This window comes from Balaenoptera musculus, chromosome 1, assembly GCF_009873245.2.
Source record: "Balaenoptera musculus isolate JJ_BM4_2016_0621 chromosome 1, mBalMus1.pri.v3, whole genome shotgun sequence".
Taxonomy (NCBI): Eukaryota; Metazoa; Chordata; class Mammalia; order Artiodactyla; family Balaenopteridae; genus Balaenoptera; species Balaenoptera musculus.
Genome location: NC_045785.1, coordinates 54,721,735 through 54,793,823, shown reverse-complemented (window position 1 = coordinate 54,793,823; position 72,089 = coordinate 54,721,735).

The following is a 72,089-nucleotide window of genomic DNA, read 5'->3' as shown; positions in this document are numbered from 1 at the left end:
TCCAGCTTCTTCTTCCCTAAAACGTGGGTAACAAAACAGCCAACTTCATAGGGCTGTTGGGTGTTTAGCGCAAAATTCTTGGCTTCACCCTAAACTCATCATATGGACCCTTGGAATAACATGCCCAAGATGAACTGTTAACCAGATCCCAGAGCTTGCTAACTTTAGAGTCTTGTGAAAGTGAAGCAATCACATCTTGAGAGCTACAAAGTTGAGAAGGATACTCTTTTACTGTGAGGGACAAAATGAAACAGGCAAATGAGCCCGGCTGAGCTTTAGGTGTCTCATCTGAGAAACTGCAATAATACCTTCCTCCAAGGAGTGCTGTGAGGATTAAGTAAAATAACTCACATAAATTGCCCAGTAAATGTTACCTTCCCTCCACCACTCAGGGTAGGGAAGGACAAGCAGTGATAGTCCAGAGGTTTCTATCGGTCAAGTAGAGGCTGAGATGCCTGTTCTCAAATCAAAGCTAGCTTCCCAGAAGGTCTACATGTCTTGTGAATACAGAATAAGCTGAGAGTCACTAAATTAAAAAAAAAAAAAAGAGAGAGATAGATAAACCAAAGTAGGAGCCCATGAGACACCTCCTCTTTCTTGCCTACTGCTGAGGACCCTGTAATTTTTAGTTGTGAAAATGCATATTTGGAGCACTCCTTTGGCTTTTCCATGAGCTTTTGCACATCCTACCTCATCTACTAATGTCCACAGCCCTGGGGTGGGCGAGACAGATGTTATTAGTCTGTTTTACAGGTGAGGAAACCAAGACACAGAGAGGCTCTGTGGCTTAACTAGGGTCACACAGCGAGTCTGTAAATGAACTCTGAAGAGAACACAGGTTTCCTGGCTTCCAATCCACCACCTTCTCTGCCACACCTTACAAATCGTGTCCCTAAGAAGAAGAGCTCACACTGCTCCTTTAACTTTGATGTGTGTTAGGAGTTATAAACCGAGCCATTGGGCCTTGAGGGTCCAATCTCTTAGATTATTTGCAGGTGCACAAGAATCTAATGGGAATGACAATAACAATCAAGCTAAGTCCTCTGCTGGGATCTGTGGCCAAACCCAGGTGTGCTGCCTCTTCTTGTGTGAAAGTGACAATTTGTTCCTGCCTTTACTTCTCTTGTGTTTCCTTCTGCCATTTACTCAGGTCTCGAAAATCTTGCTACTTAAAGAGCAAGCAAGATGGGCAGCATCACTATCCCCTAGGAGCTTGTTTGAAATGCAAACCCTCAGGTTCCGCCACAGAGATCCCAAATCAGAATCTGTATTTGAACATGATTCCCAGGTGATTCGTATGCACATTAAAGTGTGAATAAGCAGTGCTCTCAAAAACTCAATATGTGTTCAAAAAACAGTCAATGCAGAATGCTGATAAAATACCCACACAGGCAGTTAGGATGCAATTACTAACTTACTTCAACCTTCAATTGTCTATCCATTCATTTCACCAGCACTGAATCATGGCGCCTGGAACATAACAGACACTATATCAATATTTGTAGAACTAACTGATGATTAATTATTTAATCAGAGCATGTGTAACATCTGCCCATCTTCCTTTTCTCTTACTGTTCTCCATTCTAGACAATTAAATGAATGAGAACACATGAAGGACTTAGAACAGTGCCTGGCACATAGTAAGTGCTCAATATAAGTGTCAGACATTATTATTAACAGGCCATGGAGGTAGCTGCATTCATAACTTGTCCACTTGGGCTTTGAGAAGAAATGCGTAGGAATACCCCTTGAAGGAATACAAACTTATCTTAGGAAACAGACTCTCAGAAACATACTTTGTAATACGTAGAAAAATTATTCCAGTGGATTCCAGGGAAATGATTAACTGTCCAGGAGACACGGGCTGACAGATTATCAGTGTTGCTATGTAAACTATGTTTGGCACAGGAGTGAAAAGCAAAGTACTTCCTCATATCTGTACCTGTCTTACTTTTGATATGAAAATAAGATACCCCGAGGTAGTGAATCCTGGTGGTGGAGAACGGCTTGATGGACAGGTCTACTCAATCCAGTCAGACAGACACTTCAGGTTCAAAGGTAGCCTTAAATGTTGTGAGCCTTCACTTGCTAACCAGTCCCTTCCCTCATTCCTTGTTCTTTCCCACCTTACTGCCTTTGCTCTTGCCATAAACCAATACCTCTAAGAGGCTTTCTTGCTTCTACTTCCCATCCTGTAAAAATCAGCTCAAATCCATCCCCGCTTCATTACCAATGCTTTGGCCTGGGGGTCTTTCCTTCCTTCCTTATTTGAGAGCTAGGTGATTTTTTATTTATTTATTTTTTAACTTCCCAAGTTACACTAAAAATTCCACCAAGGCAGGGATTGCACCTTACATTTCTCTGCCCTATCTTATATGCCTAACACTGTCCCTCGCCCTGAACAGCTACTCAGTGTTTCTGGATCACCCCAGCTGTTTTTATAGATACAACAAGGACAGGAGATTTTGGATGGATTTCCTATCACTTTGAATAACATAACTGCAATTCTATAACATTTAAGAAGCAAAATCAGCTTTCAGCATTTTAAGCTACATTGATTTTGCCTGTGCTAAACTTACACTGGGTAGTTTTTCTAGATAGTCGAACCATCATATTTTCTGTTCATTCCTATTGTTCTCAAATCATAAGAAGGCCTTCTCCGAGGCAAAGTTTTAAGTTATATACGGCGGTGCATCACTAATATTTTGCGGACATCATTAAGGGTCAAGGCTGTGCTGAATGTTTAGGTGCATTAATCATCGCAACAATGTTATGATGCTAGCACTATTATGATCCCCAAATGAAAGAAGAAACAGGCTCTGGGATAGTAATTTACTCAAGGTCACAGAGCTAGGAACTAGTGGGGCCAGTGGAACCTACAACTCCTCTCCCGTAAGAACCTATAATGGTTACCCATAATGCTCTGCTTAAGTTTCCTTTGTCTTTCAGAAACACTGAAAGGATTATCTAATAAATTGATATTGGTTTGTTATCTAATGCAAAAACGCCAATTCAAGAAGGCTGCTCACAGGAAAACTCTACCTGGAGGGCAATTCAGCTCAGGCTATAAAACACACTCTCTAGGCTGATTTTTGGCATAAAATGTCACGGACAAAATAAATTTTTTGCTGATTAAAAGCAAAAACTCTCTGTGGCAGCTATTAAATTTTGTAGCTGAAGAAAGGGGGCATTCATCAGAGTTGGCTCTCTTTTGGTCCTTAATCATAATGCCTAAGCTCCTATTAGTTTTAGAAAAACAAAAAGTAATTTTTTTCTCAATGTGTCGATAGAGTGCAATCCTTCCCAAAACAATGTTAAATAAAAATGAGGCATTTTTTAAAATGCCTGACGAGAACCGGTTCTATCCATTGACCCTGTGCATTAACCATCATTTCAAAGATGTTTCAAAGCATTTTTGTCCTGTTATTTACTCTCTAGCTATTTCTGTCTTTTGTAGGACGTGTCAGGTTTTTTTTTTTTTTCTAAATCAAGATACGTGTTGGCATTAGTTAATATTGATCTTTTGAGACTAACTGGTTTTATCTCCTTGGCAAACTTAACTGTTTTAACATCAACGGGGAAAGACATTTCCTCATGCTGGTCTTGGTCTCCTGGCCGGCTAGAGTCTGAGGCACCTACAGAACAAAGCCCACGGGGCCCCTGATGGCACTGTGTATCCACAGATCTGCAGACCGGGATGAGGCCTCAGGACACTCCACGGAGCCCCGGGATAACTGTGAAACTGTTCTGCACACGCAGCCTTGAGCCTCACTACTTGTGTGGGCAGCGCTTGGACTGCTCTCTATTTACACAAACTCCCTAACGGTCTCTGGCACCACTGACGTCTCAGAGGGAGGCACAGTACATAGAGTGTTTCACATGAAAATCTTTAAACAAAAGGAATTAAAGAAAATCCCTGTGTAATAGTAGAGTTTTCTACCAAGCTCCTAAATTCTCGAGAGCATGTGAAATATTAACTTTCCCCAAATGGAAGCACAGAGCTTGCCTTGTTTCAATTCATACGGTTGGGTCACAAATGCTCTAGAGAGTAACGTGCCTAGGGCTTCAGAACCTACTGAGATTCGTCAGAAGTAGGGGCTGGAAAAGCACAGGGTCTGGAGTCAAACCGACCTGCGTTCAAATTCTGTTTTGACTCCCTCCAAGTCTCAGGTACTTAGTCTACAAATGGGGGATAACCGCGGTAAGTACCTCATGAGATTGTGGTGAGATTTATGTAGTATGTCTACTCATGATAAGCATTCAGTGTGTGGTGGTTGAAATACAGTCAGCCTTCTACTACCCTGACTCTCGGAGGGACCCTTCCACAGCAAGTGCAAAATGGTGAATCTTGAATACAAATTGCTGAAACCTCGTCCCGTTCCAGTCACCCAAATCCAAGCTGCGTCTGGCTTGGTTTACCACAGGCACCAAGACACCCTAGTCAGGGTTAACAACAGGGACAGCCACTAGGGGCGCTAAACAAGAGTCAGAGAGAGGGGGTGATGGTGCTGATTCCTGGCTTTGGAACAACAGTCCCTTCCCTAGGACCAGGTTTCTCATCCTCTTTTTACCCAGCAGTAGGCTAGGAAAGCAGCACTAAGGTATTCTCCACTCACCCTCAGTCACCACCCCTTCAGCCCTAGAAGCTCCCAGATAACCCCAAGGCAGCCATTTTGCTTGCCCGCATCACTGAGCTGGCAGAGATCCCGCCATAACACACTGTGGCTTCCCCAAAGCGATGTGCCTTCCACCAGGAGCAGGTGGAGACTCCTAACAGCCCCACCACTTTCCCCTCCACCAACCACAGCCATTTCCAGTGGCCAGGGCTCTTCCCATGCAGTCTAGAGTTCCATCTGCCATATGTCTCCATTTTCCCAGACAGCCAGTCCCAATTTCACATTATACACTGCTTTTGGATAAGTAAAATGTTGATTGGTTGGGTAACATGATATAATTTTTAAATTATTTTTCCATCAGTTTCCAGGAAGCATAGATCATACCGTCAAACTGGGGTCTAACAATAAGGGATTAATTAAATAAAATGATGGTAAACTAATTTCATGGACATTTCATCCTGTCTACAATATTATTAAGTTGAAAAATCATCATATTATTTTATAGATGAGAAAAAAATCAGAAAAGGAATATGTCAAAAAGTTGAAAGTGCTTTTTCTTTCTTTGATTACCACTGCTTTTTATATTTTTTCTTCCATTTTGCTTATTTGCATTTTTTAATTTATTTATAATACTGTCAATAATTCCTTCATTAAACAAATACTGATTGAGTACATTCCACACATCAGGCTGGTGCTGGGTGCCAGAATTACTATGGAGAACATAGTAATTACCCTCACGGAACCCACAGTCCGGTGCAAGAGGGAGATATTAATCAAGTAATCGCACAAATATATAATTATAAACCGGGACAAGGGCCACAAAGGAAAAGCATAGGGCACCACGACCAAATGTAAGAGGGGATCTGATCTCTTCTCTTGTGAGGATGGGCTCAGGGAAAGCAGCCCTAAAGAAGGGCTATCTAATGCTGACTTACGGAAAGAAGAAAGGAAGGGGGAAAGGGAGGGCAGGGGGAGGGCACTGCAGGGGGAGGGCCAGCAAAGGCCCTGAGGCTGGACGCTGCACATAAAAGTCCAGGAACTAAAAGCAGGTCTTGATCACTGGGGGCCGAGAGACTAAGGAGAGTATGGTGAGATTGGAGGCAAAAAGCAGGCAGGGGCTTTGTAGGAAAGATAGAGTGTTTTGGTCTTTATCCTTAACGCAGTGGGGAACTTTGGAGTAAAATGATCTGCTCTGGCAATGAGCACGTATGACTCCTGGCCGACTCTCTCCCTTCTCTCTGCTCTGTCAGCAGCTCAGGAGTCTAAGACGGGCAGAAGCAGAGGTGACTGAGGGACAACAGCAGGAGGTGAGACCTTCGAGCTGGCCAGAGCAGTATTTTGTCTCTAGAGACTGTTTGGGAACAAAGTGTACTGTCAGTGCAGGGGCAAAATCAAATTACACTGGCACGGTGTTCAAAACTCTATTTTACCTTAAAACCTGTAACCAGCGCTTCAGAGAACAAATGGCAGGTGTATTTACATTAAACATGAAACTCATTCAATCCTGTATTTGTGAGGCACTGGGCTCTTTTATTCCCAGCTTCACTGGGGTTTTGTAGTCTGTTATCTCTTATTACCATGTTATTAGGGTTTTCCTCAATCCCTACCACTCCCCAACCCCTACTCCTTTCATACTTTCTCCACAAGTATGTGCCACTTGGCTTTCCACTTTGATGAGCCCTTGTTGAGAAGTGCCTGACCCCACGAATGCTCCTTTCATCCTCTTCCCCACCACAATGGTAGCCAGATCGGATGGATCATTTTGCAATAATTGTTCACGCTAAGAGGAAGGCTATGAAAACCTACTAAGGCAGCCTTTTCCTTAAATGGTCTCAGCTGCAGAGGATACCGCATGGGAAGAAAAACAGGGTAGGAATTTTTATTTTCAGTTACAAGCTGTGGAAGCAGCGTAAATAGCAGGTCCTGGAGGTTACGTATAGATTGGGGATAAAATTAGAGAATGCTAGTGTATGTGATAGGGGAGGGATGCCAGGAACAGAATCAGGCTTCCCATAGGGACACGGCAGTGGCCAGGGGTGGGGGTAGAGTCTACACACGTACTCTTAGAGAGAGATCGCCCACTGCTTCTCTGTGGGACATACTGGCCTTTGGGGTGGGAGGATTCTTCCTTGGGCAGGACTGATCCACCCACTGCAAGATATTTAGCATATCTGGTTCAGAGGGCACCGAGTAGCGATAGAAGCACATTGCTTCACACGTAACCAACACACCCCACTCTGCCAATCATTGTGACAATCAAAATAACGTTTCCAAGCGCAGGGCAGTGGTACCCCCTCGGGTGAGGACTGCTGGAAGAGCAGCTATTCCTACGTGCTGGCTAGCAACCATCATCTATCTTGACAAAGGGAGGTGAGGGGTGGGTGGGAAATGTTATGAGCCCTAAGTCCTCATAATAACACGTGACCAAGAGACACTCATTCTCATGCTCCCCATCCCCCACACACACTCCCCCAAGCCTTTATTCATGCAATTTCTTCCATTCCCTATTCTCTAACTCTACTGTAAAAACCCTACCCACTCGTCAAGGTGCATGCAGGGGAAGTGAGCCCTCTCCACACAGCCTCTTTTACTCCCTGAAGAATAACTCAGTCACAATTCACCTTCCTAGAACCCTTGTCCCACCCTACACTGTCTCCCAGCTGGCAGTCACTGTCTTACTTCTCCACCCAGACTTGGAAGCTCTGATGGTATACACACGTCTCCTTCCCATCTGAGTTCCCCACAGGCCCAGCAAGGTGGTGTCGTGGGTCAAGACTATGGAGTCAGAACGGGGTTTACATTCCAACTTTGCCGCTTTCATTTACGTGGCCTTGGGCAGGCCACTTAACCTCTCTGAGACTGAGTTTCCTCATCTTTAAAAGGAAGGTGATCCTAATACCTACCTTCCCATGATTATTGTGAGGATTTAATGAGAAAATGCCAAGCACGACCTACTCAGTAAAGGGCAGTCATGACCACACTGGCACATTAGTGCTTTACGATTAACAGATAACCTGCGACATATTATCTCATGAGATCCGGTGCCAGTTCCCCGAGAGGCTCTCCCAGAACCCATCTGCTCCCCCGTGCTGTGACTGTCAATTCGCACAGTGTTCATGAGCCAGGTCACATGGAAGCCACACAGAAGAGCAACTGATTCTGCCCTGGGGAATGATGGAGCAGTGAGAGAAGAAGGGGGCAGATGTAAACCCATTTTTTAAAATGGCTCAGTCTTCACTGATCACTTGAACTCACGCTTGAAGGAGGATTTGGAGTTTGCCAAGCAGAGAAGAGGGGTCTGAGGGTCAGGTTATGCACAAACATTTGCTACTAGGACAGGTTAGTAGAACACTCTGGAAAGGATCAGACTATTAAAAAGCCTTGAGAGTCATCAAAGCGATCTGGACTGTCTTCTAGCTCAACTTACAGATTCTCGGCTCTGCCTAACAGTTAGACCTCTCTCTCAATCTCTTTCTCTCTCTCTCTCCCTTCTCCTGAAAAGTCTTCTGACCCTGGTAGGAACTGGGATGCTGGGGATGGCCACAGCCTGAATGCTGTGTGCCCCTTCCTCTCTCCCCCTGCCTACCCTCTCCCGAAGGAAGCAAAATCACACAAGAAACCAAGCAGGGCAGGTTTCTCCTTCTGACCACACTTGAACATGCTTGAAGCCATCACAGCCTTGTGGGTCTCTACCTGAAATTTCACATATAATTTGTCACGACCAAAAAGCCTGTTTCTAATAAAACATTTCCCTCTGTGCTTGACCTTCCTGAATACTCTGGTTCATTTCAGGGTTCTGGTTATTCAGCTGGTGCTGGAAAAGAAAAATGGGCAGCTATTGACGTCTAATCATTTTTTTTTTTTTAATCTTAGAGCTTTTTTCGAAATCCTGTTTTTAGAACACCTAACACAGCTTCTAAAACTTAGTCATCATTTCTGCACACCTAACCTACAGCCCCAGACACAGGCAGGGAGACTTCTGATATTGATGTTTGCTCTCAGAAGAAAGAACCAGAGCCTTCCCTTGAACTTGAGGCTGCTAGGCTATGGAAGGCTCCCCAGCAGAGGCTGGCATTTACAGGGTGGCCGTGTGAGGACAGCGCTGTGAAGTGCTGACAAGAAAGAGCTCATCGTGTGTGAAAAAACCTTAAAACTGGTCAGTATGAACCACCTTGGCTGTGCCATCCTCCTGAGTTTATTATCGCCTTTTCTCTGCTCTTTTCGAAACAGCCTGGACAGCTTGCTTATGAAGGGCTCTGGAGTGGTCCCTTACAGCACAAAAGGCAATGACAGAATCACAGGGTATTGTGGCCACATGGAGCCCAGCTAAGAAAATCTCAGGGAGAGGCAGGGAGATAGGCCAGGGACTGGCCTTTGGTCTCAAAAATGCCTGCCCAGTAAGGTGTAGCTGGTTGCTGAGTAGCTGCTCAGTAAACACGCATCGACTGAATAAAGAAAGAACCTTCGAAATCTTCACCAATAGCCCAGTAAAAGGTATCAACAAGAGAGGAGCCAAACTCTTTCCAAAACACACAGCCTACCCCTAATTCTATCCTTCCTCCTTCCAAGAAATTTGTTTTTGTTTCTGAGGTTGAGTACAGGGGTTACACTGAGGACTCTTGTTAAAAATATTTAAGATTATTTGCTCTCTGAAAAAAAAAGATGTGGAAAATACAGAAGAAAATTCTGTAACCCAAAGGGCAATTTATATTGTATATGCATATATAGTTTCTTTTATAATCTGAGCTCAAGGTTGGAGATATAGTCTTGTAACCTACATTTACACACTATGCCCTTTATCAAGCATAGAAAAATCCAGAACCTAAATTTCCTTCACTTCTTACCAGAAGTAAAACCACACTGCATCCCTTAAGATGGAGCCTTTTATTTTTTTTATTTTTTTATTTTTACTAGAAATACAACAGTTTTTAAAGAGAGGGGAGAAAACTAAAAGTAAATGGCCCAGCCAAGTTAAAACAAGGAAGATTTGGTGCCGCTATCAGTGACCCCAGCAGAGTTTGCCCATTTCTTATCTGAAGGGCTTCTCCTCACACCAAGGTTAATTTGTTTTGTTAATCTCAACCAAGGTAGAGGATATCTGTGTCTCCCCAAGACTACCAGAAGATTTCTCCTCCTCTGCCCTTGAGTGGCAGCATTCCAACTCAAAAGACAGGGAGAAGAGAAGTATCAGATGAGAACTGCCCACATCATTTCCTTCCTTAAAAAGGTCCCTGGTCTCCCCCAAACTAAAAAGAAGCAATCCGTCTTCTTAGACAGCAATGTCAGGGATACATCTTCGGCCTCATGTCCCACTAACCCTCCTCTCCCATCCCTAACGTGTAATATGCCAGCACAACCAATGTCATGTCCTTGTTCTTTTGTGTCTCTTTGCCTTTGTACATGTGAGCTATCCTTTCTAGAATGTTCTCCTCTTCTGCTGAACTCCAGTTCATTCTTCAAGACCCAGCCTAAATGGGACCAGGTATGGCTTTCTCCATTTCCCTCAGATAGACCCCTGTGGTCCCTCAGCACTTTGTGGATACTGCATTTGAACAGTTTTCTCCGTGCAGAAATCTTTATCTTTCCTGCTAGACGGTGAACTCCTGAGGGTACAGATCAAGACCATGTCTTAATTTACCTCTGGATACCCCCAAGGAACACCCACATACATGATATATGGTAGGAGTTCAAGAAATGTTTGCTGAATGAATTTAAAAATCCAGTCTCATCCTCATGGCCAAAACCTGATATTGACAGCTTGAGCAGGAATTCCTTACCCAGTTCCCTCAGCATATCTCTTGTATAGGTCAAAATGTTCCTTCTATTATGTTGAGGTACATTCCCTCTATACCCAGTTTGTTGAGAGTTTTTATCATAAATCGATGTTGAATCTTGTCAAGTGTTTTTTCTGCATCTATTGAGATGATGATATGATTTTTATCCTTTGTTTTGTTAACATGATGTATCATGTTGATTGATTTGCATATGTTGAACCATCTCTGCATCCCTAGAATAAATCCCACTTGATCGAGGTGTATGACCCTTTTAATATATTGTTGAATTCAGTTTGCTAATATTTTGTTGAAGATTTTTGCATCTGTGTTCATCAGGGATATTGGCCTGGAATTTTCTTTTCTTGTGGTATCCTTGTCTGGTTTTGGTATCAGGGTAATGCTAGCCTCCTAAAATGAATTTAGAAGTGTGCCTTCCTCTTCTGTTTTTGGAGGAGTTTGAGAAGGATTGGTATTAATTCTTTGAATGTTTGGCAGAATTCACCAATGAAGCCAACTGGTCCTGGACTTTTTTGGGGAGGTTTTGGATTACTGATTCAACCTCCTTATCAGTAGATTTTCTATTTCTTCATGATTCAGTCTTCGAAGGTTGTATGCTTCCAGGAACTTTCCATTTCTTCTAGGTTGTCAAACTTGTTGGCATATAATTGTTCATAGTACTCTCTTGTGATCCTCTGTATTTCTGCGGTACCAGTTGTAATGTCTCTTCTTTCATTTCTGATTTAATTTGAGCACCCTCTCTTTCTTTTCTTAGCAAGTCTAGCTAAAGGTTTGTCAATTTTGTTTATCTTTTCAAAGAACCAGCTTTTAGTTACATTGATCTTTTTTATTGTCTTTTTCATCTCTATTTCATTTATTTCAACTCCAATCTTTGTTACTTCCTTCTTTCTACCAAGTTTGGGCTTCATTTGTTCTTTTTCTAGTCCCTTGAGGTGAAATGCTAGGTTGTTTAAGATTTTTCTTGTTTCAAAGTGTTCCTTTTAATTCTTTAGGGCTTAAACTTTTTATGCATTCAGTTTTGGGTTTCCTCCTTTCAACCTTAGTGATTTCACTAGTTCAAACAAAATAAAGATACAACACTACAACTAACAGTATCTACTAATAGACACAATATCATTCTAATGCCTAACCACTGTTAACATTTTGATGTAATAACTTTCCAGAGTTTTTTTCATATTTATATATTGATGTGTTTATGAATGTGTATTCAAAAAAATGTCCTTAATTTACACATACTGTTTAAGAACTGATCTTTAGTAACAAAAAATGATACAGGTTGCCCAGCGATAGTTGCATGGGACCCAGATTATGCATCTCCCCAGGATGGCTCATCCACCTGCCTCTTGGGCCCTAGCTTGCTTGCTCTGTGGAGAGCTGGTTGTCATTACTACCACCTCATTCCCTGGGGCAAGCCTGCAACTCAGCCTCTGTAGCTTCTGCTGCAATGGAACAATGACTCTAGATAGTACCTGTTGCATAGATGATAAAACTGAGGTTAGGCCACTCCACAGGAGCGTGCAACCAAGTCAAGGTTTAAACCCAAGTCTGTTTAACTCCAGAAGTTATGCCATGGGCTTCATCGGTTAAAAAATTGAGGCCACAGGTTTGAAACATCACAGTGAGGAAAAGGCTCGAAGTATCTCTCGTTCGATTTCTGTCCCCTCAGACATCTGAAGGTTAACAGTCCATGTAATGAGCAAATAATCCCCTTGGAGCCCCAAAGTTGTAGGTGCTGATAAATTTCACACACACACACACACACAATCATGAACAATGGCTTACACAACAGCTTTATTTCCCTCTTACACAACAGCTTTATTTCCCTCTTACACAAAAATCCAGAAGCTTGCAGTCCAGGGCTGGTATACTGGCTCTGCTCCACACAGGGATGCTGGCCTTGCCCAAATCACTGCTCTCCATCCCCGGGGGGACTCCTGCTCTCATGGTCCAAAATGGTAGCTCCTCATTCCAGGCAGACAGAGGGAGAAACATGGAGGAGAAGGAGCAAACAGCAACTACCAGCTGTCTTATAAGGAAGGCTCCCAGAAGCTACCTCATAACATTGCCACTTACAGCTTGCCAGAGCACAGGTGCACAGCCATACCCAGCTGCAAAAGGAGGCCAGTCAAAGAAAAGGAGAACAAATATTGGGAGATAACTAACAACCTCTGTCATAAATAGGAAATTAAGGAAGAGTGGAAGTGTGTTCTGGAACCACCTCTGCTCTTACTAGCAAAGAGGTAACCCTGGACAACAGGGGAGGAAGGAAGGGAAAGGGAATTAACATTTAATGAAGGCCTATGACGTGTCTGTTGCTCCACTGGGTACTGGGGGCCCCACTGGGAACAAGACAGACAGAGTCCCTGCCCTTCAGGAGTTTACAGCTAGTTAGGGGTAGAACCGAGATTCTAGACAAATCCACATAATATTATCTTCCTAGGGCTGCCGTAACAAATAATCATAAATGTGGTAGCTTAAAACAACAGAAGTTTATTCTGTCTCAGTTCTGGGTGCCAGAAGCCTGAAAGCAAGGTGTCCGCTGGGCCACACTTCCTCCCGAGGTTCCAGAGGAGATTCCTTCCCTGCCTCTCCCAGCATTGGGTGGCTCCAGTCTCTCCTTGGCTTGTGGCTGCAACACTCCAATATCCGCCTGTCTTCCCATGGCCTTCTCTTCTGTCTTCTCCTCTTCTGTCTCTCAGAAAGACACATCCTTGGATTTAGGGCCTACCCAGGTAATTCAGGATGATCTATCTCATCTTGAGAGCCTTAACTTAATTATACCTGCAAAGGCCCTTTTTCTAAATGAGATCACAATCACAGATTCCAGGGGTTAGGATGGGAGCCACCATTCAACTCACTACAACAATAAACTAACAGACCAAAATCATCGTCCATTGTGGTACCAAGGTATTCAGCATCATCACTCACAATTTCCATTGATACTAAGTGTAATTAATTATTTCACTGTGAGCCATTCAAAATAAGCAGCATTAAATCTATGATTATGCATTATAAGGATAAGTGCCATAGAGAAAAAATCCAAAGGCACAAACCCTCAACTCACGTTTGCAAGATCCTTTTTCTAAATAAGGTCACATTCATAGATTCCAGGATGTGGACATATCTTTTTAGGAGCCACTATTCAACCCACTACACGACTAAAGCCCTGCATGGGATGCAGGTCCTTTTCATTCTGAAACTTGGGGTCAGCAAGTCTGCTTCTACAAGCATTTGTGCAGTGGCCTGAGTGGAAGGCACTATGCTAAACACTCTGGGGGTCAAATGGATGAGTCAGAAAGAGTCCAGTCCTTATTTAGTAATCTAGTGGAAGGTATCACATAAGACCACAAATGGCCATCCAGAAATAGAGCCAAGAGAAAGGTCCCAACAGAGGACTATGGGGTCACAAGAGGTTAGGTATCCGATTCAAGGATCAGGAAAAGCTTCATGGAGGGGGCAGGCCCCAAAGGCTAGACCAGATTTCAAGAGGCAAGACTGGAACTCAGAATTCTGAGTCTGGAAGTCCATTGCCTCGTCCCCTTCCACCCCCACGAGATCCTGGCACGCAAGTCTTCCTTCACCATTCCTGACTTCACAGATCTTTCTCTCCATTTCTGCCTAAACCAGCCAAATGAGCCCTTTCTGTGAATATAGCCAATGAGCTCTGTTTGAAAATAGTGCATTGTGCAAACAAATACACTGTCTTGTTCACTAATTATTCACATTAAGTTATGTTTTTAACATTTGCTCTTTGAAACATGGGCATCTTGTGCAAATCACTATTATTTACTCATCTGATGGAAAAATTCGCTGTCCATCTCATGATTCAAGGAGTTTAGGCAGCGCCTATTAGGTGTCAGCATTGTTGGGGAACATGGAAACTTATAAGACAGAATCCCTGCCTTCAAGAAACAAAGGGGAACCCAGTGAATACTTCTTAATAGATTAAATGCACTGAATTATGTAATAGAGTAAGTGTCTTATTAAGAGAACTTGAGTCAGCACACGAGAGGCCCTGTCCCTTGAGACTAGTTTCCCCCTCACTCTCCCACACATTTCCAAACCAGGAAGCACAGTGTAGAAGTTCTTTCCTATTAGAGAACAGACCATATTTTTTTTGCAGCATGCCAAACACTCTTCAAGATTGCTGAAACTCTTTGAATGCTTAAAAATAAGCCCAGGAAGTAAAACTGAGGAGAATAAACAACTGCAGATCACTTTCTAGTGTTTCCAACATATTTATTCCATTTTCTTCATGGTTTCATATAGCAGTTACTCACACTGATTGACTTTAAAAAAAGAGAGAAAAGAAAACTGGAATAAAGTTGACCCAGATGTGTACAGCGCCTCGCTCTGGGAAAACGTGTGCAGGCCTCGAGACTTCACACACTTGAAAGGCAGCAGGGGAAGGTTGAGGTTTATGGCGGAGAGTCTTCCACTGCAGCAAGAAGGTCAAGCGAAAGGTAAAATAGCTGTGATGACCTCTGTCTCACCTAAAATTCCAACCATGGCTTTCAGACCTTCTTGGGGACAAGAGGGTCGGGAGAGGCGTGGAGTGGCTTCAAGGGGTCCTTTAATCCACCTATCACCATATGGCACCTGAAGACAACTTCAATATACTACTTTTCTTCAAGTCCATAAGATGCTATTGTCATTAATAAAATCCACATCCACTAAAAGTGCTTGATTTGGGGGTATTTTTTCATATGCACTTACTGAACAGAGAGATACTATAAATGTAATGACCATCATCTCAGTTCAGTTTTCTAGGTTAAAAAAAAAAAAGGACCTGAGGAAAAGTATACATGCTAAAGCTTTATGGGGAGAGGACAGTATAATCCCAGAGTGGAAGGCAAGAGGGAATAAGAGAGGTGAGGTAGGCAAGGAGATAAAGCAGATACAAGGCGACACATTAGGTAGTTACCAAGCTATCACAGCCTCACAAGAAACTGCTGGCTGCTGGCTCACCAGGACAAGGCTGTGTAGAACCCACCATGGCCCAGAACAGTCCCCCCATCTCCTGCCTCCCCTTGGCCAAGTTTCACCCGTGGGTCTTAAATCCCCTGCACTTCTTGGTCGTATCCAGTAGTCCTTCCCAGAGAAGCCAGTGCCCACAGAGCTTCAGGTGAGTCCTGGCATGGTGGGGGATGCCAGGGCTTCTGCGGTACAGGTTGAGCCAGGTCTGGGTGCCAATGCTGCCGGGCTCCATTGCAGCAGGAGTTACAGAGGCTGAGTTGCAGGCTTGCCCTAGGGAATGAGGTGGTAGTAATGACAACCAGCTCTCCACAGAGCAAGCAACCTAGGGCCCAAGAGGCAGGTGGATGAGCCATCCTGGGAAGATGCATAATCTGGGTCCCATGCAACTATCGCTGGGCAACCTGTATCATTTTTTGTTACTAAAGATCAGTTCTTAAACAGTATGTGTAAATTAAGGACATTTTTTGGAATACACATTCATAAACACATAAACACAAATATATAAATAGGAAAAAAAACTCTGGAAAGTTATTACATCAAAATGTTAACAGTGGTTATCACTGGAGTATGAATGCTTTTTATTATTCTCTCTTTTGCTCATCTGTATTTTACCTATATAATAAAACAATAAACTTCTATTTACAAAAGAAAAGTAGGTCCTCATGTAAAAAGATGTTGGGAGTCACAGGCCTAAACTCATGAGTCATGAAGGAATCAGCATTTCTATGTACTATTTCCAGTTGTAACCTCATCCTTTCCTTTGCCTCTTTTCTTCATCTGTAAACAAAAGGCTCCAGCACTTTAGAAGGGAGCCTGGCTCAGTGTGAGAAACATGTGTTTCTGCAGTAAAAAGACCTGAGTACGTACTACATATCTGCAAATTCTTGGCTATGTGATCTCGGCAAATCCAGACCTCAGTTTCCTCATCTGTAAATTGGAGGTGATAATAGATCTACCCCCATGGAATTGTTCTGAGGAGCCAGTGTCACAACATAAATCAAAACAGTCTGGAAGCAACAATGCACTACTTGTGCGTTATCTTAAAGTAATAAGGAAGATCAGGAGAGTCTGAGACGTAGGATAATATAGATTTTGGATATGAGAGGATTTTTAGATTCATAATAAGACTAAGGAGCAATTAGAACAGATTTCTTTCTCCTGCCTTGGTGCCAGGATGAAGAAAACTGCCTGATACTTAAGACAAGTTCTAGTTACCTGGCAAGAACGTAACTGTGAACTTTGGCAACTCTGTCCATGGCTAGGCACAGAAAATACCCTTAGAATTTACAAAGGTTCAAGAGGGGATTCAAAGACTCATCAAATTTTAGAACCAGAAGCACTGCAGCTTAAAATTTCACATTGTATAGATAAGAAAAGCAAAGCTCAGTCATCTACCCAGCATGACTCATCCAGGGTCACATATCTTTGTGGCAGAACTGCCTTTTGTAATCATAAAACAGTGGTCACGTGAATGTTTGTAACGTGCCTGGCATGCACTAAACACTTGACATAGTTGGTTTCATTTCATTTTTGAAAGAACTTGATGAGGGGAGCATCAATGGACCCTTTTCAGAGAGAGAGAAACTGAGACTCAGGAAGCTTAAGCAATTTGCCAGAGGTTGTACAACAGACCCAACAGTAGGCCACCGAAGTCTAAGTTCTTCACCTGTGAGACTCCACATCCAGGGGCCCCCTCAAGTCCCTGTCCGACATGCTGCTATTGCATCATGGTCCTGGGCAAGCCCACAACCACCCTCCACCTAGAACATCCCATGCCTGAGACAAGACCTAATTTGCAGCATAAATGAGACCCAGGGCATCTGGAGAGAGCTGTTCATATCTGAGCAGTTTAACCTTTATTTTTTAAAAATAACTCTTACCTTCTCTTCTCCCAAAATCCAGCCAAGGAAAAACAGCTAGATATCCATTTCTGGGGAAGTCATTTTGGTTTCCTCCTGGTCTTCCCTAAATTCAATTTTCACAACTTTTCTCTCCTGCCTTTGGCTCTGGATAAAGTGACATTGCAGTATTCACTTTTATTTTAACTTGGAAAAATGTATGGCTTTTCTTTTGACAAAAATAAAAATAAAAAATAAAGTTTCACGTGTAACCAAAAGAGGGTTTTCTTCTTTGTGCATATGCCTCGGTGGTGAGCAAAATGGAGAATGTCATTTCAGAACCTTAAAATCAAACTAAAGCACATATGCTCTATAAAAAGCATTGTTTGACAAGATCAAGTTACCTCACGAGAGGGAAGCGATTTCACTAACCCCGCCTCTCTTGAACATCTGAATCTCCCCGGTGACTCTGGCAGGAGGGTGGGGATACAAGGGGTTAAACCCCACCCAGGTGCATCTGGGTAACTATGCTCTGGACACTCACTAAAGAGCTGCCTACAACGTTTAATCTTGAGCAAGTACGGGACGGGTTAAGGGAACTGACACAGCTGGATTTGCATTTAAGAGAAATCCGTGGAACAGGCCTGAATATCCACAAGCTGTGCAATTCTTGGAAAGGTCACTCAAGGCATACATAAAATGTCTTTTACAAACACACACACATATACACACAAATCTTCATAGCACATGTGCTCCTGAGGTGAAACCATATGTTCCCAAAATGGTCCTGGCTTTCTACAAAAGAGGACATCGGAGGCGCGATCACTCCTGTAATCACTGCCAAAGAGGAGGTCTCAGGTTGTCAGGACCTGTACCTATGAGGACGGGTGCATGTTTCAACAGGCAGTTTACTCGGAAATGTGCATAGAGGTGGATGGATTTCCATCACAAGTTTGTTTTGCTTAGTGACCTAGAAAAAGGTCTCAAAGAAATCCCATTTGCTAAGATCTGTTCTTCCCCATATTATAAAAGTGTTGTATATTACCTGTGTTTGGCAAAGGTCTATAGGAAATGACAAGAATCCAGATTATTGAAGGGCATTTTAAATGGGAAATAGAGGCTAGTAATCATTAATTATTATAATACTCTCTTATCTACATAGTCCCAGTATTCTCAAGGGAATTATTTTATTTTGATCATTAGTGACTTAAATAAAAAGCAGCTTAATTACTTGGAGAATTAGGCTATAAATTATGGTGAAATTTTCTCATTTTTATTATGAGACTAGTTGGCTATGTCTATAGTTTCTGAATCCCATTCTATTTTCTAATTTTAAATTACACTCTCATCTTCACCATCTTCTTCCCAAGTACAATCGAGGCCAAGCCAAAATGTCAACAGAATGAGTTTTTCCATGATGGTGGGAGTCTATTATCACATATGCTTTGCCATGACCCAATTAACAAATCATGAATAGACATCTCGTGACAGCTTTTTCCATCTTCAACTTGACTAATATTTTCATATTTTATTATTTTTAGATCTACATTCCCTTCTATACTCTATAGGTCAATTAATATAAAATTGTATATGCCTTTTTCTTTACCATTTGTGTTAGAAAGATTAGTTTTTCCACACACAGAGGAATTTTTAAAATATTAAATATTCACAACGTCAAGAGTTGTATGCACCCCTGCCCTACAAATATTTTCATTATCCATTCATTTAGAAATATGCTATCTTCTTTTGGAACTCCTTGAAACTAAGAAGATTTTTTTTTATTCACCCATCATTTACTGTTGTTTGGCTCTAACACAGGATTAGAATTTTTTTCACCTTTATGACCCATACTTCCCCATAAAGTCACATACATTTATTAAAGAAAACTGAAAATATAGAAAGGCTTGAAGAAGAATATTAAAACAACTCATAATCCTACCACCTTATTTTAAAATCTTAATATCCTTGTGCATTAAAGTCTGTAGTAAGGCAGAGCATTTGAAAAAAAAAAGGTTTTAATTAAAAACATATAATTTAAAAAATACCTTTAAATCCCTAAGTATGTCTTTAAAACCAACAAATAGTTTTTCTTTCCATATTGCTTATAGAATCTAGCAGTTGGAAATGGCTAGATTCCCACATCCCTGGAGCCCAGAAGGTTAAGGATTTGCTGGCCATGAACAGTTCCGTCAGGCTCCTGACCTGCCCTTTGCTCTTCTCTGCATTACAACAGGCTCCCCTCCACTATTCCTTTGCCTTTGAAGCAAGGTAACCGAGTGGGTAATGTAAGATAGGGCCCAACGAGGGCTCTCAGCAACAAGAAGGAGCTACAACCACCAGGAGCGAAGATGCCACAGGCTGGGCATGAGACCCCACCAGCCGCCCCAAAGACCAGGTTAAGGCTGTGTCTTAGTTTGCTCAGGCTGCCCTAGCAAAGTACCACAGACTGGGGGTGGTTAAACAACAGAAATGTATTTTCTCAGACTTCTGGAGGCTTACAAGGCCTAGATCAGGCCTGATCAGGTGTCTGCAGGGTTGGTTTCTTCTGAGGCCTCTCTCCTTGGCTGGCAGATGGCTGTCTTCTCCCTGTTATCTTCACTTGGTCCTTTCTCTGTGCATGTCTGTGTCTGAATCTCCTCTTCTTATCAGGACACCAGTCATACTGGATTAGGACTTTCCCTAGTAACCTCATTTTAACTTAATTTCCTCTTTAAAAGCCCTATTCCCAAATACAGCCATATTCTGAGGTACTGGGGATTAGGACTTCAGTATATGAATTTTTAAAGGGGACACAACTCAGCCCATAACAGGTTGGTTTAAGTTTGCTGTTAGTCTGGTTGAATTCTGAGATTTGGGATTAAATGAACTGAAAGGTCCAAGCCAATCTGGCAAAGGAAACAATTACCAGCTCCGAGAGGCATAGGGCTGCCTTGTGTTCTTTATGAAATCTTAGATCCTGAGGAAGAGATTATGGGACTGTGAGTCAAGAGCGTGGCTATTTCCAACTCGGCCACCACCTGGCTGTGAGACTTTAGGTAAGTCCCCTTATTTCCCCAGGTCTCAGTTTCCTCCTTCATAACAGGTGGGCACCATGTCAGTTTAAAACGAATTGCTAGATGATCTCTAAAACCTCTATGAACCCTATAAACGAAAAAAGGCACACAACACTCGGGTTTTGCTTCCTGCATAATCACAAACCTATCACATTACCCCCCCAAAGATTCACACTCTTCAGCTGGACATTCATGCACTCCACTGCAGGGCTCCGCTGAACTGATGCCCCTTGCCCTGGTACCCTTCTCTGCCATCCAAATAGTCTACTGGCTATTTTTCTCCTCACCTTTATTGATGTCTAGAGAAATCCCTCCCTTCCCTGCTACATCACCCATTCTTAAGACCCTGCTTGAATGCAGCCTCCTTCATAAAACCTTTCCTCTCCCTGTATGGTTTGGTTTCACCTCCCTTACTGTACATTTGTCATTCTCCCTGCCCTCAACAGTATTTCATTTCTTATAACTATCTACACACTCTCAAGTGCAAAAGACAACTATAATATCTTACTTTTCATAATGGGGAAATGAGAAAACATACATGTGCCTGCACACTGGTGCAAAAGGGAATACAGGAAGGTTAAATCAGAAGCTAATGAGATTGACTGCCTAGGAGATATGAGTGGACATGATGGGAGGGTGGGAATGGGGTAGAAGGATGGTGAGAAGGGACATGCCTTTGAGTGTTATTTTCTGTATAGTTCTGACTTCTAAAACCATATTAATGTTTCACACATAAGCAAACATATAAATAAATAAATAAGCAAAATCAATAAGGATGGGTAAAAATAAACCTAAAATGGAATGCAACTACACAAATGAACCCACTTAAAATTCAAATGAATGATATCACCAAGAGGGAAACAGGAGGGGAAAATAACCTTGGCATCCCAACTCCAACTTCAACCAACTTTTACCTGGATCTGGAACTGGACCTGCGAAGATTTAATGAAGAAAAGGAGAGGAGCGTGCATTAAAAAAAAAAAAAAAAAAGTTAGCTAACCACTAATTTAGTTCATTTATTTCATAGTTGATATAACAGAGATTGTTAGGTTTCTTCCCACTATCCAGTCTCCCTTTTCCCCTCTTATAATAGAACCCTGTTTTTATTGGGGGCAGCAATGGGATCATCTGAGATCTTTTCCTAGCCTCCCTTGCAGATAGCTGGGGGTGGTCACGTGACATTGGTTTGGCCAGCGAGATGAACTTGGACGTAACTAGGGTGAGGTTGGTGGGGTCCTGAGGAAGCTTCTTAAAGGGGGCTGACTCAGCTGGTGCCAACACTTTTGCCCATCCCCTTCTTGCCATCAAGAACATGAATGTGAGGCAGAGGGTGGATCAGCTACCTTTTGACCACAAGATGATGAGTATACACTAAGGATGACTGAGAGAACGGATGATGAGAGAGAAAAGGTGTCTGGGTCCCAGAAGACACTGTGGAATGGAAATGTCAGTTCTCTAAAATCTCTAATGAAATCTTGCCTTCTCATTACATGACAAAATTAAACAATGTGTTTCTCCATAACATTTTAAACCAATATTTTTCAGGTCCCTGTACCACACAGCTGAATACAGATTCTGACACAGCTGAGACTAGTGACAGAGCCAGATTTAGAATTCACACCTCTTAACTCCCAGTTCAGGGTATTTTCAACCACATGTGCCACTTACAAGTAATCCCTAAGCTCCTGTTACATCTCCAGCACTGCACAGATTCAGCCCTCCTATTTATCCAAGAAAACAAAAGTCTATTATTGCATTCTCAAGTCCGATTAAGCTGGGATTGGAAAGTCTCCCTTGTTGCTATTGATTCCATTAATTCATATGAAACTCTTTGAATTACTTTTAAACCTGTGCATATGACAACTCTTTCTTCTTTTCCATTTAACGAGGTAATAGACAAAGGATTTTTTTTAGGCTAAGGATAAGCTCTTTTCTTACACTTACTGACTCAGACTGAATATATTTAGGAAAGCCTTGAAGTCTAACCCTTGAAAGTATCACTTGAATATATCATGGTTTGGAAGTTTTGGTAACATCACACTATAAAGTGGTCTTTTATTTTACCACCTTCACACTCATCTTGCCCCTCTGTACTTGCCCCAGTGTTTAGAACACTGTGTTGCGATTCTTCAGTATTTATCTGCCTTCCTCACTAGGTTGTTAGCTTCTTAAGGGCAGGGCATTAGGTCTAGTACATCCACTATCTAGCACAACCTCCCCTCGTGGGAGTTATCTTCATTAACAAATGGATGGAAAGATGAATGAATTATTCTGGACCTCAGAGAAGCAAAATACACATAAGCATACCTCATTTTATTGTGTTTTGCTTTGTTGTACTTTATAGATATTGCATTTTTTTACACATTGAATGTCTGCAGGAACCCTGTGTCAAGAAAGTCTATTGGCATCATTTATTCCAACAGCATTTGCTTACTTCATGTCTCTGTGTCACGTTTTGGTAATTCTCAACATATTTCAAACATTTTCATTATTATTATATTCATTATGGTGATCTGTGATCAGTGACCTTTGATGTTACTACCACAACTCACCGAAGGCTCAGATGATACCATTTTTTAGGAATAAAGTATTTAATTAGGTATATACACTGTTTTTTAGAATAATGCTATTGCACACTAAATAGACTACAGTATAATGTAAACATAACTTTTTTTTTAACATCTTTATTGAGGTATAATTGCTTTACATTGTTGTGTTAGTTGCTGCTGTATAACAAAGTGAATCAGCTATACGTATACATATATCCCCATATCCCCTCCCTCTTGCTTCTCCCTCCCACCCTCCCTATCCCACCCCTTTAGGTGGTCACAAAGCACGTAGCTGATCTCCCTGTGCTATGCAGCTGCTTCCCACTAGCTATCTATTTTACATTTGGTAGTGTATGTATGTCCATGCCACTCTCTCACTTTGTCACAGCTTACCCTTCCCTCTCCCTGTGTCCTCAAGTCCATTCTCTACACCTGCATCTTTATTCCTGTCCTGCCCTTAGGTTCTTCAGAACCATTTTTTTTTCTTTTTTAGATTCCGTATATATGTGTTAGCATATGGTATTTGTTTTTCTCTTTCTGACTTACTTCACTCTGTATGACAGATTCTAGGCCCATCCGCCTCACTACAAATAATTTCGTTTCTTTTTATGGCTGAGTAATATTCCATTGTATATATGTGCCACATCTTCTTTATCCATTCACCTGTTGATGGACACTTAGGTTGCTTCCATGTCCTGGCTATTGTAAATAGAGCTGCAATGAACATTGCGGTACATGACTCTTTTTGAATTATGGTTTTCTCAGGGTATATGCCCAGTAGTGGGGTTGCTGGGTCATATGGTAGTTCTATTTTTAGTTTTTTAAGGCACCTCCATATTGTTCTCCACAGTGGCTGTACCAATTTACACTCCCACCAACAGTGCAAGAGGGTTCCCTTTTCTCCACACCCTCTCCAGCATTTATTGTTTATAGATTTTTTGATGATGGCCATTCTGACCGGTGTGATATGATACCTCATTGTAGTTTTGATTTGCATTTCTCTAATGATTAGTGATGTTGAGCATCCTTTCATGTGTTTGTTGGCAATCTGCACTGGGAAACCAAAAAATCCATTTGACTCATTTTACTGCAATATTCGCTTTATTGTGGTGGTCTGAAATCAAACCCACAATACCTCCAAGGTATGCTTGTAATTAATAAGCTTAATTGTGTGCCCTTCAGAAAAAAAAATTAATAAAAAGAGTTTATTCTAAAATCAGGAAAGAGTATTTGGTGGCTTTTTTGGAATTAGAAAATTCATTTGGAATCAGATTCTGTTCACTTCTTAAGACAATATCTTCTCACTGAAATATTTAAAGGCATTATTAGAATCTGAAAAGTGGGATTAATTTTTGCTGAGTCCATTTGGCTAGCTAGAAACGCCGAAACACATCAAGGAGTGCCGCAGGCCCTTAAGCCTACTGGCATTACATCCTCTATTACAGCTACTGACTGACTTAGTAAAGAAGTGTAAATTGGGGGTCAAGAGGAGCCAGCCAACAACACCCAAGGCCAGATGTAAAGCTGCTGTGTTACAATTCTGCAAAGCTGTAGGTGATCAGCTGCTGGTTCAGAATCCTTGCTGGCACTGAGCTCGGCTGTCATAGAACCGTACATAAGTAATTCACATGTCAACTATCTATCATCACCATTCCCAAAACCAAGACTCCCTATTCTCATTCATCAAGTCAGTCTTCTAATCACCAACACTTATTCAGCACTCCGGGTTGCTAGCTTACTGCAGGCCAGGAGCCATACTGGGTCCCAGGGGACAGAGAAGTCACTCCATGGGTGTCTGTTCTGACTCTGCCCCTTCCTACCTGTATGACCCTGCAGGTTGTATAACCCCGCTGTGCCTCAGCATCCTCATCTGTAAAATGGGGGTAATAATACTACTACTACCTCATAGGGTTGTTGTAAGGATGAAATGAGTTTCTGTTTGTAAAGTATATTGAAGAGTGCCTGGCACACAGAGAGCCACGTTGAAGTGTTAGTTATTATCAACAGTGAATGAATGAAGAATGAAGAAATGATAACTTGAGGGAATATTCATGATATCTTCAAATTTTAAAATGACATTTCAAAACAGATGTATACAGTAAGATGTCAAATTAACATATAATGTGTATGGATAGAAAATACTCTGGTAGAAGATAAAAATTTTTTTTTCAAAATGGATGAATTTTAATATATTTAAATCATACCTGGCCCCTGATTCATAAAGCAATCCTGGAAATTAATATAAAGCCCAACTAACTGATAGAATATTTGAAGATAAAAATATTAATAGTGATTTCCTCTTAGATGTGGGATTACAGGTTGTTTTGCTTTTATCTATTTTCTCTATCGTTTTCTATATAAATTTTACCATAAGAAAAGCAACAATTTCATTCATTTTAATAACACAGGCCTCAGTTTCCTGATCTCTGGGATGGAGGCAGCACGACTCTCAGCATCCACAGCTTCGCCCTGATGGTTATCAGATGCTCAGCCAAAGAAAATGAAGTCACACACTGTTACTTTTCCTTTCCATAATGGTAAGAATGCCTCTTAGAATATCTTTCTTCAAACCAAATCCGAGTCAGTGGCAAGCATGGAAATTAGTATAAAGAGTAAACAGACTTGTTTTACAAAGTTAATTTCAGCAACGCCAGTCTCACTAAACCCTAAATCCCTTGATACTTCTCCTAGCCCTGGATTATGTGGTGACAGACAGTTACTGGAATCTAGAGGAAAGAAATAACACTCTCTCAAAAAAAACAAAAACCTACCACATGGTGTCCGTTCTGCTATTTAAGTGATTTTCCCTTCTCTAACATTGAGAAGTTCCTCCACCCCTTCACCTGGTTTGATATTTAAAACCAAGAGTAACCATTTATGGTTTTAGCAATTTTACAGCAGTATCAAAAGCTCTGTCCAGTCCTACATAGAAATTAGAATTTTGTAAAACTCAAGTAAGCAGAAGAGGGTACCTGTACAGAGCACAAAGAACACTGCCTTTCCTCCTCTTGGAGTTAAATTCACTCTTAGACTCCAGTCATCCAAACACAGCTAGGTTTCCTGGTGCCAACAGAACCCATATCCATGAGTGCCCTTCAGAACTCAGGACTACATCGGTGACAACGGGACCGTAGCATTGTTCGTTGTTAAAAAGAGGCTTGGGTGAAGACTCTGAACAATGTGGCCTGATGCCAGGCACCATGGACAAGATGCTCAACCTTTCTGGGCCTCACTTCCCTCATCTATAAAACAGGCATATTAATATCACCTTTGAAGAATGCTGCAAAAGCGGGTGTGAAAGCACTTGATAAAATGTATCACACTCCATAAATGTGCAAATTCAAGAGGCACAAAGAGGGATAAATGTTAAAAGCACAAAAGGAAACAAAAGGCAGACGCTTGCAGTGCGTGTACCCGCCAAGGCTGCAACTAACGACGCTGGGTCGGGGGCTCTGCTAGGCATCTGAGCGCGGTACACCCTCGCCTGCGTGTGCAGCTGCCATCAATCACATCCCGAAAAACTTCTCAATGTGGATCTTGTAGGGAAAACTCAATGAGCCAGAAGCGAGAGAGACTGATTGAAGAGGCAAAATAAACACTGTATTCCCGGGCTCTCGGAGACTAGCAGCCCCACACCCTAGATCTGCACCTTCCCACCTGTGACCAAGGGGGAAGGGGAGTGTGCTGGGGGGAGCCGGTCGCGTGTGAGGTCGCGTGTGACTGAGCGCTGCCCCTCCCCGTGCTTCTCTGTGGGTGGCGGCGGTACTTTATGTACCGTTTCCATAGAGAAGCACAAACTTGCCGGGAGATTTATGAACTTCATTTCCCCGTCAGAGGACAGGGAGATATTTCTGTCCTGGGTTAGGGTGGGCAGATCATAAAGTCCCATACGTTGCGTTCTCTTTCTTTCTCTCCTCCTTCTTCTGTCCCTCTCCCTCTTTCTCTCCCTCTCTTTCTCCCTCTCTCACTTTTTCTGTCTCCCTCCTTCTCCCACTCACTCCAGACCCCTTCCTCTCTCCTTCCCTCCCCTCTCACCCCTCCTTTCTTCTCTCTCCTTCCTACTCTCTCTCCTTCCTTCTCCTTCTCTTTTTCTCTTTTCCCTTTCTTTTTCCAATAATTCTTTACTGAATACCTACCATATTAGCACCAGGTACCAGACTTGGCGCACCTATATTGAAGCAAATGGCTTCTTAGTCCTTTATTCTTTCCTTTTATAAATTCTTTCAACCAAAACATTGAAGCATCTATTATGGTGCCAGGTACCCAATAGAAAAACTATTTATTTCAATTCAGAAAATATTTTTGAACTATCATAGTATGCTGGGAACTAGGGATAGAGAATTGAATAAGATGTAGCCTTTGCCACCAAGGAGCTCACAGGTTACAGGAGACCCACATGTGAACAGGAGACATATGTTATTTAGTCTATAAGGCAGAGATGGCCGGCTGTCCAAAGAATTGTGTGTGCCTTTCAAGATGCAGAGTTATTGCTGGGAAGTGGTCAGCAAGGATCTACACGTCTTGTCTCAGCCCCACCCCAGTTGTCTAAATGTGGTCAGGTAACAAAGTGAGCTGTGGCCAAAAATACCCCCTTATAACCCTTCACATTCTCCCTCTCCCGTCTGCTGGCTAGAGATTGATGGTACGTTAAGGTAACGGTAGAAGCTGCAAGTTGAGAGTGGCAGAACCTCCATCAGCCTGGGTCCCTGAATGACTGTGCGGAGCAGAGTCTCCCAATCCACTGCAAATTGGTCTTTAGATAGCAAGAAATATAACTTTATTGTATTAAGCCCCTGAGTTTTCAAGGATTCAGTGATGACAGCTAGTACTATCTTAACTAATAGCGTGACAGTTCATTTGACAAATATTTATTAATACTATAATATTAATATAATCATATATATTATTTTTATATGTTATATGCCAGATATTATTCTAGGGATATATCAGTGAACAAGAGAGACAAAGATCTCTGCCCTTCTGGAGCTGATATTCTATTGAGTACCCAGCATGATGGTAGGTGCTCAAAAAATATTTATTGAAGGTATAGCTCCAAGACTCACTGAGTTTGCATTTTAGAAAAGAGTGGGGGGACTGAGAAACAGGTAAACAGACCCCCCAGATAATTTAAAATAGCAAATGACTGAACAATCTAGAATAAGAATACTTTCAGAATGCAGCCTGAATTTCACCAGGTAGAAAAGCCTCTCTCCCTCTTCGTCTGTTCGTTCAATACTAACCCTGCCCTCTGCCCCCCAACCCCAGATAGGGAGTTACTTCCTGGCAGGGATGGTCTTATTTGTCTGGATATTTCCAGGACCTGGCACAATGTCAAGCATTTCATAAGCACTCAATAAATGTTGACTAAAACACGGTTTTATTCTCTAAAATTTATATATGTTAGGCATATGGCATATCCTTTTATTTTATCAAAGGATATTTTATATTCCTAAAAATATTACAAAATTAATTTAAAAATATTAGTACTATAGACTTGCCAGAGAGAGTAGTTCTACCCAGGGGATGGGTTAGCCAGCATCATGGATGGGTAGATAAAAGGGTCAAGGGGCAGTACCAATAGTGAGTGCAGACAAAGGCGAAAGCCTGAGAGCTGAAGTAAGTCAGGAAAATTTTACAGAAAATACCGTTAATAATCACAGCTTGCTTTTTTATGGCGTTGTAGAGCTTACGAAGCATTCCCACACCTATTACTTCATTTGACACATTTAATAGCTCTCTAGGGTAGCTATTATTAACCTCAAAGAGATTAAGGGATTTACCCAAGCTCAACGGCTAATAATTAATAGACAGCCAGAATTCGAACTCTTGTCCTTTTATTCTGCATCTTGGAATAAGGCTCCAAGGTGAGGTGGGAATGTGTGAAGCAAATTTTAGGGGCTTTGCAGACAGCAGCTTCCTTGGAGCACAGGGTTAAATGTGCTTACATACCACTCAACATTTCCAGTGACTGGCTCACCTCTGCTTCTAAGAAATTTCAAGCTGTCTCATAAAGGAACCAGGGACTCGTCAGTTTTTCCCCAGCATCCTGCCAGCCAGTTCTGGTGCTTCGCTAACATCACCACCTTACCCTGATTTCATCATTAGGCAACAAAATCCAGTTCCTTGATTAGATGAGGAAGGAACACTTAAGTTCAACAAGTCAATTTACAATGAAGGGGAAGGGACTTCCCTGGTGGCACAGTGGTTAAGAATCCACCTGCCAGTGCAGGGGACACGGGTTCGAGCCCTGGTCCAGAAAGATCCCATATGCCACGGAGCAACTAAGCCTGTGCGCCACAACTACTGAGCCTGTGCTCTAGAGCCAGTAAGCCACAACTACTGAAGCCCACGTGCCTAGAGCCCGTGCTCCGCAACAAGAGAAGCCACAGCAATGAGAAGCCTGTGCACCGCAATGAAGAGTAGCCCCCGCTCGCCGCAACTAGAGAAAGCCCGTGCGCAACAACAAAGACCCAACGCAGCCAAATAAATAAATAAATAAATTTGTAAAAAATAAAATAAAATGAAGGGGAAGGAGGAGGAAGCATTCTTTAGTGCCTACCAAGTGTTAAGGAAATCATTCAGAGTAAAAGAGGAACCAGTATATATTGGAGACGGTTTCAGATAGCATAGAGTTCAAGTTATTGAACATAAAACAACACTGGAGGGTTTCTGCGCATGTTCCCAGAAACACTACCATAATTTAAGCAAAGCTCTGGTGATCCAGGTGCCAAAGAAGTCCTTTTAAAATTCTACCTGCTATCAAAACAACTTTAGAAAGTCCACACATGTTATTTACTTGTATGTTTCTTTAACAGTATGGTAGAGGTTACTGAATGATTATGACATAATATGAAACCTGTTTAATAATGGGATTGGCTGCTTTGGTTAAAGAGGAAGCATACCGTGAATGGAGGATCAAGGATTCACCTATCTAGGACACTGTGGATGGAAGCATGCATCATGCAGGAGATTGGATGTCATGACCTCTAAAGTCCACCTAGAGACCCTGTGATCACCTGTGTTGAAGAGAGGTCATCCCAGACCCAGAGGAGTCACAGCTCTAATCTCATAAACGCCATCTCCATGACATCTCTGGGTATCACTTTCTGAGCAGAAAACCCACCCAGTCTCAAAGGAAATAAGGAAAGGTATGATAAAATAGAAGGAAAATCATAATATATCTAGGATCAAGATGAAAAGAAAAAGTCTAAAATTTTCCAACAATGTTCAAAAGAAAAAGTCTAATAGCTAAGTGTTCAGGGTCAATGATTCCATCTTCCTGAGTCTTGGATCCCTTATGGTAAAATGAGAGGGGAAAGAGACTGACAGAGCACCTCAAAATTCTCTATTAGCTGAGGCGGTGACTCAGTGACTTCAGAAAGAGGCTAATGGTACATTGGGTGCCTAATTGAAACGAGTAGATATCTATTCTCGGTTGCCATATTTTCTATATGGGAACCACAGGCCAGAATCTCAGTCTGACTCCATCTGCCTCAACTTTAAACTCCAACTTGGTAAACCTAGATAGTCCTCTTTCTAAGGTCTAACCATCTTTTCAATGAGACCAAGATACAGGGCTTATTTGTGGATGGTGGGTGTTAGCCTTTACTCAAAGTGTCAAGTCCAGAAATGCAGCCAACTTAAAGACAAGATTATATCTACTACCTAACCAGAGACAATGAAGAAGAATGTGGATAACTATTATTTATATTTCTAAATCTGAGTAATAGGCCTGTGTTCGAAGAACACAAATATATTATAAGAATGCAACACTCTGTTAATTCTGTCCAAGGATCTTTATCAGCCATCTAACATGCTGTTGGTTGTCATCTCTACCTTGAGGGATTATGAGATTTTATCTAAAATGCTTTATAACTTTTCCCAAACTCTGGTCAAATCACATGCTTACATATAAAATACAATCATGCCATAAGACTATCAATGTTATGTGTCCTTCAAATATGTTTTATTAAAGGTATTCAAAGCTGGCTTAAATAATGTGACCTAAAACCTCCCATAATTTATGTCTAAGAGTTTTTTGGACCAAGGGAAAACAAGTACTGTAGGATTTCCCACACTCCCTTCAAGGATTTGAAGGACTTTAGTCTACTTGGCAAAATAAAGAAAATACGTTTAAGATGTAATGCTCTTGCCAGAGAAAGGGTTTTGACCTTCTAGCCAAACGGATTCCAAGCTAATGGCCAACTCAAATGAAAACCAGCTTTTATTCTACAATTTGAAGAATATTTGTAACTACCATTTCCGTCTTCCCCACTTTGCCGACTCACTAATCCATTGCCCTGAAGGAGGGATTATACACAGGGCAGTGGCAGTGGTTTCCATGTGTGAACAATGAAGAATCAGATCCTCTTTGCTCCTCCTTCCTTTTTTTTTTTTTTTAACTCACCTAGCCCAGAAGTCTCCCCTGTGCTAAAGAAGCCCAAGCCTAAACATGATAGGAATAAACACCAGGCTCACAAAATTTATCACGTAAATGTAAGATGTGTGTAATGTGTTCAGGGGGTGGGGGGTTATACGTATATGAATGAATGAATGAATGAATGAGAACGGTTACTGCAGAGAGCAACACACAGGCATTTACCATCACCATCAAAGTGCTTTCTCTTATAAACTTTTAGAACACAGATGTTGACCCACATGGGATAGCACTACCAGAGATTACCAATACTTTTGATGTCATTAACTGAAAGAAAAGACCACTGTTTCCCTTATTTCCTAGAAACATTGAAGCCTATAAATCTAGTGAAGAAGATGGAGGTGGGGGGTGGAGGGCGGTAGAGGAAAGTCCCTACCCAGTCAGTAAAAGACAAAAGACGAAACCTACACACACACACACACACACACACACACACACACACACACACACACAGAAAGAAAAAACCCACAACTTTTATTTAGACATCATGGAGATATATTTGAAATAAAATTGTCAAAAATCAGCCTCTTTTCACCTGACATACAAGTCATCACAGACAAACAAGTGAATAATTATCTTTAAGGCCAAATTTAATGCATACTTTTTTTCCTTCTCTCAGCCCCACCTTTACGTGTACCCTCCTAGGAATTAGATTTTACGGTGCCTCCTCTTCCTCTCGCCATACCGTGGAAGCAGAACTTGAGAAATCAGGACCAGATCTGGAAACTCTGAACAGCAAGACTCTGACATCACTTTGGTAGCAGGAAGTACCACAGAAGTCTGAGGTTTCACGCCTCACTGCCCTCTCAATACAAAATCCTCCCAGTGACACTGTGCCCAGAAGATGTTTACTGCCTAAACGCACAGCCAATCGCCCCTCAAAGAAACACTCTTCCAGCTGTACATTGTGTCCACCACTGTTGAGGCAGGGAGACCGTACACGCTGCGGCTGACCCCATAGAAACCCATCCATCTTGAAATATGCCGTGCTGCTTTTTGCTTTCTTCTGCCAGTTGGTCCTTGGCAAAGGCAAGTGATGAACCAAACACAATGGTTTCATAGCACCTGGTAGAGAGGGGCAGGGGGGAGGGACTGTGCCTTTGGGAATCCAGGCTTGCCACAAAGCTAGTCTTTGTGACAGCAGCTGCTGGTCTCTCCTGTCATCCCCCCACCCACCCCTCGTACCCTTCCTGGTTCTATTTCTAGGAATCTCAGGCTGCGTAGCTGGGGGAGGTGGGGGGAGGTTCGCTATGAGTCCTACTCTCTCCATTCTGCAGATGAGAAAATAAAAGTTTAGAGAACTTTGGCAACTTGCCCAAGTTCATGGTGCTCATTAGTGGTGGCAGAGCTGGGCCAAACCCAGGACTGCTGGTTCAAGTCCAATATAGACTTGCAGAAGCGTGGGTTTTACAGTAAGAAGAAGAATGCTGGGTTTCAGTCCTAGAGTCGCTGCTCACTGGTTGGTGACATTGGGGAAATAACATTTCCCCACCCATGCCTTCTCAGGCTTTCTCATCTGTAAAATAAACAATGTATACAGCTACAGCTCACAAGGGAGATGTTCATCTCTGAGAATATATTTAAAGGTGCTTATAGGAATATAAAATGTTAGTGCTCTTGACAAATCATTCTTCATAAACCACAGCAAGTTTCTTTCTTGTGTTTAAGGATCCATCAGGCCTCTGGGTCGGATGGATTTTTCCTCATCTTTTCAGACTCAACTTGCTCTCATCTTCTGCAGAGCCCCCTCTGTCCTTCCAGATGTAGTGAGGGGCAAAGCTCGCCCTGCACACATCTATTTTTGCCCTGTATTATAATGATTCTTTGTGCTTTTTTCCCCATTAGGTTGTGAGAGTCTCAAGAAAATGGACCATGTCTTAATCATCTTTGCATCTTTAGCACCTAGCACAATTCTGGGCCCATAAAAAATGAAACTGTTTATTATTTTAAAAATAATAAAAAGGAAACATCACTAATGGGCAAAGTGACTTGAAACAAACTAAAGGTGACCATACTTTCTTGGACTTGCAAATTCTGAAATGAAAGTCCTAGGCAACCACTCATACTTGCAAGTCTTCCCCTGAGGTGTTTTTACAGGTAACACACCTCCGTCAGCTCTGAATGCCTCAGACAAAGGACTCCACACCACCACCCTCCAGTCACTTGATTTGTTATAATTATACCAAAGCATTTTTTACATGTATCACTCTTTGACAGTCTCTGGGGTATTTCTAACTTACCACAAAAAAGAGAAACTTTTTTATGTTGCTATTTTTAACAGGGCCCTCAAGATGCAAAGAGATGGAAATAATGTTATAAATCAAACACAGAATTTCTTCCCAAACTGGAACCTGTGACTGCTGCAACTCTGAGGAACATTGAGAGGATCAGCATTTGGTGGGTCTGATTAACAGGAAGCGGTGGGCTATGAGATGCTCCCGTATTTGACTCATGGTGAGCCCAGATGTCGGTTCCCAAGGGCCAGGATGAACACCAAGCACAAAATGCAGTTTTAAAATATCATCAGTCATGGTGATAGGAATAATAAGAAAAGATGTCATCTTTTTGAGTTCTTTACTATATACTGTATCCCTTGGGGTAAATGACACAATTGTATTTGGAACAGTTCTAGAGAAATACAACATTCTGATATCTCTATGGAAGATAGAGTCATCAGTTAGGGTCCAGACAACTTGTTATTCCCAAGTGGGCCATTCTGTCTCTCACTTTTGTGTCTTTATGAATGATTCCCTCTACCTGGAATTCCTCCACCACCATCCTAATCTTCCATTTTCCCGCCATTGTTTCTTTTTAGCAAACTCCTCATCACCTCTGGGAAATCTTCCAGCATCTCCTATCCAGAATAAAGTACTCTTTCACCTATGATTTATAATAAATGAAAAATCCCCTTGCGTTGTAACCATCTTTCTCTTTGTTTGAATCTCCCTTTGGACTGTGAGCACCCTGAAGGCAGGAAATTTACCTTTTTCACCTTTTTATTCCCAGTATCTATTATGGAATCTTATACCTATTACTTCTAGCACAGGGTAGGTATAAAATAAATATTAAATGAATGAATGAGTAGAATGAATAAAGAGTTCCCTTAAAATAGTAGGACAAAACAAATGGGACCTAATGAAACTTAAAAGCTTTTGCACAGCAAAGGAAACCATAAACAAGACGAAAAGACACCCCTCAGAATGGGAGAAAATATTTGCAAATGAAGCAACTGACAAAGGATTAATCTCCAAGATTTACAAGCAGCTCATGCAGCTCAATAACAAAAAAACGAACAACCCAATCCAAAAAGGGGCAGAAGACCTAAATAGACATTTCTCCAAAGAAGATATACAGATGGCCTACAGACACATGAAAGAATGCTCAACATCATTAATCATTACAGAAATGCAAATCAAAACTACAATGAGATATCATCTCACACCGGTCAGAATGGCCATCATCAAAAAATCTAGAAACAATAAATGCTGGAGAGGGTGTGGAGGAAAGGGAACTCTCTTGCACTGTTGGTGGGAATGTAAATTGATACAGCCACTATGGAGAACAGTATGGAGGTTCCTTTAAAAACTACAAATAGAACTACCATACGATCCAGCAATCCCACTACTGGGCATATACCCTGAGAAAACCATAGTTCAAAAAGAGTCATGTACCAAAATGTTCATTGCAGCTCTATCTACAATAGCCAGGACATGGAAGCAACCTAAATGTCCATCGACAGATGAATGGATAAAGAAGATGTGGCACATATATACAATGGAATATTACTCAGCCATAAAAAGAAATGAAATGGAGGTATTTGTAATGAGGTGGATGGAGTTAGAGTCTGTCATACAGACTGAAGTAAGTCAGAAAGAGAAAAACAAATACAGTATGCTAACACATATATACGGAATCTAAGGAAAAAAAAAAAAGGCCACGAAGAACCTAGTGGCAAGACGGGAATAAAGACACAGACCTACTAGAGAATGGACTTGAGGATATGGGGAGGGGGTGGGGTGAGATGTGACAGGGTGAGAGAGTGTCATGGACATATATACACTACCAAATGTAATATAGATAGCTAGTGGGAAGCAGCCGCATAGCACAGGGAGATCAGCTCGGTGCTTTGTGACCACCTAGAGAGGTTGGATGGGGAGGGTGGGAGGGAGGGAGATGCAAGAGGGAAGAGATATGGGAACATATTGTATATGTATAACTGATTAACTTTGTTATAAAGCAGAAGCTAACACACCATTGTAAGGCAATTATACTTCAATAAAGATGTTTAAAAAAAAAAAAATAGTAGGACAATTTGGCAAATCAAAAATAAAAAGAAGGGGGCTTCCCTGGTGGCGCAGTGGTTGAGAATCTGCCTGCCAATGCAGGAGACACGGGTTCGAGCCCTGGTCTGGGAAGATCCCACATGCCGCGGAACAACTGGGCCCGTGAGCCACAACGACTGAGCCTGTGCGTCTGGAGCCTGTGCTCCGCAACAAGAGAGGCCGCGATAGTGAGAGGCCCGCGCACCGCGATGAAGAGTGGCCCCCGCTCGCCGCAACTAGAGAAAGTCCTCGCACAGAAACGAAGACCCAACATAGCCAAAAATAAATAAATAAATAAATAAATTTATTAAAATAAATAAATAAATAAAATTTAAAAAATAAAATAAAAAGAAGGAATTGGTGAACAAGATAGGAAAGGTGACATCTTCCTATTTCTGTAAAATATTCTGAGCTCTCCAAAGAAAAGGAGCTTGTGAAGTACGTGTAACTTTTATTATTTGCTTGGTATGGACATTAAAAAGTGAATAAATGTTTACATTTTTAATGGTCCAGCTAGAGACCATATAATCTCCCTGAATTCTTTCCCTAAAATGAAATTTCCTTAAGTAGGTCATGACAGGGAGATTTATCTCAGTGGTCAGGTCCTCTTGCAGAGGGGGCAACTATAAAAATGTCCTTTTCTGGATGTGGTAAGCCAGGGTGGCTTGGGATGGTCTGGGAAAACACCATCTACACACCAATCCTCTAGAATTTTAACAGGACTAGACTTTCACGTGGTTTATTAGTGTCCTCCACAGATCTCAAAATATTTTAAAATGGGACTTAGTACCACATTTACTCTAGAAGAGAAAAGCAAAATCTTCCCCTCATGGTAGCTTCATTCATATGCAATTAGAATACTACTTACTGGTGTACTCCAATATCTGAACATTTATTTAAAAACCAAGATGGATTAAAGACTTAAATGTAAGACTTGAAACCATAAAACTTCTAGAAGAAAACATAGGCAGTACACTCTTTAACATCAGCCTTAGCAATATTTTTTTGGATATGTGTCCACAGGCAAGGAAAACAAAAGCAAAAATAAACAGATGGGACTACATCAAACAAAAAAGCTCTTACACAGCAAAGGAAACTATCAACAAAATGAAAAGGTCGCCTACTGAATGGGAAAAGATTTGCAAATGATATATCCAATAAGGGGTTAATATTCAAAATAGACAAAGAACTTATAACAACTCAACATCAAAAAACAAACAACCTAATTGAAAAATGGGCAGAGGACCTGAATAGACATTTTTCCAAAAAGACATACAGATGGCCAACAGGCACACGAAAAGATGTTCAACATCACTAGTCATCAGGGAAATGCAAACAAAACCACAATGAGATATCACCTCACACCTGTCAGAATGGCTATTATCAAAAAGACAACAGGGCTTCCCTGGTGGCGCAGTGGTTGAGAGTCTGCCTGCCAATGCAGGGGACACGGGTTCGAGCCCTGGTCTGGGAAGATCCCACATGCCGCGGAGCAACTAGGCCCGTGAGCCACAACTACTGAGCCTGCGCATCTGGAGCCTGTGCTCCGCAACAAGAGAGGCCACGACAGTGAGAGGCCCGCGCACCGCGATGAAGAGTGGCCCCCACTTGCCGCAACTAGAGAAAGCCCTCGCACAGAAACGAAGACCCAACACAGCCAAAAATAAATAAATTAATTTAAAAAAAAAAAAAAAAAAAAAGACAACAAAAAATGAGCGTTGGTGAGGATGTAGGGAAAAGGTAACCCTCATTCACTGTTGGTGGGAATGTAAATTGGTGCAGCCACTGTGGAAAACAGTATAAAGATTCCTCAAAAAATTAAAAATAGAACCACCATATGATCCAGCAATTCCACTCCTGGTTATTTATCCAAAGAAAACAAAAACACTAATTTGAAAAGATATATGCTCCCCTATGTTCACCATAGCATTATTTACAATAGTCAAGATATGGAAACAACCCTAAGTGCCTAAGTGTTTGCGTGCGTGCGTGCGTGTGTGTGTGTACACAATGGAATATTACTCAGCCATAAAAAAGAATGAAATCTTGCCATTTGCAACAACATGGATGAACCTAGAGGGTATTATGCTAAGTGAGATAAATCAGACAGAGAAAGACAAATACCATATGATTTCACTTATATGTGGAATCTCAAAAACAAATGAACAAACGTAACTAAACAGAAACAGAGTCAAAGATACACGGAACAGGGAGGTGGGTGGGGGAAGGTGGGAGGTGGGTTGTGGAAGGAGGTGGGTGGGGGAAGGAGAGAAATAGGCGAGGGAGATTATGAGGTACAAACTTCCAGTTACAAAATAAATGAGTCACAGGTATGAAATGTACAGTATGGGGAATACAGTCAATAATTATGCAATATTCTGTGTGGTGACAGATGACAACTATACTTATCATGGTGATCATTTTGAAATGTATAGAAATATCAAATCACTATGTTGTGTACCAGGAACTAACATAGTGTTGTAAGTAAATTATACTCCAAAAACAAACAAACAAACTCATAGAAAAAGAGATCAGATTTGTGATTACCAGAGGCAGGGGGGTAAGGGGATGGGGAATTGGATGAAGGTAGTCAAAAGGTACAAACTTCTAGTTACAAGATAAATAAGTACTGGGGACGTAATGTACAGCATAAGTATAATTAACACTACTGTACATTATATATGAAAGCTTCTGAGAGTAAATCCTAAGAGTTCAAATCACAAGGAAAAAATTATTTTCTATTTGTTTAATATTGTATCTATATGAGATAATGAATGCTCACTAAATTTATGGTGGTAATCATTTCATGATGTATATAAGTCAAATCATTATGCTGTACACCTTAAATTTATATAGTACTGTACGTTAATTACATCTCAATAAAACTGGAAGACAAAACTAAAGAAAAGGAAAAATCAAGAAAGAAAAAAAAACAATTACAAATTACCAACAGAGTGATACAGATGATGTAAGCAAATGTCTTTTAAATATTGAAGTCACATAACACATTTTAAATAAAATTGAATTTGCCAATCTTTGGTTTGTGCCCAGCTCTTCAGGGACATACTAACTCTATAAAGGTAGGTATCTATGAGCAAACAGCAATCTGAGGCACCCTCAGGGATGAGCTAGGATACCCATAGCCAGGTCTGCATGGGCTGTGTTTTTTTTTCAGGGTTCCTTGCATTGGGCATTCTGAAAAGCATACAGACAATGCCATCAACCAGATCAGTGTTCAAATGCCAGCTTACCCACTTCCTAGATACATAACTTGGGAGTTTATTGAACCTCTGTGAACATCCATTTCTCATCAGTAAAATAGGGTTAATGATGCCTACGGCAGCCAGCCTCCAAGATGGCCTCAAAGATTCCCACCTCCTGGTTTTCACACTCTGTGTAGCCCCCTCCCACCTTTTACCATTTTACCAGGGTGGACCTCTATGACCAATAGCATACAGCAGAAGGGATGGTATGTCACTTCTGAGATTAGGTTATAAAAGGCTACGGCTTCCATCTTGGGCTTTCTCTCTCACTCACTCTGGGGGAAGCCACGTTGTGAGCAGCCGTGTACAGATGACCATGTGCCACTGAGTGAGCCTGGAAGCAGAACTCCCAGCCCCAGTCAAGCCTTCAGGGGCTGCAGAGCCAGCCAACAGCTTGACTGCAATCTCATGGATTGCACCACTAAGCTAATCCTCTCACAGATTCCTGATCCTTGGAAACTGTGTGAGATAATAAACACTTGTTGTTTTAAACTGCTAAATTTGGGGGTTGTTTGTTATGCAGCAGTAAATAACTAATACAATGCCTGTCGTGCAAAGTTATAGTGAGGATCAGAAATAATACATATCAAATGCTGAGCATATGCTTGGCACATATTAGGCACTCACATGGTAGCTATAAAATTTTAAATTATATTAATAAATTTTATTATCAATTAATAATTATTATTTTATTGTTAATAATTATAAGTGTAAAATAAAACAAGAAATATTTTATTATAGATTCATTGCAATGTTTTTCTGTGGGAAAGAAACTAGTAGAAGGGTCATCAATACTAACGCTGGTTTGTTTTTTTTTCATATTTCCTGTTGTTAACACAAGATTTAATCTTAGCACCTACAGTTCTAAGTTACAGATGCCCACTGATGTTAACCATCCTTGAGGAGCTACGAAATTTTTTTATGCAAATATTTAAATGAAAAAGAAAAAAGGAAGACTGTACTACCTGACCAATAGATACTGCCTTTAAATTAATAGTGTCCTCTGCTTAGCTGTTACCTTAGTTAAGGAGAGTCCTTTATTCATAGATCTGCTGTGGGTTAAAGCCCCGGACACTGAGGATCTTGACTTAGAATCATCACTAAGCAAGTTACTTCACATCTTCGAGCTTCAGTTTGTCATGTGTAAAATAGGAAAATCAGTACTTATCTCAGTGTGTTGTTTTGAGGGTTAAATAAGATAATGAAGTGAAGTGTTTGGAAGAGAGTCTGGCACATAGTCGGTGGTTGATACATGTGTGCTATTTCCACTTTCTGCTATGTGGTAGGGATTATTATGATCATACTCACTTTAGAGATGAGGTCATCAAGGCCCAGCATGTCAAAGGATTTGCTCACGGAAAGGGGAAAGCTGCTCCTAACTCCACCTTCTGATTTTTTAAGGCACAGTCCTGAATAAAATGTAACCCTTCTTGGATTTATACAGGTTGCAGTGAATTTGTGTTTTCAAAACTGGTCCTGTGTGTAATCTCTGACGATAGAAGTCAGAAAGTGATTGCCTCTAGGTGGGAGGGTGGGAGTAGAGACAGGGAACAGGATTGACTGGAAAGGGTACAAGGGAACTCTCTGGAATGATGAAATGTTCTATCACTTGCTTTGTTAAAACAAATGGAGCTGAACACATAAAATTCATCTATGTTAATTATACTTCAACAAGAATGATAAAAAAAAACCAAAAATAATTACCTTATGTATCCAAACAAAGCTTTGGTCCCCTGTCATGGGCTCAAGCCCACTCTCCTCTTCTTCCTTTTGTATATTACTTACAGAAGAAAGTCCAGGACCTCGGAGTGGACGGGTATAGCCTGCCATGCACTCTCCCCCACAAAATAAAACCCAAACCAAGCAGGAAACAATAGGGCAAAGGAAGGTGAGGGCTCTCAATGGGCCCTCAGACAACCTCCCCTTTCTCCCTCAGAGGTGGTCTGTGCCCATTCCCCAGAGACATGCTCTGAGCCACCCACCTGGGTCACTGCCTGACCTGCCCAGGTGGAGACAGAAGCCCTCAGTTTCCCTGGCTGTCAATCGAGCCCCTCAAACAAATAAGAAATTCAGTTGGGAGAAGGAGGGAGTGTGGAAGGTCAGGATCCCTCCATCCTTCTTTATACACAGTAGAAAAACATCATATAACATCAGGTAACTGTAATAATTCAAAGTTGCTCAAACTTCAACTCTGGCTTCCATCCCACCTGCCTGGTGGTAAGGCAGCAGGGTTTGGGTAGCTCAGGGTTCCACATTTCAGCAGGATCTGTGCTAGGGTAGAAGTGAGTGGTTGAGTATGTGAGGCTTTTCTCTAATTTTTAAAATAAAAGTCTCTTTTGGAGAAGAGAGACAAATGAGCCCTAGGAGGAAAACATTTTCCTTCTCTAAATCCAAGGGGAAATGGTGAAGCAGCTGGCCTTCAACACTGTGCAGGAGAAGACCCAGAGCCCTTTTCACCCACAGTTTATGAGTGCCATGAACTGAAGTGTGGAGATTGGGTGGTCAGCAAGGTTTACTCACCAGCTATGTGACCCATTCTTGTCAAACACTTGCCCCAGCAAAATTGCAATGACCATATGTTGTAAGCTTTCCCAGATTCCTGGTAGGTGGTGAAAACAATGTATGTAAAATTTATAATGCGAAGGCCCAAGGACGAGATTGTTAGAGCCAGAAGAAACTTTAGAAACCATCTACCTTGACCATCTTGTCTTCCAAAAGAGAATGCAGCCCATAACACATAGGAGGGTTCACACCCAGAAGAATCAAGTCCACTCTGTTGCATTGATTCTGTATCCGTGGGTGTCTCTGTGTAGCTATCCCTGGGAGGGAAATGCTTGCAGGCAGCAAACAGATAGTTTAGACAAGGAGCAGAAACTGGGACCAGATGACAACATGCTAAGCTCCTGCTCTCCCTCCTCTTTCCCCCATTGCCCTGGGCAGCACCTCTCCAGGGCAGAGCACCTGTGGGCTCATTCGTCTCCACCTCTGGAAGGAAGCTCCTTCAAATCAAGGGTCATGCCCAGAACCATTGCTGGTCCCCCAAAGCCTCAGACACTGCCAATAGCCCCTGTTTGTTCAACTGAATGATGTTCACCCCTCTGTGGCCTCAACTTAGACAAAGCCATGAAGAAGGGAAATCCCAGCCTTCCGAATTCCTTCTCCTCTAAATCCCTTCTTGTTCAACGCCTCCACGTGATACCTGGCATTTCCAACCCACGTGCCTGGTTCCCCTCTGAGCAGCCCCAATGGAAACCACCATCTCTCTTTGGCATCTACGCTAACATTTCTGGGTCTCTGGTCACCAATGAAACATGGGGTCTGTCCCATTTCTCAGCATACTATCACTTGAATACAGCTTTTTGTCAATAATAATAATAGCTAACATATGGGTTTTACTCTCTTCTAGTACACTTTCAAAGCACATTGCGAGTATTAATGCATTAATACTCCTGCAATAACCCTAGGAGATAAGTACTATTAATTTTCCCTCTTTCCAGAGTGGCAAGTTGAGGCATAAAGCGATTAGGCAACTCAGCCAAGGTTATTCAGTGGGTAAGTGGCAGAGCCTGGATTCAAGTGCAGGTAGTCTGGTCCTAGAGCCAGTCTCTTGATCACCACTATACTATATAGCTCTCCAGATTACCTTGGTGCTTTTTCCTTCCCTCCCCCGCCCCCAAATTCAGTCAGGCATTTCCCCGTCTATGTTCTCAGAGCATTTTGTTCTTACCCTTATTTGCCAGCACTTTCCACACTGAATCAAAATTGTCTGTGTAAGTGCTTGTCTTCTCCACTCCACTCCAAGTAGCTTATGGAGACAGATTTTATTCACCTCTGTCAAAGTTCAGTAAATATTTGCTGAATCTCTGAATAAATAAATGAATGAATATGTCCATTTCAAAAGGGGCGATGCTTTAATCTGAGAGAGGATAAAGATCTCTGGATCAGAAATAAACCCAAGCATTTATGGTCAACTAATATTTGACAAAGGAGCCAAGAATATTCAATAGAGAAAAGACAGTCTATTCAAAAAATGCTGCTGGGAAAACTGGATATTCACTACAATATCCAGTTTATAAACTAAAAATATTTACTATTTACTCTAGTAAAAGAATGAAACTAGACCCCTATCTTAACATCACTTACAAAAATTAGCCTGAAACCATGAGACTCTTAGAAGAAAACACAGGAAAAAAGCTCCTTGGCTTCAGACTTGGCAATGATTGGATATAACAACTAAAGCACAAGCAACAAAATAAAAAATAAACAAGTGGGACTCCATCAAAAGAAACCATTAATAAAGTGAAAAGACAACCTATGGAACGGGACAAATATTTGCAAACCATATATCTGATAAGGGGTTAATATAAAAAAATATAGAGAACTCATACAGCTCAATAGTAAAAAACAAAATAAAACAAAACAAAAAATAATCCAACTTAAAAATGAGCAAAGGCCCTGAATAAACATTTTTCCAAAGAAGATATACAAACGGTCACATGAAAAAAGATGCTCAACATCACTGGTCATTAGGGAAATTAAAATCAAAACCACAATGAGATATCACCCCATGCCTGTTAGAATGGTTATTATCAAAAAGAGAAGAGATAACAAGTGCTGGCATGGATGTGGAGAAAAGTGAACCCTTGTGCCACTGTTGGTGAGACTGTAAATTGGTGCAGCCACTGTGGAAAACAGTATGGAGAATCCTCAAAAAATTACAAATAGAACTACCATCTGATCCAGCAATTCCACTTTGGGGAGTATACCTGAATGTAACGAAAACACTAACTAAAAAACATAAAAACCCTCACGTTCATAGGAGCATTATTTACAATAGACAAGACACAGAAACAAACTAAGTGTGCATTGATGGATGAATAGATAAAGAAAATGTGATCTATCTATATTTATTATTCAGCCACTAAAAAGAAGGAGATCTTGTCATTCTTGATAACATGGATGGACCCCACTGAGGGCATTCTACTAAGTGAAATAAGTCAGACAGAGAAAGATAAATACTATATGATCTCACTTACATGTGGAATCTTAAAATAAACACAAAAATAAAAAACAAACCAAATCCATAGGAAAAGAGATCAGACTTGTGGTTGCCAGAAGTGGAGCTTGCGGGGAAGGGGAATTGGAGGAAGCTGCTCAAAAGGTACAAACTTCCAGCTGTAAGATAAATAAGTACAGGAATGTAATGTACAACATGATGACTATAGTTAACACTGCTGTATGGTATATAGGAAAGTTGTTAGGAAATTAAATCCTAAGCGTTCTCATCACAAGGAGAAAAAAAGTTTTTCTTTTACTTTTGCTTTTTTTATTGTATCTATATGAGATGATGGGTGTTAACTTACTGATGGGTGTTAACTAAACTAATAAACTATAAGTTTATTAGTTCACAATTTATGCAAAGCATTATGCTGTATACCTTAAAATTATATAGTGATGTATCTCAATTATAACTCAATAAAACTGGGAAATATATATATTGTTTTCTTTACTGTTTCAATTATATATATATTACATATATGTTATATATATTATATATGTAAAGAAAAAATTTTAATGTTAAAAAAAAAAAATCCCTGGATTGTGAATCAAGAGATGGAAGTTTCAGGTCCCATTACCAACTAGCTGTGTGACCTTGAGCAACTTCCTTTACCTCTCTGGTTCTCAGTTTCCTCACTACCAAAGTGAATGGGTTGGGCTTAACGACCTCTGAGTTCCCTTTCAGCTGCAATATCTTAGGACTGCGGCATTGGGACAGGCCATTGAGAGAAGAGACTAGAGACAAGCTAGTCTTTGTGAGTCCCTCACATCACAGGCAGAGGTGCAACTCCACCAGTCTGACTTTACAGACGGGCACCAGGACAGCAGGCAGGAATGCTAACTGAGAAGCGGTGAGGCAGAAGACGGCACCAAGCCCAGCAGCACCACTCCCCACGCGGAAACCACCACAGAGGGGACAGCCAAGGGGTCAAAGAGTCCAGCTGCCTTCTGGGGACCGCTGGCCATTAGTGCGAAAAGCATGAGAGCAGCCACTCTGTCTGCATTAAAGTCACCGAAACGCCAGGACCTCAGGAAGGGATTACTCCATCTGAGCAAGACCTGTGATGTTCCTTTCACTGCTTTTCCCCCTGTTATCTATCATTACCCAGCCAAGCATTCTTGGCAATGTAAACAGGTGATTAATGGGCAGGTTTTGGAGGAAACTGGGAGCAGGAGCTGGATGGGAGCACAGCATAGACATTTTTTGCTTTCCCCCCTCCTTCACCTCGTCCATAATGGCTGCAGATCCCTCGGATGAAGATTTCTCCTAGAGGAGGGGGAAGGAGTATCTTGATGGGGGGAACCTTGTTTATTCAGCGGCAAAATGAACCTGGCATGAGAAATCAGACTCAGAACTGAAGCTGGCAAAACATCTGACGGGGTGTCCGGCGGCCAGAGACAACATGGGTTCTGTAGAGTTGCAGATGGCAGAGAATGCCCCCCAGTCATCAAAAGGACTCCCTCGTGTTGTCTGGCCTCCTCTCTGAGGCCAGCTCATTTCACCCAGTCATAACACCAGTTTTAACAAATGCTCAGAGCTGGTAAATTGGGCGTTTTGCATCTTGTCCTCCAAGTTACAGGTACGTACTTTTATAGGAAGGTGCCTTCTTTTCTGGGCAAATATTTTATGGAGTGTCTTTGACATGAGTGGCCCCAAAACCAAGGGAAAGAGAAGTTAAAAAAAAAGAAAAAGAGGATGGAGAGTCTAAGAATGGAACCGGGAAGGACTGGATGAAGGGCAGAAAGGCTCTGCTGTCATCACAGCAGATCAAAAAAACTTCCCCAACAAGAAGTCAGTTCCACCAAGAGATTCAACGTAAAGGTTGGGCTCAGATTTATGAATGCTCATTTTCTAGCTTTAGCAAAGACAGTACAGTGTTGAGATACTTTTTTTTTTCTCTAGAATAAAAAATATTTCAGAGTTGGAAGGGTCTATGGGCCCAGACCCCTATCTAACATAGAAATCCCTTCTATAGGATACCCAGCAAGGGCTAACCCATTCTCTTCATCATCACTTCTGGGAGAGGGAACTATTTTCCCTTCCTACTTTGGAGATCTTAACATTGGAGGCTTCATAGAGAAACTGAGCTGAAATTTGACCCAATTGTTTATCATTCCATACGACATAAACCCAATTCTTATGCTATTAATAAAATTCAAAAAATTTTAGGACAGTCCTTGTGTTTTCTCTTTCCAGGCTTAGCAACCTCTAAGTTATCACCCAAAATACCTGTCCCCAGCTTGGTTGTTTTCCTCTAGACACAGGCCAGTTGACTTTTATCTTTAAATTCTTTACAAAAATGAACATTCCCTCTGTGATCTGAACATGATAGAAGAGGACAGGGCTGTTATTCCTCTTTTGAACACTCTATGCCCATGTGCGGCCATATCACACTGTGAACTACTAATGGTTGCACCCCAGATTTGACCCTTTTCCCATATATTATCTCCAGGCCAAGCATTCCTCCATCCTGTTCTTGTGCAATTGGTTGTCTGAACCAAAGTTCAGAATTTTCTTTTTTTCCCTATTAAGTAGCCTCTGGTTAGAGTCATTCAAGCTGTTTGAGACATCTGGCTTCAGATTAAGTCATCCAGAGTCACAGACCTTCCAAACATTGGGTCTTCTACTAATTTGATCAGCATGTATGTCATCCTTGTCTATTCAACTCATTGATATAAAAGTTGAATAGAGGGCTTCCCTGGTGGCGCAGTGGTTGAGAATCTGCCTGCCAATGCAGGGGACACGGGTTCGAGCCCTGGTCTGGGAGGATCCCACATGCCGCGGAGCAACTAGGCCCGTGAGCCACAATTACTGAGCCTGCGCGTCTGGAGCCTGTGCTCCACAACAAGAGAGGCCGCGATAGTGAGAGGCCCGCGCACCGCGATGAAGAGTGGCCCCCGCTTGCCACAACTAGGGAAGGCCCTCCCACAGAAACGAAGACCCAACACAGCCATAAATAAATAAAAAATAAATTAATTTAAAAAAAAAAAAAAGTTGAACAGAACAGGCTAGAGGCCAGAGCTCAAACGGGTGCCACTAGAGCCTTCTTTCCAGATTAATATTTATCAAGGAGTCAGTATTCTTTGGCGCTGTCTCATTGTCCTCCTGGCCTTGAACATCCAAACTACTCAGTGTGATCTGGCCTTTGCAAAGCTCTTCACTCTCCCTGTTACAGAGAACAATTTGCCTTTCCCCAAGGACATCTACTGTCCCTTGCCTCCAAGTGTTAATTTCGCCTCCTTTGCCTAGGGTGCCCATTCCCTGCTTGTTCACCTGGTAAACTCCTATTGATTTTTCACATCTTAGCTCCAAGTGTCACCTGCCTATGAAGCCATTCTCTGTTTCACAGGCAGAATTAGGTGTTCCCAGAGCATCCCATATAATCCTCAACTAAAGTACCCAACATACTAGTCTACAACTGCCTGTGTCTCCCCGAAGACCAGGGAGAGCAAATGGGTGGCACATGTGCCATGATCCTTCTACCTTCATGGAAGATTGTGTTAATCAATCACTGAGTCCAGATGAAGCCTCAGAATTCTTCCCAACACAACCCTCCAGGCAGCCACTACCAATTGATTGGATCTGAAACTCAAGTTGAAACCCTATACTATTTTCTAATTTCCTTAAGGGCAGAAACCATGCCTCATTCACCTTTGCATTGCTTGGCCTAGGGCAAAGTAACTGGCTTAAATTAACTCAGGAAATGCCTGTTGAATAATGACTTCGTTTACCAGTGAGTTAGCACTTAAAAAATAAATTTTCTCATGTTCATATAAGATCCTCATAAACAATATAATTCAGGTAGTGGCAAGAGCTGGTCAACTGCACGAATTGTGATTAACATTAGAGAATAATAATTGACCACTACTTAAGAACTTTCTCCTCCTGTTTCTGAACAGAGCTCCCTGAGGAGGCTGGCCTGATTGGTCTTGGTAGTCACAGCCCCCATTTGATACACATAACATGTATGGCCTTAGACGCCTGGAATCAATTTGACTGCCTTCCCAGTTTTATATCTCCTAAATACCCATTAGCTGATAGTAATTTTAGGAGGTCTAAACGCCAGGGTTGAAAACAGGTCTGCCAAAGATTTACCTACAAGAAATCTGTATCATGAAGATTGCTTCCCCATGGAACACTCTTCAGAGACAGCCACTTGAACCAAAAAGAAAAAATTCCTAAAGAGACTAATTTATTATCACACTCAAGGTTTGTTAAAGATAGCCCCTGGGACAAGTCTAGGGGCAGCTGCAGTCATGTAAAGGTCAAATTAGGGCCGGCATCATCACTTAATTTTTTATTAATTAGCCCTTCTTTGTGTATCTCTATCAAACGGATATTTCAGATCTTAAACTTAATCAAATCTCTAATGGTACTCTTGCAGAGTCACAATGTGCACAGAACAGAACCTGCAGAGGGTAAGAAAGTTAAGATAGAGCAAAGTCCCCTTTGTTTCCATAAGTAACTTTCAGAGGCCTCATCAGAATTCCTATATTCAAACCACATTCTGGGCCTTTGTGAAGGTGCTTTGTAAAATGGAAGTAGCTAGTAGTACTTGGCTGGAGGTAGGTGATCAATAAATGTTTACTGGATGGATGGATGTTTAGACGATTGGTTGGATGGATGGGTGGATAGATAGATGGCATGTAATTTTACCTATGGAGTAGCTAGAAAACAAGACATCCTATCTCTTGATTCAATTTCCTAGAAACCAAAAAGAACCTGGCATAATCAACAAGAGAGCCAACACTTCAAACAGAACTCAAGTTAAGTAATAAGTACACTTACTAGGCTCAAATTATTTTCCAGGGAAAGTATCCTTTGAATATATAATTCAAGAGATTACCAAGGAAGACTTAGATTCTGCCACCGGGGCTAATTATGATTACTGACTTGGATGTACTTGTATATAGCATGACTTCCATAGCAGTACTGTAGGACCGCATAATGCAGTCCTCTCTATTCATCATGGAGCCCAGGGTTTCCCCAGCTGGGAAACCGGTACCCCATCAGCTTCTAAAAATACTGTCACTCACTCAAGCTAGAAAAGGCCCAGTGAGAAGAAAAAGTTGGCTATCAGAAGTTCCCAGATTTTGTTCTGAGTAAAGGGCTTATTAATTCCTTGGCATCATTTAATCAGCAAGACTAATAACATAGCCAATATTTATTAAGCTCTTACTTTGAACCAGGGAGTGTACTCAGCACTACACAAGCATCACCACTTTTAACTCACAGAAGAACAGATGAGGAAGTAGGCATCCAGATGTTAGGTAATTTCTTGTGTTACCCACCTGAGACACGGTAGAGCCTGAATTCACACCAGCAACCTGTCTTCCTAACGATCAGAGCACTCTATGAAATGAGTGTGCCCCCCACCATCTTCATAAAGGAAAGACCCTCACTCCCTAGCCCTTATTAGTTAGACATCTCCACACCACCCACTACTGCAATTAAAAAAAAAAAAATCTTTCTCAACAAAGCAGAAAATTTACCTCATCTCATATGCTGGTTCTTCTTCCTCCCCCCAACTCCTAAATTAACATTTCCCAGGACTTCCCTGGCAATCCAGTGGTTAAAACTCTGTGCTTCCAATGCAGGGGGCATGGGTTCAATACCTAGTTAGGGAACTAAGATCCCACATGCCATGCAGCACAGCCAAAAAAAAAAAAAAGAAAAGAAAATAACATTACCCCAGGTCTGTTCTGAGGGTAGTCCCATAATAATATTTTCTGTGGTCAAATAAGTTTGAAAAATGGTGGATTAAGCAGCTAAACAATACCTCCCTGCTGTAAGACTTCTCAAGGTCTTTATTTGTTGATGTGCACCAAACAGCTTCAAAAGGAGGCCAGGATATCATGTGTTGTATTTTATAAAGGTACCTGACTAGAGAACACTTTTTTTTTTTTTAAGATTTTTTTTTTTTTGATGTGGACCATTTTTAAAGTCTTTATGGAATTTGTTACAATATTGCTTCTGTTTTATGTTTTGGTTTTTTGGCAGCGAGGCATTTTACCTATTTTGCTTTCACATCGCCTTCCCTTCTGGCAACCACCCATTTGTTCTCTGTATCTATGAGTCTGTTTTCATTTTGGTTTGTTTATTTGTTTGTTTTGTTTTCTAGATTCCACATATAAGTGAGATTATATGGTATTGGGCTTTCTCAGTCTGACTTATTTCACTAGGCGTAATACCCTCTAGATCCATCCATGTTGTCGCAAATGGCAAGATTTCCATTTCTTATGGCTGAGTAATATTCCATTCCACATATGGCCAGTGTGTGTGTGTATGTGTGTGACCTCTTCTTTATCCGTTCATCTGTCAATGGACACTTACATTGCCTCCATGTCTGGCTACTGTAAAACAGCTGCAATGAACTTTGGGGTGCATGTATCTTTTTGAGTTAGTGTTCTTGTTTTCTTCAGGTAAATACCCACAAGAGAAATTGCTGGATCATATGGTAGTTCTATATTTAAGTTTTTGAGGAACCTCCATACTGTTCCATAGTGGCTGTACCAATTTACAATCCCACCAACAGTACATAAGCTTTCTCTTTTCTTCACATCCTCACCAACATTTGTAACTTTCTTTCTGTTTGAGTTTATAACCTTATAGGAGATACTAATAAGAAATAAACACAAGACTATACAATAGTAATGAATGGTGACAAATGCTTAATAGTGCTTAGGAAAAGAGAGAATGTTATGAGTGAGAATAACCAGGAGAGGATGGGGCGGGGTGGGGGTGGGGGGGCGATGGAGAGGGGTCCACCTTTAGAGGAGGTGTTCCGGAAGAGGGAAGGATGAAGGATGAAAAAGGCTAATGCTGACAAGCAAAGCGGACAGAGGCCAGACCCACAGAGTACTGTGAGCCAAGCCACAGTAAGGATTTCAATCCTTAGCCTATAAAGAAATGGCAACCATTAAAGAATTTTAAACAAGGAAGGCTCACGATCAGATTTCTGTTTTTGAAAAAAAAATCTTTCCAGCTACCATGTGGAGAATAGATTAGAAGGGCACAGAGAAAATGTACGGAGACAGGAGGCTGCCACAAGCTGCATGGCCTGAAACGGTTAAGTAAATAACAATTAGGTTTATTTCCAATCTTGCCTCATTGCCAAGGAATGGTAATGGTGTTTTCAAAGCAAAAGGGAAATGCAAGGACCTAATGCTTGAGAATGCTGAGGTATGTTTGGAAATCAAGCCTTCGCAAGCATTCCGCATGAGTCCTATAAAGTCCTGTAAAGACCCCTTCCTCTCCCTGATTCCCCACAGGTGGACCCTGCTACATAGTCCTTGTTGGCAGAGAAGGGCAGCAAGGGCGTTCTGGAGTGCCCGGGGCCACACCATCTGTCCACCCTCACTCTGGCTGTGTGCCAAAGCGAGGCATGGACGCAGATGCAAAGAAAAAAGGGTGGTATGAAATTCAGCAAGATGTCAGAGAGGTCCTTCGATGCAAGCACTCGGGAAGCACTCTGCATCTCAGGAGAGAAGTTTCCACAGTGAGAATCCAGGTTCCAGGGTGAGAAAGACATTCCGCACACCTCAAAGCAGGCTGGAAATCCGCACCTGCGCACAGCCCTCCTGCATCTCGACAAGGAGTCTGTCTTATGTGACATGTTCGTACTAAATTCACCAGATAGTTTATCAACTTTGACAGCACATAGCAAAGGGTCCCCGTCTCATTCTTTTAATGGTTCCCTGCCGCCACCCCACAAAAATTCTAATAAATCGTTTCTCCTAAATATAGGAGCTGATAAATTTTCCTCTTTAAATTGGAAGTCTAAGTCTTCCCTAAAAATCAATATCCCCTAAATTTTCTCTAGAAATAGGAGAGAAAAATATAGAAATCTCCCCTGACCTGCAGTAAGAGGAAAGGCTACTACGTACCAAGTCTCCAGCCACAGTATATCAGGAATTTTCTCTTCTCTTCCTCACGCTCCCACCCCACCTTTCCACAAACTGCTCCTCACCTTACTCCCTCCAAGGCCAGTCTTTTCAGCATAACCACAAATGAAGGAAGAATAAAAATTACACGTTACCATGTCTTTTCTTTCCTCTTTCCACGTGCCAGATTCTATACTCCTGACTTAACATACACTGTCACTAAATCATGGCTATAACATCAGGTGGTGTGCACTATTATACCCATCCTACAGATGAGAAAACTGAGACTTCGATTAAGCAATCTGCCCTACTCGCACACTGAGTGGCAGAGCTAGAATTGAACTCCATGTCGATCTAGCTCCAAAGGCCAAATTTTTAACCACTCTGGCTTTCCACCCAGGGAAATTTAACTGTCCTCCCAGGGGAATTTCTCTTTCAACTTTGGGCAAACCTATTAGCTCTTTAGATCTTGATGGCTGAATAAGAACAGAACTGGACGTCACTGCTCTTTCCACTATATCAAGCATCCAAAGGGAAATGACCCGGCTTCACTAGAAAATCAAAAGCTGGACGTCCAAACTAGACAAGTCAGCACTAATCCTTGCATACTCTCATTTTCTAAGAAAAACTTCAGAAGGAAAAAAAGTGCTATTTTCATTGCAGAAAAGAGCCACTGCTCTCTTAGCCAAAGCTAGCTATTTTCTTTTTTCTGGCAACTTCACTGACAAGTAAGAGTGCAGTACACAAGATTCTCATTGGATGAGTTACGCAGTCTTCCACTTGGTGTATTTTGGTTTAGAGGGTGAGTCTGTGCAGCACAACCTCATTTCTTATAGCCAACCTAAAATATAGCCTTGAGACTGCAAAAAAAAAGAGGAAGAGAGAGAAAGAGAGAGAGAGAATGAAAGAAAGAGCTCATAGAAACACATTTCTGTTTCTCTCTCTCTTTTTCCTCTTCCATGGAAACAGTTTCCAATTTGTTTCATAATTGCACTGAGTCATCTGGGCTAACAATCAGACCCTTTCTCAAATTCATCATGTCCCTTGCATGCAGGAAGATGAGGCATTTAAGAAAAATTTCCCCCACATAATCTCTTTCTCTTTGGGTAGTTGGATGGAGGTGGCTTGAGAGAGGTGGGGCAGAAATCTGGGAAATCACAGTTGATGAATTGCAAACATGTACAAGTGATACACAGGGTGGGAGGGAGTGAAAAATGAAATTCCTGTGAAAATAATACACATGTCCCAGGGAAATGAGCCACACATTTTTTATGAATCAAGAGACCAGAGCTTTCTTTATATGTGCGCCAAACAGCATTCCTGGGTAACGGTTCCATATCTCACGAGGTGTAAGCCACTTCACTCCATCTTATTAGAAACATTCAAAACAAGGCAAGTATTTTGAAACCCATAAAATTTATGGAATTTTAAGCACACTAAAGACAGAATGGACGAGGGACTCTTCTCTTTAACTGGTTTTAATTTATATTCACTTTAGCAGTTTAACCCGCCTTCAAAATCCAAGCAAGATTTGAAAACATTAATAACTAGAAACCATTAATAACTATAAACTATCTCCCACTTTCTCAACAACCGTAAAAGTCACTTGCTTAAAACTTCAAGGACACAAGAAAAATGGATCCCAGAGTCCCTAGAAAATTGCCTATAACCTTTGTCACTCACCTGATTACTTACCCACCTCATGAGCCATTTGAAAGGCAAGAGAGGCCTCCAGCTGGTGGGCAGTGCACCTACCAGCCTAAGTATTCCCTAGAAATTCTAGACAGCAGTTAATGAGGAGAGAAGTGATCAAGCAAGTCTATTTATACTGAAGCCCAAGAAAATGAGACTGTGCATGGTGGCAAAGAAAGTACATTCTTCAGAACCACCAGGCCAAACACCACCATGAACTGAGAGCACAGTTTTAAGTAGCTTGGAAGAATTTCATTTTTCCACTTACCCAAGGTAAGACCCAAAAGGAAAACTCGATTTAAATATTCTTTTACTTCAGCGGTGCTTCTACACATGGCATACTAGGTAGAGTTAAAAAAAAAAAAAAAAAAGCAAGCAAAGAAGTGAAAACCATGGCCACTGCCCTCAAGAATCTTAATTAGGGCTCAGAAGTTCAGACGATAATATTAGCAAATCTTTCCAGGGCACTTATAATGTGTCAAGCACTATGCATGCTATCTCATTTAACCTTCCCAACAACCCTACATGGAAGATACTGTTTTTATCCTTGTATATGCCCAGTTTGCAGATGAGGAAACAGAAGCTTAGAAAGGTGAAGTAACTTACCCAAGGACACACAGAGAGTAACAGAGCTAGGATTTAAACATAGCCTGTCTAATTCTAAAGCCTCATTGAGAAAGTTAACTGCACTTCAGATAGAAAGACCTGGAGGCTTCCCATTGTTAGTTCAATAAAAGCCAAAATAGCTTATTTTGTTCCAGGAACTGTTATAAGCACTTGGCATAAATTAATTCATTTGCTCTTTATAATAACCCTCTGAAGGAAGTACTATGATTATCCCCAACTTTATACAATAGATGAGGAAACTGAGGCACACAGAGGCTGAGCAACTTGCCCGGGGTCACACCTTTCATAAGTAGTAGAGTCTAAATTCAAACCCAGGCAGCTGGCTCCAGGCTGTTCTCTTCGACACTGTACTATCCATCTGTCAAAGCGTGGTGACCCCAAGAGGTCCAGGAGGTTCTGACTCCGTTAATAAGAATAACAGAGTCCAGAACCAAAAAAGAAATGTTCCACTTATACTCTGTGCTCATCTGACTTTACGTGGGGCATTTCATTCAGGTGTTTTCACAATATTTTAAGAAACACATTGACAAATTGGAACTTTCCAGCGGAGAGCAAGAAGGGGAGAAAATAGGTAAACAATGTCTTAAAACTATGGAGTAATTGGGGCTGTTTGGCCTGGACGGGAAATTCCAAGAGTACACATACGTACCATTTTCCCAAAATGTCAAGAGGGCCCTGACTACCTTAAGAAGATGTGGGAAGCAGCCTTAGGACCTAACTGTTCATCATTCATTCGTTCACCAATTTTTACTGAGTAGTCAACAAGTATCAGATAACGGAAATGTTCCCTAGCTTAATCTATTACTCTTGCATTACGGAAGTGGGAGATCTGTTCTCTGATCAGTGAGATCCCCCAGAGGTGGGAAGAACTGCGGGCAGAGATGATTCCTACACCGCGTGGCACACTGGACAGGTGACCTGTGAGACTCTGCTCTGATCCATTTATCCTGTCTTGCACTACCACTATCAAAAACTGCCATAGAAATCCTCACAAATTACAACCTTGAATCATCTTTAAGAGGCCAAAAGAAGCAGCGCCACACCCCTCCCCTGCAAAAAAGAAGAAAAAATGTTTTCAGTGGGCTTTACATTGAGAATCTGACAAGTTGGAACAAAGGTAAAACATACCACACTTAGAAAATAAGCCAAACGACTATTGCGTTCTAAAGCAAGAGAGTAATTTTTTATTTTTAAAATGCGATTTCTCTCCTCCACTTCTTCTTCAAATTCCTCTTTGGTTAATGAATTTATTAGCCTATCTCATAGAGTTATCTTTTTCCTAGGGTGTGTCTTGTTTGTTTTTCATGTTTTTACACTGAGTAAGCAACTGTGGCATCAGCCTCCTGGGTCTCCCTGGACCACGTCAGCCCTGGGCCCAGTTTATAGCAGCGGAGGCCACTCGCTGTTGGTCCCTCCAACAAAATGTTTCCCAATTTCTGAGTCAGGAGAAACATCTGAGGTCAAGATCTATAAACACATTCCAGAATATGAGCCCTTCTCAGTGAAAAAAACAATCAGAACCACGGCAATGGTTTTAAATTTAAGTCAGACAATACTTCCCATGAACTACTGCATTCCTTGTTAAAACGAAGATGCATAATACTTATTTTCAGTACTACTATTAGTATGATTTTTTAAAGCTTTTTTCTTTTTTTTTTTTTTGAACAATGTACTATTTGGGAAAAGACATAAAAGGCCTAAAAATCTTATGCTCTTTCAAGGCATTCTTCTAGACAGGATAATGAATTTTCCATAGGTAAAGAATATTTTTCCTGAACCAATTCTGAGAGTTTTTAATGATACCTTTTTTCTTTTTGTGTCCATCAATGTGACTGAGAGATTGGCATGAAGAATCAGTCTAAAACAATTGAAATGAGCCAATCAAAAGGACAGTAACAGGATTCTACCATGTATCAGGAAAAGGCTTTGACCTAGGCTGCTCACTCTTTCAGGATGTTTTCTCAATATAGGCTTTTGTTTGTTTTGTTTTGTTTTTTAAAGAATGGTTTGGAGGAGTGAAAGTGGAGAATACACTAAGAAAAGAAACAAGATCTCCCAGCAAAAAAGTATCTTACTCCAAATTTTACCATACTATTTGAAACAGAAACACCATTTAGCAGGAGCTAGAAACACTCAAACAGAAGCATCCAACACCACCCTGAATCTAGGAGCAAACGTATCAGTGGAGGGCAAGTCTCCACGGAGCACCAATGACCTCAGAACTAAGTGCAAAGAGAAATCATAGCAGGATTTGATGAAAGCAGTTCAGAGTGTATATCTCCCATCACTTAACCATTATCTCCAATTCCAGTTGGGAGAGAGAGAGAGTCAGAGAGAATAGTTCTCTATAGGAATATGGTCTTCATAAAAACAAAAATCATAAATATACCCTGATAACCTTGGGAATGGAAACCTCTCAGGTCATCATCTCTCTCCAGCTTTCTTTGGGTTTGGGAAGCCAAAAGAGATCATAAAAAGACAACATATTCCCACTATTGCGGGATTTGAAGAGACCAAGAGATTATGACTAACTAAGTAAGAAGATAATTTTGTCTCCGTTAGCACCACTAATGAAGGGAAGAAGTGAAAGAGAAATAACGGGCAGTCTGAAAACCATTTGTATTTGATCCTGCAGCAAGACAGATAGGTTCCCTTGCAATAGGCTTGCCTTCCTAATTATTTCCCTCCCTCCAAACCAATGATGAAATCAGCCTGCCTTCAAGAATACACATTAACTGATAACGGGAGAGAAGGCCAAGAAAGTCTGGGTGGCCTTGGACAGATCTGGGAAGAACTCCATTGGGTAATGTGTGTGTGTTTAAACTGACCTTTAAGTGAGCACCAACTATATGTGAGGTGCTACATTGTCTCCTTGAATCTCCTCTACTAAACCTTTCAACAGCAGTGCCCTATAAATATCACCACCATGAAGAAAAATCAAGGCAAAAGGAGGTTAAGAAATTGATGTGGCCACACAACTGGAAAAGAAGGGACCTGGGACTTGGGCCTACATGTGTTTGGCTCCAACACCTATGTTCTCTCTATTCTGCCTTGCTGTCTGCTGCTTCCTTTTTTTAAGAGACACTTCTCACAGTGGATGATCCACAGACAAGATCTTCAAAAGCTGATGGGAAAAGCATTTCACACCAGACTCGTAAGTATGCAAATTGAGGGAAGGGTGATATTTAGCTGTTTACTGATGGGACCCTACTGTAGACCACCCTGTTATAATATAAAACATATTTACCATGGATTTCTTCCCAGATGTGTATGTTGACAGTTTCTGTTGAAACCAGGCGGTTTGCTTGTTTCTATTTCTCCACAAGTTTAATACAAAGGATTTTGCAAAGCCACATCTCAGGTTAGATCTTACACCTTGGCAAACACCGTATAAGATTGGCGTTTAATCTTGACAGCATCTCATTAGTGTAAATTAGTGACTCAGTATTAAAACTAGAAAACAAGTGGTTAAGAGACCTCAGCTAAGACAAGTTTCATTAAAACAATAATGACTTAATGCATGCTGTGCCCAGTTTCAAAAAGCTTCAAGCTCCCTAACCATTTTCTGGATGGTTTCCATTCCAACCAGTTTCCATTTTGGTGTAAATCCATCAATCTCCAGTGAGGATGTGCATGGGAAAATGAACATAACGCTGTCTACAGAGACCTTATTGCAATGTCAAAATCAAGTGATGTCAGTTTAAATTACGGCTTTAAAAAAAGGCACTATAAAGACAAACGTCTCCCGGAGCCTGTCTGGTTGCCTAGAGCAAATGCTCTACCAAGTTGGATAGAGAAACCGGTTTCCATTTGCAGAGCAGTTTTCTCAGTGGTTCCAGTTTCCAAGAACACACTTGGCAGTGAGAGCATGTTCAACAAGCCAGTTAACACAACTGCGCACTGGGGATTTCAGAGACTTCTGATGTTCCACGGGGGATGATCTGTTTGTACCAATCAATCAAGGTCTTTGTGCAAGTCATCCTCTATTTACTCCCATTAGCACTAGAAAACCACAAGCTTTATTAAAGAACTTGCTAAAACTTCCTGAGTCAGAAGCCTCAACGTTTTCAACACCAAGGACCCCTTCCAGTATTCTTCCCCCATGGATGCCATGTTTCAAAAAACTCTCCCATGTGCTTATTACAATGAGCAGAACTGTGTACTTTTCTCAGACTTTGAAATACCAAAAATGATTTACAAACCCCATTACTACCTTAGTCCAGAGATACCAGTTTGGAAAGCTATAAGATTATAACGTGAAACAGGAAATAACAATAGTAATAATGCTTCCCATTCACTGAGTGCTTACTATTTATGTCAGGCATTGTGCATTATTTACATTATCCAATTTAATCCTCACCACAACCTTGTGAGGTGGGCACAGTAATTAGCTTCCTCTTAGAAGGATTTAGAAACATTAAGAAATTTGCCCAAGGCCACCAAACTAGTGCCAGAGCAAAGATTTGAACTCTACCCACTGTCTGACTTCAAAGCCACTTCTCTTCTCCACTCCACTGGTTCCCCTCTCTGTCACCCCCAACTGCATTTCTAGCTCCTTCCCACTCCCTCTGGAAAATATCATATGCACTGTGGCCACCCTGGGAACTTCTGGAAAGTTTCAAGTTATCATCTTATTCCCCTGACATCCCTATCATCAGTCTCTAAAGTGATGCTGCACATTCTTAGGGGGGAGAGAGAGAGAGAGAACACCGACAGCATCACAAGTATTGAAACCCAAGCGCAAAAGCATTGCCAAATAAGCGAAGGTACTGGTTCTCTTAGTCACCATTTACCTGCACCTAACTTCCTCCACTCAAAGTAATAATGTAGGAACCTACCTCCTGAATGTTCCAGAGCCCCTCAAATATTCCCTTCTAAAGTCTTTTCTTTGAATATGAAAGGCAAAGAGGTTTCACTCTGACAGAGGATGCCTCTGGGTTTCTGATGAAAGCACCAAAGACAGATGTGGACAATGAACTCTGGGTAGCTCCCTCTTGCCACTGCCTGTAATTCCCCTTCTCACTACCAAGAGAAAAGAAAGTACCTGGGTGCGGTCGTGGTGGGAGCCTCCTCTAGATGCCCAGAATTTAAACCACAGGTTCTATAAGAGACCTAAATGTCTGCATGTAGATATACTTACTTTTGAAAGCATATGTGAATAATATAATGATGTGTGTGGAGGGGGGAGCTGGGGAGAGTAGAACACCCCGGGATATCAACAGTATGGTTCCAACTATACTGTTATGGATATGTGGTCAGGGACTAGTAAGGAACCCAGACATATATAAAAAGTTTGATTTCTACAAGTGATGAACCTCCACACATTTTTCCTTGTGTTTTGAGTTCAGTTTCTGTTATAATATTTGTGTGAAATAAATAATCATTCAAGAGCATATTACAAACAGAGTATATAATTATGTGATACAACTATAAACAAATTAGCTTTATAACATATCAGCCAAGCATCAGTCACTTAGAAAATTCTGAGTTAGGATGCTTATCTGGGGTTACTCACTTACCTCTCTCCACCTCAAAAGGAACTATGTCCAGTTGCAAGGTTCCTTTTGATCATGCCTCCAGGCCCAAATCTTTTTTTTATTTCAGGAATATGAAGAATGCTTTTTGTGAAGTAGTTGAACATAACAGAAATACAAGAAAAGGCAGAGGAGTTTCGTATCACAACTTTTTGAGAAATGCTCAGAGCTCTAAGATTTAGCTTACAATTCCTCCACCAGCTAAAGCTTTCAAAGTTAACATAAATTTCACCATAAATACATTTTTTCAGCAATGGCAATAACGTGGTGACTATACTGCTCAATTCCTCACAGTGTCAGCATTAAATACATTAAAAGGGTAAGTTAAAATATCTGTCTGATTGCTTCTGACATAACCCCGAGATCACTTTTATTTCTGTACTCCATCAATTACAATGTGGAACATTAAGACAAATTATTTCTAAACACTAACAAGGAATGTAGCAATAAGTGGCAGACAATCAAGGTGAATTTTTAGGCCCAAATCTTATGGACAGCACACTACCTCTTTTGGGAGCTTGACAAGTGTTCTAAAATAATAGAATGAGGTATTCCACAAGTATTGCTTTCCTACTCTGAGGAGAAAAACAGCAAAATTACAATTACAGTGAACAAACATTGGATTCCTAACAACCCAGCACCACAAAGCTAAGCTGTGTACTGGAAAAAAAATTATTATTATTATTATTAAAAATATGTGGGGAAGATCAAGATGTAGTTCACAGCATGCAAAGAGGAGAGAACACTGTGAATCAGATTTGCAGTGAAGACCTTCTTTCTATACTTTTCTGTAGGGCACAAGTCCCTCTCTTAGCAGGCCTGACAAGAGATAGTAAAGCGCAGTTTATCTCAAGGACATGGCAGGGTGGCACAGAGGCCAGGCACACAGACACACAGACACACAGCTTTGGGCAGAGAGGCCAAAGCTGGCCTAGCCAAAATGTGTTGCAGGCCAGTGTGGAAGAACACTGGGCTGAGGGCAGCGTATTCAGATTCACCGAGGAGTGAGGTGTCCTTGACAAATTAAAATTCTGGATTATTAGAAGTTCCAAATAATTAATAATAACCACAACCATCACTATCATAGTCAAGGTTTTGCCCTGCATGAGCCCACAGGTTATGATTCTCCTCTAATACCTCTAGGCTTTCACTGTTCTAAGAAACAACTAGAATTTAGGAGCTCAGCATCTTTTCTAAAACACCTCTGTTGGTACAGTGGATTCAGAGGGACATTCCCACTAATGCAGAGATTTCAAAACAGCCAGGTCATGAACCTCTGCAGTCATTCAGTAGATGCTGTTTATAGAGGGCTCTAGGGCACCACAAAAGACACAGAAGAAATACACAATTCTTGGCATTGGGATTCATGGTAAGGTTTCAGTAACATGATGATTTGATTCACATACTGCAAATAAAAGTGATGCAAAATGAGTGCCTATTTGCTTAAAACAAACAAAAATGTGTAAAAATACATAACAAGTCTTAAATTCTGTTTCTTCTCTGTTCCCCTCACCACATGCCCAAATCCTACTCATCTTCCCAAGCTCAGCTCAGACACCTGTCCCCCCTGAAACTCCTGGTCCACCCTCTGATACTCTCACTTCTCTCCCTGCCATCCAGTGGGTGGTGACCGTCTCCTCTAAGCTCACATATTTGTATCCGGCCTATTATAATAAGATAATGAGAGCTGTCATTCATCGAGGACCTGCTCTGAACCAAGCCCTCTGCAGAGCTTTTTCAAATCCTAAAGCAACCATTCCAGGAATGGAATGTATTAGTCACAACTTAAAGGTTGAGAAACCAAATCTGAATCAGACTGAGTAACTTGCCCAAAGCCAAAAGAGCTAAACAGTGGTAGATCCTGAACTTGAATGCAAGTCTTTCAGATTCCAAAGCCCTTTGTTCTGCATCCTGTCATACCCCATGGACTGGTTACTCTCTACTTCATATTTATCTCTCTTCCTAGGTGACAAGATCCTGGAGGACCAGACCCATGCCTGAGTCATCACACACTCATTTATGAGCCATTTAAGTAATCCCTGAAATATACGGCAAACAGAATACAGAGTACGTATTGAACGAATCCTTGTTGAATGAATGATAAAATGACAGAAAACCCATGGGGACAGGTAGAAAGGGCAATTGTCATAGTAACGTAAGATACCACTAATATTTTTCTGGACCTTTAATTACAGAATGTCTTCCTTTTCACACGGCCCACCTTGATTCGTCCTGACGGGCCACAGCTACTCTCCCACCCGCAGCCTCACCTCAACCCAACCTGGGGCCTCCTGTGTGGTGCCAGAGCATGAGAGCAACAGCTTGTACCTGTAAAGAGAACTAACTACATTACCATTCCCTGCATCAGCCTTCAGCCCACAAGCTTTGATACCCACCCTCCGCAACAGCCCGAAGCAGGAAAAGATAGGCAAACCAAGAAAGGTGGAATATTTGGCCCCTGACCACCATTTACGTGGTCCAACAGTAACTTATGAATCTTAATCTAGATTTATTTTTTTCCTTTAAAGCGTAAAGGACAAGTGGTCAAGAGCAGGTTCATAAATTTGCTGTGACTTTTATTAGATGGGGAATATTTTCATCTGAGAGGTCAGCATAACTTGGAGGGAAAGACAAAAAGCTCTCTGAAAGCAAATGACCGTGTTACCCCTGACATAACACAGGACTGCTGTCTACTGACAAGGGCGCTGCTTGCTAGTCAGAGCTCCTTACAAGTCATCAGAATAGGTTAATTTTTCCCATTTGACGTTATCATTTCATGTATTTCACATCTCAAACAGATTCTTTGGGGAAAGGGACATGACTGGGACTATTAAGTAATGGAGCTGAATTCCTTAATGATGAAAGAAAACCAGACTCGCTACATAAACCACCTAGTAGAAGGAATCAAAGCATAGATAGAAGCTGAAAGTGAGGTTGAATACATAAGAGGAAGTCCCATAAACTGACTCTAATGCTTTATTTTGTCCAACCATCTGGCTGAACATTCAAGTTTTGTAAAAATGTCTTATTCATTCCTTCATTTTTAAAAAGTATTAATTGTGTGTCTAATGTGGTGCTGTGAACTAGGAATACAATGATCAATAAGGCTTTGTCCCTGTTCTCCAGAAGTTTCCAGTCTAGCAGGAGCGAGAGTGTTTAAGAAAAGAATTCCCATCAGTCTGATAAGTGCAGAAGCAGAACAGTTTACCAGCTTCAACATCACACCATTCAAAACCGGCTGTACAACAGAGTGTAACTAAAATTCATTACAGTAATGGTTTTCACTATGCATACCCAGTGATTTCACCTATGTTATCTGATTTCATCCTCAATTAATCCATCACAAGAAAATATTCTTCTTAGGAAAAAACCCTGAACTATCAACTCTATTCCTTTCAAGTCTATGCAAAAGAACACCTGGAATTTCACAGAAAATAAATTTCGGTACAGAAAGGAAACAGTATATGACAAACTCAGATATTTCATGAGATAAACCATAGCTTCTCCACAAAGGTTTCTAAATAAAATAGTTTCCAGCCACTGACCAGGCCAAGTCTAAAAGAGTAGGCTCTGTAGCTAACGATATTCTCTGATTTTGGAAGGAAACTTGAAAGGAAAGAATTAGAAAACAAAAAAACTAAACCAAAAACAAAAACTGAGGTCTCTAGAACTTCAAGGGAAGGAGAAAGCTTCCCTGTCCTATATTTGACTGACAAGAAGAAATTCAACCAGTTCTCATCTGTACTTGATGTAGGAAACGTGGCACTCTGATTTTCAAAAGAAACCTCTGGTTTGAGATAATCAAGTGGAAGTAACAGTCTCAGTCACTGGAGGAGCTGTCGTAGACACCTCGGTGTGTTCTGCACGGAGCTGCCACATTCTCCGTGCCCAGATTTCTTCATGTTTGATACTTGGATTACCCCAGCAGGAAACGAGCAGTTTTTGAATGGAGGGTTTTGTTCAGAATTCTAATAGCTTCCAGCATTTGCCCCAGACCACAAGGAGTACACTAAATTCACTTAGACATCCAGGCCAGACGTGAAGCATTTCTCTGTCAGATCTAGTCAGCTCCACCAATTTAACATTTTGGCTTCTTGTGGGCAAAGAGAAGACTGCCAAACAGCACTGGTGCCGGGGGGCAATCTGGTGACACGTGGCAGTTCTGGAAAGAAAATTAATGAACACGACCAGTAACTTTTCTACCCCACTCCACTTTCCTCGTTCAAGGGAGAGAAGCAAAATGTCAGCAATCAGGGTGATAGACAACTGCTGCTCCTTGAAATAGCCTCAAGGTGGTTGTTGGGTTTTTTTTTTTTTAAGATTTATTATTTATTTATTTATTTATTTTATTTATTCTTGGCTGCATCCGGTCTTAGTTGCGGCACATGGGATCTTTATTGAGGCACACGGGATCTTTTGTTGTGGTGCTCAAGCTCTTTGTTGCGGCGTGTGGGCTCCAGGGCGCATGGGCTCTGTAGTTTGTGGCACGCGGGCTCGCTCATTGAGGTGCGGGAACTCAGTAGTTGTGGCGCACGGGCTTAGTTGCCCCGCGGCTTGTGGGATCTTAGTTCCCCGACCAGGGATCGAACCCACGTCCCCTGCATTGTAAGGCAGATTCTTTACCACTGGACCACCAGGGAAGTCCCGGTTGTTTCTTTTCTCCACCAGACTTGCAGCGTTTCATTGTTTGCTGTCAAGATCACCTCGCTATGAAGTTCGGGGACTTAAAGGTAGAGCCATCATTCATTCCATTCAACAATTTCATCCTAGTTAATCTAATAAATAAAACAGGACCACTGGTCACCTCTGATTCAGTCACCAAAGCTCGCTATGTCCAGTCAAAGCCAATAAAATATTTGTTTGGTGCCTACTATGTGCCAGGCAGTATACCAGGCATATTATACATATAGTATGATGATGATGATAACAATAATGATTATATTATATTACAATATAGTGTTATAATGACCACAACAACACCAATAATAATAACAGTAAACCAATCGACAAAATCATCTAGCAAATGCTTACTGTGTGAAAAGCCTATGGTAAACGTATAGGCTGATATTACTCCTCACAACCCTTTAAGCGACATATAATTATTACTTTCCCCTTTTATAGATGCGGAAAAGAGGATTCCAAGAGATTAAATAAACTTGCCCAAAGTAACACAGCTTGTAAATGACACAGCTGGGATCTGAACCCCAGCCTATCTGCAAAGGCAAAGCCTTAACATCATTAAAGGAAATCACACTGAAACAACATTAAAAGTTTGTTGTAGTGCAAAAGAATGAGATAGATGGTAAAGTTTTCTAGATTACAGCAAAAGAAACAGTCTAGTTATATTACCCATCTGAACCAAAAACATAACAAAACTAGTATATAGCAGTATGTAGTATGTAGTATTCTACTATTATGTAGTAGAATGTTGTCATCTCTTGAATATCCAGACCAGCATAATATGTGTGACCCATTTTCACCACCCCTAAAAAGAACTTCATAATCAACTATAATCAGAGACTAGGACAGAATAGGGAATACAAATTAACACAACTATCAAAATGATAACATCTTTAAATTTTTTCCTTAATAGGTAAACTCAGTTTCTGTGAACTGAAGCTAAATTGCCTATGGGGATGCTCGCGTCTGTGTGTGTTTCCTGTCGGATTTTCTAGTTTTACCACTCCATTCTTATGTTAGTATGTGGTAAAACATTCTTTACAAGGTTTTGAAAGGACCCATCTTGACAAAGAAAACATTCATAAAAGTTAAATGGGAAACTGAACTCATGGATTGGATAAGTAATAAAAAGCTTATGAACATCTGATTTCTGAACAAAGCCAGTAAGGAAGAGATAAAATGAAACAAAACAAAAAATCTCAAAACCTTGAGGTTCCAAAATTCTGAGAGGAAAAAAATGATTGAAAATTTTGGAAGGCTTCAAGGAGAGAAAAGGGCATTGTCCAACTGCACCTAGGCAACACAGCTCTGAGGGGCAGAGGGACTTTTGGAAAGTCTGGTCCTCCTAGGTTCCTACAGCCACTCAATCGTTCAATGGGTAGTTACGCTCAAACTTCCAGGCCCAGAACATTAATCCAGATTTAGGGCTGAGGAGGACCTGCACAGCTATAATTCTGCCAGAAACAGGGTAGGGAGCCCCCTCTGGTAATGTGCAGGAAACCAACAAGCAGCCTACCCCCCAACTCACACCACAACAACACACATGGACACATAAATACAATTAACACAAGTTCCCAAACGTTCATGAGTCACCTGAGACACAGAATCCAGACTGAGAACCCTGGCACGTAGTAAGAGACGTTACACTTGAGGATCTGGCCAAGTTTACAGCTGCAGATAAGATGATTCAACTGCTTTCTTATTTTGTAGCTTCTTAACAGATGAGTCTCTCCAGCTTCTCTGACATGAGCAGAGGGAAAGCAGCTTTCATGTAGGCAATGGTCCAGCCATGAAAACAGTAGCTGCTAGAGGCTGACTGCCCAAGTTCCAATCCTGCCTCTGTCTCTTCACTGTGGTGTAATCTTGGAACAGGTTTTACTTATTGCTCTGTACCTCAGTTCCCTTATCTATAAGACAGGGATTGATTGCTTCAGAATGTGGTAAAGATTAAATGAGTCTTTATAAGGAAAGCACTTAGAGCAACATCTACCTAGTACATAGGCAAACACAAAATAAATGTTAGCTATAATTATTCTATGGTCCTTTCTAGGAAAAAAGGAAGATGACCTAATATAATAAAATTTCATGTTAGAAAAGCACTAGAGAACTGCAGAAATAGTAGTGAATGCTGGCATTAATTAATTAATGCCCTTTATTAAATCATCATCAGATGTTCATGTCTGCTATCTTTGCAAAGTTGACATTTGGTTAACAGAACAAGTATCACCACCTGTGTCTCAATGGTAGTGCTGGGTATTAGAAAATGTAGTCAGCCTGAGAACTTTATCACAAATAATAATTAAGAAAAATATGCGATCAGATTAATAGCTTTCCTTTATTTCAGCTTGTGAAGACTTGGCCGGCACATAGTTTTGCAGTTACATAGACTGTAGATGGTGACAAATTAGAAGAGGCCTTAATGAGCATGGCCAGCCTGTACATCTAGTCCAGTACTCTCGCTGGGCAGCTGGGAAACCTGAACCCAGAGACGTGCATGACTTGCCCAGATAGACCCTGAAAGTAAGTAGCAGAGCCAAGAACTCAGATTCCTGGAGGTTTATTTGTTCCTCGGCCTCCTTCCACTAGATTGTCAACCCCTGGAGCCCGGAATCTAGTCATTAATGTCTTTCTACCTTCATGACAGCCCAGGATATGTAGACAAAAAAGGCAACAAAAAATGAGGGTTAAAAAGAACCAAAGTGATGCAGTATACTTTGCTACTTCTAAGGTACTATTTTAATGCTCCAAAAGAAATAGTTATCCTCATTCACTGAAAAGATGACACAAAGGATAAAGCAAAGCAGAAATCAAATCTAAGCATTCTGCTGGTCTGTGAGTCAGGAGACCTGAGCTCTTGTGCTAACTTGCTTTGTGAAATTCAATAAGCATTTAACTTTTCTAAAAGAAGATGATGAGGGACTTCCCTGGTGGCACAGTGGTTAAGAATCCACCTGCCAATCACAACTCACTGCTGAACAATCATCAACAGGAAGACACTGGAACTCACCAAAAAAGATACGCCACATCCAAAGACAAAGGAGAAGCCGCAATGAGACGGGAGAAGGGGTACAATCACAATAAAATCAAATCCCATAACTGCTGGGTGGATGACTTACAAACTGGAGAACACTTATACCACAGAAGTCCACCCACTGGAGTGAAGGTTTTGAGCCCCACGTCAGGCTTCCCAACCTGGGGATCCAGCAACGGGAGGAGGAATTCCTAGAGAATCAGACTTAGAAGGCTAGCGGGATTTGACTGCAGGACTTCGACAGGACTGGGGGAAACAGAGACTCCAATTTTGGAGGGCACACACGAAGTAGTGTGCGTATCAGGACCCAGAGGAAGGAGCAGTGACCCCATAGGAGACTGAACCACACCTACCTGCTAGTATTGGAGGGTCTCCTGCAGAGGTGGGGGGTGGCTGTGGCTCACCTAGAGGACAAGGACACTGGCAGCAGAAGTTCTGGGACATACTCCTTGGCGTGAGCCCTCCTAGAGTCCACCATTAGCCCCACCAAAGAGCGGGGTAGGCTCCACTGTTGGGTCACCTCAGGCCAAACAACCAACAGGGAGTGGACCCAGCCCCACCCATTAGCAGACAAGCAGATTAAAGTTTTATTGAGCACTGCCCAACAGAGCAACAGCCAGATCTACCCACCACCAGTCCCTCCCATCAGGAAACTTACACAAGCCTCTTAGCTAGCCTAATCCACCAGAGGGCAGACAGCAGAATCAAGAAGAACTACAATCCTGCAGCCTGTGGAACAAAAACCACATTCACTGAAAGATAGACAAGATGAAAAGGCAGAGGGCTATGTACCAGATGAAGGAACAAGATAAAACCCCAGAAAAACAACTAAATGAAATGGACATAGGCAACTTACCAGAAACAGAATTCAGAATAACCATAGTGAAGATGATCCAGGACCTCGGAAAAAGAATGAAGGCAAAGATCAAGAAGATGCAACAAATGTTTAACAAAGACCTAGAAAAACTAAAGAACAAACAGAGATGAACAATACAATAACCGAAATGAAAAATACACTAGAAGGAATCAATAGCAGAATAACTGAGGCAGAAGAACGGATAAGTGATCTGGAAGACAGAATGGTGGGATTCACTGCTGTGGAACAGAATAAAGAAAAAAGAATGAAAAGAAATGAAGACAGCCTAGGAGACCTCTGGGACAACATTAAACACAACAACATTCACATTATAGGGGTCCCAGAAGGAGAAGAGAGAGAGAAAGGACCCGAGAAAATATTTGAAGAGATTACAGTTGAAAACATCCCTAACATGGGAAAGGAAATAGCCACCCAAGTCCAGGAAGCGCAGAGAGTCCCATACAGGATAAACCCAAGGAGAAACATGCCAAGACACATAGTAATCAAATTGGCAAAAATTAAAGACAAAGAAAAATTATTGAAAGCAGCAAGGGAAAAATGACAAATAACATACAAGGGAACTCCCATAAGGTTAACATATGATTTCTCAGCAGAAACTCTACAAGCCAGAAGGGAGAGGCATGACATATTTAAAGTGATGAAAGGGAAGAACCTAAAACCAAGATCACTCTACCCGGCAAGGATCGCATTCAGATTCATTCATTTTGATTTCTCTACAGAGAAATCAAAAGCTTTACAGACAAGCAAAAGCTAAGAGAATTCAGAACCATCAGACCAGCTCTACAACAAATGCTAAAGGAACTTCTCTAAGTGGGAAACACAAGAGAAGAAAAGGACCTACAAAAACAAACCGAAAACAATTAAGAAAATGGTAATAGGAACATACATATCGATAATTACCTTAAACGTGAATGGATTAAATGCTCCAACCACAAGACACAGGCTTGCTGAATGGATACAAAAACAAGACCCATATATATGCTGTCTACAAGAGACCCACTTCAGACCTAGGGACACATACACACTGAAAGTGAGGGGTGGAAAAAGATATTCCATGCAAATGGAAATCAAAAGAAAGCTCATATTTTATCTGAGTAGCAATACTCATATCAGATAAAATAGACTTTAAAATAAAGAATGTTACAAGAGACAAGGAAGGACACTACATAATGATCAAGGGACAAATCCAAGAAGAACATATAATAATTATAAATATATATGCACCCAACATAGGAGCACCTCAATACATAAGGCAACTGCTAACAGCTATAAGGGAGGAAATCGACAGTAACACAATATACTGGGGGACTTTAACATTTTACTTACACTGATGGACAGATCATCCAAACAGAAAATTAATAAGGAAACACAAGCTTTAAATGACACAATAGACCAGATAGATTTAATTGATATTTAAAGGACATTCCATCCAAAAACAGCAGATTACACTTTCTTCTCAAGTGCCCAAGGAACATTCTCCAGGATAGATCACATCTTGGGTCACAAATCAAGCCTCAGTAAATTTAAGAAAATTGAAATCGTATCAAGCATCTTTTCTGACCACAACGCTATGAGATTAGAAATGAATTACAGAGAAAAAAACGTAAAAAACACAAACACATGGAGGCTAAACAATACATTATTAAATAACCAAGAGATCACTGAAGAAATCAAAGAGGAAATCAAAAAATACCTAGAGACAAATGACAATGAAAACACGATGATCCAAAACCTATGGGATGCAGTAAAAGCAATTCTAAGAGGGAAATTTATATCAATACAAGCCTACCTCAAGAAACAAGAAAAATCTCAAATAAACAATCTAACCTTACACCTAAAGGAACTAGAGAAAGAAGAACAAACAAAACCCAAAGTCTGCAGAAGGAAAGAAATCATAAATATCAGGGCAGAAATAAATGAAATAGAAACAAAGAAAACAGTATCAAAGATCAATAAAACTAAAAGCTGGTTCTTTGAGAAGTTAAATAAAATTGATAAACCATTAGCCAGACTCATCAAGAAAAAGAGGGAGAGGACTCAAATCAATAAAATTAGAAATGAAAAAGGAGAAGTTACAACAGATACCACAGAAATACAAAGCACCCTAAGAGACTACTACAAGCAATTCTATGCCAATAAAATGGACAACCTGGAAGAAATGGACAAAGTTTTAGAAAGGTATAACCTTCCAAGACTGAACCAGGAAGAAATAGAAAATATGAACAGACCAATCACAAGGAATGAAATTGAAACTGTGATTAAAAATCTTCCAACAAACAAAAGTCCAGGACCAGATGGCTTCACAGGTGAATTCTATCAAACATTTAGAGAAGAGCTAACACCCATCCTTCTCAAACTCTTCCAAAAAATTGCAGAGGAAGGAACATTCCCAAACTCATTCTTTGAGGCCACCATCACCCTGATACCAAAACCAGACAAAGACACTACAAAAAAAGAAAATTACAGACCAATATCACTGATGAATAGAGATGCAAAAATCCTCAACAAAATACTAGCAAACAGAATCCAACAACACATTAAAAGGATCATAAACCATGATCAAGTGGGATTTATCCCAGGGATGCAAGGATTCTTCAATATATGCAAATCAATCAATGTGATACACCATATTAACAAATTGAAGAAGAAAAACCATATGATCATCTCAATAGATGCAGAAAAAGCTTTTGACAAAATTCAACACCCATTTATGATAAAAACTCTTCAGAAAGTGGGCATAGAGGGAACCTACCTCAACATAGTAAAGTCCATATATGACAAACCCACAGCAAACATCATTCTCAATGGTGAAAAACTGAAACCATTTCCTCTAAGATCAGGAACAACACAAGGATGTCCACTCTCGCCACTATTATTCAACATAGTATTGGAAGTCCTAGCCATGGCAATCAGAGAAGAAAAAGAAATAAAAGGAATACAAACTGGAAAAGAAGAAGTAAAACTGTCACTGTTTGCAGATGACATGATACTATACATAGATTATCCTAAAGATGCCACCAGAAAACTACTAGAGCTAATCAATGAATTTGGTAAAGTTGCAGGATACAAAATTAATGCACAGAAATCTCTTGCATTCCTATACACTAATGATGAAAAATCTGAAAGAGAAATTAAGGAAATACTCCCATTTACCACTGCAACAAAAAGAATAAAATACCTAGGAATAAACCTACCTAGGGAGACAAAAGACCTGTATGCAGAAAACTATAAGACACTGATGAAAGAAATTAAAGATGATACCAACAGATGGAGAGATATAACATGTTCTTGGATTGGAAGAATCAATACTGTGAAAATGACTATACTACCCAAAGCAATCTACAGATTCAATGCAATCCCTATCAAATTACTAATGGCAGTTTTTACAGAACTAGAACAAAAAAATCTTAAAATTTGTATGGAGACACAAAAGACCCCAAATAGCCAAAGCAGTCTTGAGGGGAAAAAACAGAGCTGGAGGAATCAGACTCCCTGACTTCAGACTATACTACAAAGCAACAGTAATCAAGACAATATGGTGCTGGCACAAAAACAGAAATATAGATCACTGGAACAGGATACAAAGCCCAGAGATAAACCCACACACCTATGGTCAACTGATCTATGACAAAGGAGGCAAGGATATACAATGGAGAAAAGACAGTCTCTTCAATAAGTGGTGCTGGGAAAACTGGACAGCTACATGTAAAAGAATGAAATTAGAACACTCCCTAACACCATACACAAAAATAAACTCAAAATGGATTAGAGACCTAAATGTAAGACCAGACGCTATAAAACTCTTAGAGGAAAACATAGGAAGAACACTCTTACATAAATCACAGCAAGATCTTTTTTG